The sequence below is a fragment of the Chlamydotis macqueenii genome, chromosome 11 (genome assembly GCF_036417535.1).
Source record: "Chlamydotis macqueenii isolate bChlMac1 chromosome 11, bChlMac1.mat, whole genome shotgun sequence".
NCBI classification, from domain to species: Eukaryota; Metazoa; Chordata; class Aves; order Otidiformes; family Otididae; genus Chlamydotis; species Chlamydotis macqueenii.
The window spans coordinates 15,021,711-15,082,658 of record NC_141566.1 but is presented as its reverse complement, the minus strand read 5'-3'; the positions used below and the strand labels follow the sequence as shown (position 1 = coordinate 15,082,658).

Below are 60,948 nucleotides of genomic sequence, written 5' to 3'. Positions count from 1 at the left end.
TTGGTTTTTAATTGAAATTACACTCATTTACATTTCTTCAGCTGCAATAGTTACAGAAATTCTCTCTGTAGGGAAATTAATCACAACAGCTACTGCAGATTAAGCTCTCCTATAATTAAATATTTTGAAATAGTTCCTGTGTAGATATTTTGTCCCATAGTAAAAAGGAACATAATTCTGGAAGAATCATTTCAGTCAATTTCTGACCAAGCTGATCAGTGGTATTTTTCCCTGCTGTGCTGATAAGTTATTATTTTTCTGTTCATTGTCCTAACACAGCTTAACATCTAAGCTGTTGCCCCTAACAGAATTTTAGCTCTAACAATCTTCCTTTCTTCTTAACGCTGTTATATTGCTTCATCTGTTACTTTTTTCTCACCTACCTGCTTTCTGACCTGAACAAGTAATATACGTGTGAGACACCAGCCGTGCTCCTTTAGGCACTGAAGGAGGTCAGCTTTGGCACCGATTAGCCAGCTGAATTTGGGGCACACTTGATACCTTAGTCAGAAATTATCTACTTAAAATCTGGATCAACAGCTAAACCCTTCAAACATCCCTCTGCTTCTGTGGCTCCCTGTCTTGGTCTGGTCTTGTAATACAGCTGCTCTGATGACTTTCCCACTTGATTTAAAAGGCTTCAAGCCAGAGCAAAAATGGTCACTGCTAAATCACTGTAAAAACTGATTAATCCATCCCAGGAGTTGGGAAGTATTATCCCTATCACACAGAAAAGGGTCTGCCACCACAGCTAAGAGACTTGCTTGGCACCACAAGATGCAATTTTCAGTACAACAGTGAGAATTCAGAAGTGTTTAGCTCTTAGCCAGCCACAGAGCTAAACTGTCCCTTTCACAAAGATGAAATCCCCTGTTTACATAAAGAATTTGTGTACAGCTGACCTCCAATATGAAAGGTAAGAAATTGTGCTAAGTAATCACTTCTCCTTCACAGCTCCAGTAATTATACGGCAGAGCAAGAATACAGAGAGTTATATTCAAGATGGCAAAAGCTGAGCAAATTCAAGTCCTTTGATATTGTGTGCTATATCAGGGCTAAATATTCTCACCCGTCAGCAGTTAGCTGCTCTTAAGCCAGGCACTAGAAAAGGCCAGGCTGCTTCTGCCAGTGTGTCACACAGCCCCTCTGAAAAAAAAAAAAAAAAATAAAGCAAACCAGTATTTTCCAGGATATTGCTCAGCAGCACCTTTTTTTTTTTTTTTTTGCTATTTTGTAACTACACTACAAACTTCCACTAAATTTAACTCACCCCTTAAAGATTACTGCCTCTTCCACTTGCTCCATCCCCCTTCTGCAGTCACTCCACTAAAGCAAGAGTTTGGGAGTCTGATCCAAAGCTTGCCTCTCCACTGCCTTTCAGGAGCCTGGGTTTGCAGATTGCAGGACAACAACAGAAGCAGAGGTGCAAATCCCATGTTACCGTGGGCCATTAGACTTTGTTCAAGTCTCCCATGGAGATGTGCACCTGAATTTCTTTTCACAGACTTCAGCAAATTCAAGAATTCCATTCCAGGTACAATATAAGGAACAGATCACAGATACCTGCCCTGACTGTGGCACGTTTTCTGCTGATTTATTGACTGTGTGTAATATTACACTGTATCTGTCATATTTAACCACAAAAAGAGAAAGCTGTATGCTCAGGAAAATAATTCAAGGCAACTCTGAGATTTTCATCTGTCTTGCATGCACTTCAGAAAAAGAGGCCTATTAGCAGAGATTGTCTCCCCCTCTCCCCAACACGAGTTAACCCTTTGCTGTGCATGGTACAGAATTCCTTTCCTCTTTCTGCAAGTTTTTTTTTATTTGAGCACAGCTAACACTGCCCACAGTCCAAAGGTGAAAGCCAGATCACCACAGTCTGCACAACAGCAGACACTGTTTAATTTCCATTTTGCTTTAAAGGCCAATGGAAAGGGGATAAGGAAGTGATTGGTTGCCTAAGATGGTGGACCGTTTTGCAATAATGGTAGATAAGCAAAATTCTGACAAAATGTCTCTGAGGAGACATAAAATTAATCCACAAAGCAGCACTTTGAACAGCGAACCAAGCTGGAACAAATTTCCAGACAGACAAGGCTTTCTATATGAGAGTTAGTTTCAAAGTCCAAGAGTCTCTCCAAAGAAGAAACACCATTCAGAATAAAAGTTTGAAAAACATTCTGGCTGCTGAAAAAGAAACTGAAACCCTCTCAGCAAATCTAGCTCACTGGAGAAGTGAACTACTCTAAACATGAAGATGAGAAAAAGAAATTAAAATTGTGCATATACCTGTGCATGTGCAGGGAGAAACGAAACTGAAAGTGTGCGCTTTGGTTTAGTGCATCTATGTGATCAAACGGCAAATAACAGCAATTAATGGGGTGGGTCCTGTATAGGTGTATGTCTCACCAAGTTCTCCCCATGTAAAGATTGATCATCTCTCTCTTATAAATGCTGAGAGACAGCAGAGCTTGTTCTGGGGAGGGGAGTAGAAAGGAGTGGGAGCGGGATTTCTGGCTGAGACAGGAGATGCACGCGCCAGGCAGTCACAGCCGCGGGAAGCCAGGGCCCGTGGGCCGGGGATGCTCCGACCTGTAGGTGCGTTTGAACTGACAGCCAGCCAAGAACTGCGTGAAATTCCCTGTTACTTCCTTTTACTGGTCTTATGCTAAGTGTTGCTAAGCTGTACCTGGGAATCGGGCCAAATCAGCTTGGGATCTTTGGATGAAAGGCTTTATTAAAAAAAAAAAAAATCCAGAGTATTACCCATGTGGAAAGCAACAATATGAATTAAATTAATGTGCAAAGTAGCAAGATTTGGATTTTATTACATTCTACAAGGTAAAATATAAAGACAGACTAAAAAAAAAATTGCCTCTTCTGAGGAAAACTACATCCTTCTGCCTGAGTTTCTGTGAGGAAGAGTCATAAACACAGTGTATTGCTACCAGAACTGACATCTGAAAACATGCATTTTTAAATAGACTGGAGCCAACAAGGACTGGTTAGGAAAGTAATTTTCCTAGGCTAGGGGACACAGATTTGTGCCACTGAGTGAGAAGTTAACATTGCCTCATCTATCACCTATGAGCACTTTTTTTCTGGCAAAGAATACTTGTGTAGGCTGGGGACCTGCTCTGAACTGACAGGATTCATCATAAAGCAAAAGCCACACTTGGCTGTTTCATTTCTAGCCACAGTTATGACTTTTTTACTATATACGTGGCTTGCCTGCAACAGAAATTCTGCCTTACAGAGTTCAAAGTATCTCCCACGGTGAAAGTTTATCTAACCTTACCATGCACTCCACATCCTGCTTGTGCCTGATCCAAAGCGGACAAGACCCGCTGCAAGTCTCAGGGAGCCTCAGCCCTCTGATTTCAGCTCTGCAAGTCATTTTTCAGCCCTCAGTATTGTGTCACTCCACTGGAAACACCCACTGCCCCCCCGCTGGCATGGCACTTCATGGTGGTTTGTTTGGTTTTTTTTAAAAAAAAAAAAAAAAAACAAAACAAAAAAACCCCCACCAAACTCAAAAATAGTTAGGGACAGTCTCAAAAAATATCAAGGGACACCACTCCATGGGACATTAACTCTGTGCTGAGAGCACCTAAAATCAAGCTGCTGGTCCCAAAAGGGAAATCTGATGTATTAATTAGGGATAAATATTAACATTTAAGACATCACCTTAACAGATCATCACCTTACTGAAGCTGAACACTTTCATGGCATCAGTACCTTTATTTTATCATCATCATGCCAAAAAAAAACCAAACAACAAAACAAAACAAAAAAAAAAACACAACCCAAAGCTACTACAGAAAACACTGTCCAATAGAAGTGTTCCATTTTACTGTAAGCATTTTTCACAAAATATTCCCCCCCCCAAAGGAATCCAGTATTTTATCCTAATGAGTACTTGCCATTAAAGACAGTTACAGAAGTGGACAGAATTATCTACTTGGTGCACAAGCTTTGGTGCCACGGGAGCTCTCACTGCCTCTGCTACAGACCTTCACCAGCATCCTCCACAGGTACTCGGCCTTCCTACTTTGGTTTCCCCAGCTGCACGAGGGCTCATTTTGTTGATTTTTTTTTTTATTTTTTCAAAACCGCTCAAAACTGTGCCAAGCCCTCACTAAAGAGATGAGAGAAATCAACCCTGCCCCGTGGTTCTCGCAAGCTAATTTCAGACATGATCTAATGAGTGGGTGGCAACAAGACAGCAAGGCAGCAGAGAAAGGCCCAAGCAGCACTGTCGAAGCTAGGAGGAAACTCAGCAAAAAGCAAGCGCTCGGGAGAATAAAACAAAGATCCTTTCATTCTTCAGTAATTCCTTATTTTTTTTTTTTTTTTAAGATAAATAATGAGGAAGAGGAAGCAAAGACTCATCTCCTGAGGTATCTGGCAGGTGTTTGGAAGAAACAAGTTTCCAGGGAGAGCTTAGGCAGGGACACAACCTGATCTTGCGAGACCAGCTCTCTGTGTAGTGGCATGAAGAAAGGAGATGGCAGGAGCTGACAGCGCAGTGCAGCAGCGTTGCCAGCAACACAGACCAGATGGGAAACTCCACGAACTGAGACACAGCAGCAAGCAAGACATAGATGTGCAGTCTTGAAGAGTCAGGTCAAATACGACGAGGTAGGAAAAAAGGGCAGAAGGCAGAAGAGCCGTGCAGCTTTGCCAGACTGAAAGGGAAGCAAGGTGTTCCTCACAGATGCTTGTGCCTGCATCTGAAGACATTTGCCTCTCTCAGATGGGGTATTTATGCCAGATAGCACATTTTTATGTTAAATTTTTATGATCCTATCTCTTTTACTCCTCTGTCTCTTAAGATTTACACAATAGAAGATACTGTGCTTATTCTGGACTAAATAGAAAAAAAAATACTGTGCTCTCTCTGGAGTTGCTGTCTTTGTTCCTGTTTAGTGCTGCTGACCTTGCTCAGCACAGACTGAATTACTGAACTTCCTGATCTCTCACGTCCCAATTTTGTCACTTCCTTGCACTCACTCAGTTTTTGTGTATTGAGTTTGAAAGTTTGTTGGCAACCAAGGAGAACTTCAAATCCAGGCACTTCTCCTGTTTATTTGCTACGTGCTCTTACCTAGTTTTGGATATGAATACAAGCTCTAACTGGAGAAGGTTACAAAATCAAAGTTTTCACATCCTTTCACAAGCTTTTGGCAATTTCTTAGAGCTGACAGCTAATTATTTTGGCACAAAGAGGCACCAAAGAATCTTTTAACTATGGCATTCCTGTATAAGGTTTCCTTGACACTTTTGTCTGAGAGGTAAAAGAAGGAGAAGAGTAATAAAAAGCCCACATTTATCTTTTTTTGAGACACAGAACAGCTTCACTGCAAGAAGAAATTAAATAGGCAAGAGCTCTTTAGGTTGGGGGGTGAGGAGAGATGACTGCAGAGGGAAATTACAGCAGCCTATAAAATGGCAAATGGAGAAGGTAAATACAGAATAATTGTTCACTTTCTCTTACAGTACAAAAGCTAAGGGGGCATCCAACAAAGTCATTAAGCGGTAGGTTTAAAACAAACACACCCAAAAGGAAGTACTCTTTCATACCCTCCATAATTGCATTGTGGCAGTTGGTGCCTCAGGAGGTTGTGGAGCCTGAAAATGGATTTTAAAAGGCATTAAACAAATTCATGGGGGACAGCGTGATCAACAGCAAATAAACACAGTAGCTTAGGTGAAACTTTTGGGTTTTCAAACCCTTACCCCAGCTGATTTTCCAAAGCTGGGAGGAGACATCAAGTCAGGATGATTTGCTATGCGGCCTTTTAGAATCATAAAATAGTAGAATGGTTAGGGTTGGAAGGGACCTTTAAAGGTCATCTAGTCCAACCCCCCTGCAAGAAGCAGGGACATCCCTGACTAGATCAGGTTGCTCAGAGCCTCATCCAGCCTGGCCTTGAACATTTCCAGGAACGGGGCATCCACCACCTCTCTGGGCAACCTGTGCCAGTGTTCTACAACTCGCATTGGATATTAGGAAAAAAAATTTTTACAATCTAAATCTACCTCCCTCCATTTTAAAACCATTACCCCTCATCCTATCACAACAGGCCCTACTGAACAGCCTATCCCCATCTTTTTTGTAGGCCCCCTTGAGGGACTGGAAGACCGCTATAAGGTCTCCCCAGAGCCTCCTCTTCTCCAGGCTGAACAGCCCCAACTCTCTCAGCCTGTCCTCATAAGAGAGGTGCTCCAGCCCTTTTATCATCTTCGTGGCCTCCTCTGGACCCTCTCCAGCTGCTCCATGTCCTTCCTATGTTGGGGGCTCCAGAACTGGACACAGTACTGCAGGTGGGGTCTCACCAGGGCAGAGTAGAGGGGGAGAATCACCTCCCTTGACCTGCTGGCCACGCTTCTCTTGATGCAGCCCAGGATGCGGTTGGCCTTCTGGGCCTTCACTGCTAAGCATCTGCTGCTGGCTGTTGCTGGAAACAGGGTGGCAGTTCCTGTTGTTCAGCGTTGAGCTGAGACCAAGCGTTGCACATCAGTAACAAGCAGTGAATGGTTCTCTGCGTTCTCCTGTTTGGCTCTTCTCCATCTTCCAGCAGGCTTCCTCCCAGGGCAGGAGATGCTTCTGACAGAGTTTCACAATCCAACCCTCCCCACCATTTCCCTAAGCAACCACACTTAGTTGTGCTGGGAGAGAATATTGCACTAGGTCTTTCTAGTGAAGTGCAAATCTCAGGTTAAAAAAACCCGAAAATTTTAATCCTATGTTTTGGTATTTTATTGTAGCCCCTGTATCTCATATTCAAAGGGTAGAAAATGCAGCTGTCCTCCATTCTTGGTCAAAAAGCTCCCCAGTCTTCAATAATAATTTGGTACTATCTACAAAAAAAAAAAAAGACAAGGCAAGCAAACAACTGCTCTCCTTAGCCAAGTGAAAGTAACAATTTACCTCAGACAGCAAGGAAAAACAAACAAACAAAAGGAAAAACCAGAAACTCCACCCTGAAGTCACTCAGTTTCATTTTTAAAAATAGTAACTCCAATAAAAGATTTTATAAGCAACCAACATTTACAAAAGACAAGAATTTCCAATTATGACTATGCCCAGCCTTTTTTAAAAACACGCTATAATAATGCCAATTCTTTTCCAAACAATTTCAGAACAGAGTCAGAAACATTTTGAAACTTCAGTTATTCCTTATTCAGCTAAACCCATTGTGTTTGCAAGGAAAATATAACTGAACTGGGAGTTTATGCCAGCTATTTCCCATGTCACAACATGCTCATTCATCACCCCAACACTTCTCCAGCCTTGCACAACACATACTCTACAGCATCCCCGAGCCAAGGATGGGCAGCTTGTCCTTCCCCCTGCAGCATCCTCCCCTCTCCTGCTACCCCCTTCCATCTCCCAGTTCCTCCCAACACACACACCTCCTGCTCCCTCATTTTCTCATCCAGCAGCAATGCAGAAAAGAGAGGAGAAAGCAGCAGAGAAGAGAGGAGGGAAAAGGACATGGTGGGTGATCCGTGCTGGGCACAGACTCACAGACTTTTCATACACACAAGAAGGGAAACAGGACTGAAAATTCAAGGGGGAAGACATGAAAGCCTAGTGACGGTCCAGCACACTGGAAATCTGCGATGAGCCACTGATGACTCAAGGTTTCCATAGCACTTGTATCCCCAGCTTTGGAGCACACTAAACAAAAAATATAAGGCAAGCAGTACCTTGCAGCGGTACCCCACGCCGAGGCAAGGGGGTCCTAAGTTGTGCAGCACCCCTGCTAACATGGTTCTCCTGGGAAGTCACTGATACTGGACTGTGCCCTTTGAGGGTCAGTATCTCAGTGCCAATTCTCTGGAGTTTCCTACTGAGAACTCACAGACACTTCACCCCTCTCCAGGTGCTCAGCTCTCCTCAGTGCTCACACACGTTAAGGAACACAGACAGGGGAGAAACAAAAACCACAGGAGAATGGATGTATGAAAGCAAAACAGGGGAAAAACACTTTGAAAAGTAGTCTTGAAAAAAAAAGTGTAGATCAGAAGAAAAACAAGCACAGAGAAGCATAGTTCTAGCAAGGTTCCTGTTGTTCTTTAGGAAGAGCCACAATTACACAAAATGCATAAATGAATAAACTGAAACCATAAATTACCCTTTGATACGCATAACAGGAGCTTACCTGAATCGCATCACAGGCAACCACAGTCACCTGGAAAAACTAAAATTACCATAAAAATAGAAGTTAACTTTTTTGATTTAGAAATGAGTACCAAAGAGATTCTTTGGCCATCAGACTACTTAAAAAAATATTTATAACAGTACATTAAATCTCAGTGCATCAAAGCACAACACTTCAGAACAGTGACAACAAAGGAAAAATTAGCCTCAGCCCTCCAAAGAGAATTTCAGTGAAACATAGACATTTCAGTTAATGGGCTTTGACTGTGGGTATTTTAGCCCCAGGCAGTTCAGCCTGGTGCAATGTGAGCTTAATTCTCAGATGTATCAATCACTTGAAACTCCAGATGAACTCAGGGAGATCAGCAGCTGATGCTCGTCAGGCTCAGGCCCAGCTGTCCTGCAATGGTTAATCGAACAGAAGCATTAAAAAAAAAAAAAAAGGGAATCCACCAAGGTTTTGACAACCAGGGATTTATCTGTAATAAAACTAAGAGAGCAGCAGGACCCTAGATCCAAGGATACTGCCTGCATCTCCGGCACAGCAATAAACAGAAAACAGAAAGACTATTGCTCTGATAGTGATACCCACCACAAAGCATTTTCCGAACGTGGCACGAGCTGCAAGGAGCAGTGCTGCCCATGAAGAAGGGCAGTCCCTGGGCCTGGACAGAGAGCAGGACAGCACCTGTAGCTATGTGGGTTGGGGCTGCCAGGGAATGCAGCTCCAGCCAGGGCATTCCTTGCTAATTAAATAGAGTCCCCAGGCTGCCAGCCAATTACCCCTGAACCCTCCCATGGCCATGTTTGCAAACCTCTGCTCAAATAAGGGATATGTAGAGAGCTTAGAAGGTAAGTAAATTCAAATTTATAGCCTTGCTGCATACCAGATACAACCATAGTATTTTTCTTACTTGTTTACTATTAAAAAAAAAAAGGCAGCAAAGGATATTTGTTATGCAGCTGGACTCTTACTTCCCATCTTGTGCAGCTGCAGTTCACCTACACAGACCTGGAAAGCTGTCCTGTGGACCCTTTGCCTTTGGGCTCCAGGACCGGCACATCTGGCTACTGGGAGCTGGTGATGTGGCAAGCAGGGAGGGCCATAAAATAAGGTAGGGCAGTGCTGTAGAAACACCACAGAAAACTGCTGTACTTGCCGCAAGTATAGCGTGGAAACTCTTGCAGGCAGTGCAATGCTTTGCTGAAGTACAAAATGTGAATCTTATCTTTTTCAAAGCTTCTCTTGACAAACTACACAGAGCTGCCCATGTGCAAGCATTATACTCAGCTGCTCCTTCTCCCAGTCGATAGGCAAAAGGCAAAAGAGCACTATCTAATTTCATAGACCAGGTCTACGCTACGCCTTCTGTCTCAAAATGGAGCTTTTCCCTAACACCATTAAAATAAAACAAGCCCATCTAAGAAATTGAACTCTACAGACAACAGACTTCAGGGGTTTGCTAACTGTTCTTTCCTATTGAGATTTATTTTCTCCTCATAGCCTAATCATTAGTTTTACAGAGGTACAGAACATACACATAATTCAGCAAGGCAGCTGGCAGTGGCCACATCCTGCCTTCTGCCAAAATCCACTTACGAGGATTTATACAAGCTTGGTAAAAATTCTCACTTTGTGATTGCTGTCCAACCAAGAAAGCAGCCGGGAATGATTCTGTCACAACCAGGTTTTCCCACACATCCTGATTTCATCTTAATTTTTATTCATAGGAACATGCAAATTTCCTGTGACATGGGCTGGGAATTGCTTCTGTTGCATTTCCAAAAGACATCGGAGGATTTCAGCATCAGTCACTGTGTCATAAAACAAATTTTAACAGACAATAGTAGAAAAAAATCCAGAACTGAGAATGAGCACGACAAACATATAGAGAAACTCAGTCCTCCCTCTGAAAACACTTTTGTTTATTGCTGCCAAGGTCAATGAAACTAGAAGCAAACCGCATTAGCAAACCTCACAGATTCACAAATGCCAATACTCTGCACTGCTAGTTCTGAAAATATTCAAAGAACGGTTAAAATGAGAAGTAGGCAGGCCTCAAATACAGCAGCTGACTGAAAACTCAGTGGGCTTGAGCGGCATCGAGACCAACCTGCTGCTTCTCCAACAGCTTCCCTTTCCTTTTGAATCCCAGGAGGGAGGGACAAACATGTCTATTTTCAGATAAACTTGTAAAGAAAGTATGAATTTCTGGCCTCAAAGTCTAGGGACTATTTGCTACTCCCTTGAGGGGACCAGAATTTTATCCAGTGGCTTAAGCCATCCCAGATGTCCACCCCAAAAGAAGTCCAACATCTGTCCTGGGTTTCTCAGGGCCCAGTTAAATCCAAGTATCACCATACTGGAAGAAGCTCTCTGGAAGAGCCCTGATCTGGTTTAGGATCAGAACAAAGTGAAACCTTCCTGCCCAACCATAGTCACGGGCACATTGTGCAGCTCTAATAATAATTAAACTATTGCTTTGTATGAAAGTCAAGGCTTTTGTACTCAGCAAAAAAAAAAAATAGAGAGGAGCATGAACAACCAGCAAGACTGAGAAACAGTGACACTTCCTGTTACTTCCATACTTGCCAATGTTTTGGTTTAGTGACAAATATTAATCCCAGCTGTTAATATTCATATAAACTAACTCACATCCAACATGCCTCATATGGTATAAGCAGTTTATTTTCATTCACTGAAGGAGAAGGAGTCAAAGGCACTTTTGTCAATGCAAATCACCACGACTGCTCTGTGCCTCCTTTTCTTCACCAACAGGCATAATTTTGACTACTGGTTACAAGTTCGATTTAAAAAAAAAAAAAATTTACACCTTCTGCCTTTTTCATTTACATTAGGCAACATTTGTAGTCTGGTCTTAAATGACATACACAGGGCAATGCAGGGAATATAAGGCAGAAATGAGAGCAAACCCTCTATTTCCCTACAGTCAGTAGTTGTAACCACTCTTTGGTGCTGCCTGCTTACTGAAATGGTACAGTACGAATGCGTGCAGCTCCAGTTTTCAGATTATATGATCCCAGCCCTCGTTTGTTGTTGTTCATTCATCCTTTTTATGCAACTGTTGCCTTAGCTGTGAAAACCATAAAGGTCAGCTTGACACTAAACTGTATCATTGGGAAGAGTTATCAAAATGGTGGACAAAGCATAAAAGGTTGTCACCCTTTTTCTTGATTTTTGGGAGATGGTATGTTGGTAACATTATTCTAAACCAACTGCTCCAGTGAACTGCACTCAAAATACTTCCACAATGGAATTTACTGGCTAAGATTGTGTGTGCAACAGGGGAAAGCTGTAAATAAACGGCACAGTCTTGCTAATGACTGTACATAGGACAGCAGTAAGGTCAGATAGCAGTGCTGTTGTTTTCCACAAATTCAGTGGAACCGATTTTTATCTCACATTGCTGTAATTTCAGTGGTATTACTTTATTGACTTTTATCCTACTATAATCCAAACCATCCCAATTGTACACAGTTTCTCCTAATCAAAAATCTCTTGTGAGTGTAAGACAACTCTGGTGAATTTATCAGTACTACTACAAAAAGTAAGAAGAAACTAAAAATAAGAATACATTGGGTATAATATCTATAGTTGTCTATGTAAGTGTCTATAAGTGTTGTCTATACCAAACTGTGCTGTTACCGTTGTATTGGGGAAAGGTGCAACCCAAAGGCTGCAACAGGCCAGAAGTTTTACGAGGATCTATGCTTCACTTATCCTGGAAACACCTTTCCCATCAAAAGGCCACTTTTACTGTAATCAAACGCTTCAAGCAATCAATAATTTTGTCAAAATTTCATTCTAGGGGAAAAGCAAAAATTCTGAGAGCATCTGCTGTCTTGTTTCAATATTTTCCCTTCAAGATGATTTTACTGTGACACGTAGCACAGTGCCTATAAATACAATGTATACCATACTGTAGTGCAATCGATTCTAAATTACACAGACATTTCAATCTATCCATCTTGCCTTTATTTTCTGAAGACTGCAATTTTACCCCAAATAACAAACTAAACTTCATGAAACCAATGAAAGAGATCTCTCCTCCAGGGGTCATAATGGAATTTCCTGGGTTTTTCCATTTTTCCTTGGAGTGAGGTGGATGCAGTCCTGCAAGGAGAACGTGGCAGAAAAACTGCTTTTGGGGCTCACTCTCCACAAAGAGGTTTGCAGCTCAGACTAGAGCTCGCGTCACCTCGCTTTCCCCATGCTCGCTCCTGAGCTGGCACGCTGGCTTCTGGCTGGGCTGCACTCACCGGGCAGAGCTGAGGAGGAGGTGAAAAGCAGCATGTGGAAATGCAGTGGGAAGCCAAAGTGGGCCATGCTGACTGCAGTGGGAGAGCTTGCAACGGCCCCAGCGTTGTGACGGCGCAGCAGGAGTTCCCACAGCAACCCACCATGCCCCAGCTCTTCTGCACAGGCAGCGCTGAGCTGGAAGCCTTGCTCTGGGCACATCAGAAAATTTTGAAAGAAAGGTTACAGAATTCAAACAGACAGAGACTGTGCTGCAACAAGGTTGTAGCTAGGTGTAATTTAACCAGCCTCTGCCTCCTCCCAAAAAAACCACCACCACTGAGCTGAGCCATCCCTTCTGTTGCACTCAGACTGCGTAGGTCCGCGATTAAACCCCAGGTTACACAGCAACTCTCCTGCCTCTCCCACCAGACAGATGGGAGCTTTGTGGCTATCCCTGTCCCCACTGATGTTTTCATGAGTTTCAAAAGGGAGGTTATATCTGAGTAAGAGTTGGTCGTCACACCAAAAAGAGGGAAATTAATTTAAAATAAATTGCGTTATGTTTGCATTTCAGAATAAATGTAAATTTGCACCAGAACAACAAGCCATGTGAAATGAGATTTACAAATGTGTTGTACAAGCTTGCAGATGAGGCAGTCACAGATGATTGATACAATGACTGATACTATAATTTAGCTTTTAATTTTTTTTTTAGCTTAAATGAGCACTCCATTCTGTACCCTTTAATCACAAAGTGGCGTTTAATCTCACAAGTAGTCAGCTGTAGTTCAATAAAAGAAAGACTACCCAACAGGAATAGGCAAAGTAGGCTGAAGCCTCCAAAAAAACCTAGATCAAAAAAAATTATTTGAAAAAATGAAATATTAATATGGACAAGGCTTCCAACTAAATGTGTCCTTTGGTATTTGCTCAAGTGAATGTTATACCTCTAGTGGCAGTAGAAGTGAATTACTTAGCATAATGACTATGGAAAATTCAGACTACAGTTAAGTAGTTTCTACATCTTGGATATAGATACCTACATACGAAAATGCACATCATTTCTGAACAATGAAATCTTAAATCCCCATGTCAGTAATTCACCCTGCTCAGAGCCTGAAAGTTGAGTAGGAGACATGAGCAGGCCTTTCCAAGTTAAATACTGTAATTTGTCAAATAAAATGACAGCACGCAGGCTCACACCCAGTATTTCGATGCACCCACGGCTTCTGCTGAAGTTACCAGAAATGTCCTCTCAAAAGAAAGCTTGTTATAAAAATGCTAATGTACAACTCGCCCCTCCAGGCAGACGGGAAGGCAAGCTGCACGCGCCAGCTGCGCAAGGAGACACGCTGCTCTGGAGAGGGAGGCAAACGGCGAAACTGGTTTAGGCTGCGACAGTACTGGCAGTCTGTCTGTGGACACACATCTCCCAAATCCAGCTGTGTTGACAGCAGAGTCCTCCCCCAGCCTGCCCAGAGGCTGGTGAGCATTGCCCTGCAATGGGTTACCACCCCTCTGATCTGGATATACTTGTTTGAACACTCCCTAACCTATTTCAGTGAAATATCAGCTGGGCCAGCAAACTCTTATTACTTAAAATGTTAGGCCATGGTTGCACAGACCTTCTTTCTTCCCTGCAAAGCAAGTTCCAGCTATTGCTACTCCTCTGATCTTTGGCTATGCTTTGGCTCTGCATCTCCCACCCCACTGGTCCGTGCGTTAGTTTGTATATTTTTATAAACGAAAGTTGTTGGTTTTTTTTTTAGTTAGATTCCCCCCACACCCCTGATTCACTTAACTAAATTGTACGATCTGTGCCAACAGAACAGAGGAGATGGCATGGGGTTGGGAAAAAATGGACAGGAGGTCCCTACATCAAATTTGTCTTCAGGATAAACGTCTTCAAGAAACCATGGTCTGATACTCCCTGATCTCCCTCTAAATTTGTCTTCTGGAAAACGACATGAATCCAGTTATTTTACAATCATCTCAACAATAATCTCAATCTCTTGTTAGTGTCACTCTCTCCAGATCCACCAAATTCAGTAGGATCTAAACAATCAAAGTTTTTTCTGGTCTGGGCCTTCTGTAAGCAATTCAGGATGTGGCTGTTGCTGAGTTGTCCCCTCCCACACATATTCTGATAAAAATGCCCAAGGCAGGTTGCTTCTAATGCCTTGAGTTGAAGGGGTCACCATAAAACCAGATGGAGAAATAAACTCTCCACTGTGTGTGCAGATCCAGTACAGGCAGGATCTGTGCTGATGGTGTCCTCTTCAAGTCAGTGCGCGTAGATTTTCTGCACTGTAAACTTCTCAATCATCAGTGGCGGCAAAGCCCAAATCCAGAAGCTTTTAAAATACTCGGGTCAGAGATCAACTCCAGCCTGTTCACCTCCCAGATCTCTTCTTCTGCAGTGTGCTTGCAGCATACCAAAGGCTGCACGCACTAAGCATGAGACCATCTGCTTAGCAGCAACAACAGTTTCTTGTTCTCGACTTCTAGCCTTTTTAAAATCCTTTGTCTTTGTCCTGCTGACCATAATAAGGAACGAGTTCAGCAGGAAGGGCGAAAGGTTTCCAGAGTAATTCCCAGCAGAACTCCATGAGAGAGCCTGGAGCACGCCTTGGCACCATGCTCAAGAAACAGAGCGTGCAATGTGGAGAGCCCTTCAGAGAGGGGCCAGGATCAGAAAGAGAAGGCCAAATGGTGCTTGTGGTCAGCTTTTAAAGACAAATCTAAATATCAGGGTAGGCATTTGCTAACACGATAGCAAAGGTGCCAGCGAGGCCGCCCTGCCTCCCCTCCGTACAGCTGCACAAAGACTTAATAAGTTGCACACATAGAACGCTTGAGCAGCGGAGGTGCAAAATGGATTGTATTAAGTGAAGCTTTTAATAAGATTTTGATAACAATGATTTTTATGTTAATCTCTAAAGAGTTTGCTTTTGTAACATTTAACTGATAAGCATATAATCTAGTTTTAATTTAATCTCTGCAGGTGTTTCCCAATGGTAAATGTTAAAATTTTATTGCTTCCTTAGGCACTAATAATAGGGGAAATGTCTGTAAGCCTCCCACCATCCATTTGTATGCAGATAGCATCATGTTTTATAATAGCTGTAAATCTGACAGGATAGCCTCTTACTTTTGAGATGACGTTATAAATACGTGTCAACACTGAAATAAACATCTTTGGAAGGAAAATGAAATAGAGATGTTACAGAGGTCTAATGAAACAACCATAACTGCTTATTTATAAGAGATGTATGCGCACATCCTTGAAAGAAGCAGAGCCCATGCTGGGTGTGCAGCTTTCCAATGAGCAGGACAATGGAGATTCTCAGCAGGATCCTACAGACAACGCAGAAATAGATCCTACACTTCATAAAGATGATGACTGTCTATAAAATTCTAAATGCTTGCTCTCTCTGAGGTTTCTAAATGATTATAAATACCATAGTGTCTAAGACTTAATTATGGCTTCTTTCATACAGCTTCATCGAGCAAAGCATATGTCAGGAGCTCCCAGAAGATACCAAGTGCAAGGAAGGGAACACCGATACCTGTCTGAAGTGTAATGCAAGCACACATTGGGCAAAAGTCCCTCAGTACAAGCCCTAAGAGGGACTCAAATGATCACTTAGATCTTCCCTGGACTTATTCTCAAGAACAAGCACGCATGAAACCTGCCCTTGTTTAGTATTTTAGACAGCTACGCTTTAGGCTATATTTTCCCCAAATCTGTTCTGCAGGAAATACAGTGCTCTGGCATGCTGTGCTCACCATGTCCACAGGCACATCTCAGGGACACATCAGCATGGGCAGAGAGCTGAGCAAAGGACTTTGAAGGTGGAACTGGCTTGCCTCCAGCCAGCGTGGGGCACAGGCAGTGAGAGCTTCGAGCTGTCTTTACTCTCCTGTACAGGCATGCCCTGAAAGGGATTACACTTTAACAGAGGTCCAGATATTTCCTCAACGGTGCTTAGATATGTGGCTCCCAAGGTCCACATTATTAGTCATAAAAACAAACAGTCTAACCTCCGACACAAAAAAATACACACTAGTACATTTAAGTCCCTAGTGACAAGGAATGGGAATACAGCATGCTGCCACTGGGGGGTGGAAATTTGAAAAGCTGCCACATAAGCAAGCAAAAAAAAAAAAAAAACCAACAACTTTTACTGGTGAATTAAAGTTACAAGAACAGCTTGGACAGTTTAGGTTGAGCAATTCTTCTTCTGTGACAAGTCAGAACATGTATGCTGCTTTAAGGTGGTAGTTTGAATGCACTATTTTATTTCTTCTGATAGAACTTTAAAATGAAAAAAAAAATATTTTAAGACTTTTTTTATAAATTGGTATTAGTTGGAAAGAAAACTCAAATCATTTTCCACAGAAAGACAAGATAAAAACAACGCAACATGGGCGTGAATGGAAATGCAGATACGTCACTTCATTTCCTGAGTTACTTCAAAGTCAGAGGATCTGCCATGTTGTGCCATGGAGAAGGCAACTGCCAAGAAAAACAAAGTATCACATTTAAGAATATTCACTATTGAGAATTAAATGCATTAAGAGCTAGAGGTAAAACTCACATATATAAAATGTTTAGCTCTCTCCTGTCCACACACTAGTTCTTTTCCTATCAAGCTTTGTAAAAACACAATTTATTTCGTGTATCTGCTTCAGACTGAGGACTCGTTAAAGGAGGCCCCCTCATAAAGTGTGTGCAGCCAGCCCCTCCAGCTGCACCACCATCACCCATGTGCCAGTGTTACAGGCATAGTGGGCTGGCGGCGAACATAGAACCCAAGTGCCATGCCCTCTGTATCTAAATGCTACCCAATCTCCTTACCCTACGGCAGATAAACTGGAATTTTTGGCTAATCAGGTATGAAAATCACAGGAATTGGGAATAATGCTGTGTTTCTCACAACTTAAGAAAATCTTCTCCATGATAAACGAGTTGAGAATCTCCCATATAAAGTATTTAAACAGATGGATAATCACCACAGCAACCAAAACCACGACGGAGTCATTCAGGAGCATTCCATATCTGCAGACTCCACTCTCAGGTTTCGTGCTGCAAGGAGGCAATATTTTATGTAACAGAAGACCAGCCAATACTTTTAGGTAATTCACGGTAGGTAGAAAAATCAGAGGACCAAACATTAGCTACAGGAGCAGAATTTTTTTTTGCACCTCAGATCACACTTAAACTGACCTGATAAACTTGTCGCAGATTCTCTACTGCATCTTATGTCTTTGCATCCGTATTTCTGACTTCATCCAGATTTTTTCCTCTCATCTTTTCCCTGCTCTACCAGCATCATAACAAAGACTGCAACCTCAGTCTGCCTCTGATCCCCGAAGTAATTAATTATTTAGGCAAAATAAAGTAGCCTGAGAAGGAGAAAGCGAAAGAAACAACAACCTAATGATAACGGAGAGAACTTCCCACAGATCTGCAATAATTCTAGTTACTGTCGCACACGGCAGTAGTCTCCATCTCCCACATTCCAGATGAGCGGTCTACCCCCAGCACAGGGCATCTGGGCACGCTCATATACAACCTCTCAGTAATTTTTTCATCCATCTGAAGTACAGAGCCTTGCTGGCAAGGCAGTGAGAAGAGCAGTAGGGCTGTGCCAAGCCAGGCTTTGTGCATGCCTCAAACCAAAAAACTCTGCACCCGTGAGTTTATCAAGCAGCTCCGTAACATTTTTGCATATGCCAGTGCTGGTTAAATAGTGATGGCACGTACGTACCTTTAATAATGTCTGGGATGGGGCATAATCTCTCTCAAGGGCACATCATTGCACAACTGTCAGTGATGTGGCGTTTGTGCTCTCTGAAGCATCAAGCACTAGCAACAAGGACAGAAGAACTGACTCCTACTCGTAAGCACACAATAGTTTTCACATTGAATTGGAGTTAACACAGGGCTTTTAAAATAACAAAACAACCTAGAAGCAAGCTGCAGCGATAGAGGGCTGGAAGAGGAAGGAGACCAGCACAATTTCTGATTTTCAACTGGAGGACAGTGGATGCAAACATTATTAAGTGTGTGACAGAAAAAACAAAGTTGAATCTTGGCAAACTTACAAAGGGAAACCTAAAATCTGCTTTTAGAGATTCTGAACTTTCTTTGTAAATAAGCTGGATGAACTGGGAAATATCAACTTGGCTAATTAATGTGCTTCTAAGTCTAGCCATCTTCAATTATGTTTTTTCTAATTTGACCATTCTGTTTATCATTAATTTGAATATCTCTAAAGCATGTTTATGTCTGCTGCTTCTCCTGAGACATGTTTCCAAAATCAGAAACACCCTATATTTGATTAATATTCACTAAAAACGTAATAATTTTCTGAATGTATCCTGAAGGCTGAAGTCTGATAGTCTGTTTAAAAACAAGAATTCCAGTGTATTTTTAAACATAAATGTTAAACCCTATGAGCTGATTGACACTTGTCAAGAAACAAAAAAAAAAAATTTTATTGGTTTTCACTGCATACATTTTCAGAAATTCTGACAAGATTATGATTTCTATATATAATAACTGTAATATTATGTAATTTGTGGCTGTAAGACTGAAACTGTTACTGAACTGGCAACTATGAGACCTGCAGAAGGAAGTATTTGGAAAAAGATGAGTGCTAACACACGCATCTTGGCTAAGTTGCAAAATGGGAGGTTTTTTTAAAATGTCTTCCACGATTTTAAATAGACAAAATATGTTACTTCCTGTCCTGGATTGTTTCATGATGTTATTGTAAAATACTAATGGCTGTTGTGTTTATTTCACCAGAGAAGTGCATTCATTTCACTGATGGGTAAACTCTGGTAATGGCTAAAAGATTTTGCAATCCTGCAGACTGGACGGTTTAATATAAATCTTAATTATTCACCTGGCTTGCAACAAAAATATTTTGTTGCATTAATAATATTAAAGTTGGGAATGATCTTAGGTGGTGATTATGCTGCTGCATTTTTATTATACAGGGCTTAAAAGCCCAAGTCAGAAAAAAAAAAAAACCAAACAAAAAAGACAGTAGTGGACACTGCATAAAAGGAATTAAATAAAAACACATTAAGTAAATCAGAGGAATATAGAACAAAGGCAACAGCAAGAGGAACAGCTTATGGAGACAACACGCCCCATTTAAGCTGTGCTGCTGTATGATCAGACGGTTGTGAACGTACATTCCACTTGTTACCAGTTTTATTCTGCGTTCCGAGCAGGTGAGACACGCTGACCCTTCCCGTCGGAGCCTGTGTCGGTAACCGGCAAGACCGCTCCGAGCTGGAGCTCCAGAGCCCGAGAGTTCACCCGCTGAATCGGAGACCGCGTTTGGGAGCCCGCAGGCCAGGAAGCGCAGCAGCCCCAAGGTCAACGGCCATGAGCGCCGTGAGAGGGGGCAGGAGCCCTTTCGGAAAGGGGTCAGGTCTCAGAAACCATTAGATGAGATAAATTAGTCTTAAAAACAGCTTCCCGTAAGAGAGGAGACCCTGGCCGGTTGCAAAATGCCCCGCTCCCGCCACTGGGCCTCCCCTGGTTTTGCTGCCCGGGCACCGCGGGCCGGCTTGGGATACTCATGGCGCCGGCATTCCCCGGGAGGGCAGCCCGGCCCCAGGCGACCGGCTGGGGCAGGTCCACTACCACATCCCCACCGGGACCGGGAACCGACCGAAGCCAGGACAGCTTCACCCTCTTTTCCACCACCCCCGGCCCGGCCTAACATGGCGGCGGGCAGGGCGGGGCCTGCCGGGGGCGGGGCCCCATGACGCCCGGCCATGGCGGGCGGGGAGTGCGCCGCCATCCCGGCAGCCATAGCGACGACGCTACCTGCAGCGAGGGGAGCGGACGTGGGGCCGCGGACAAACGGGGGGCCGCGCGAGCCCGCACCCAGCGGCCCCGGAGGGGTGAGTTCGGGCGAATTCGGGACGGGGGGTGCTGCGCGACACCCCGGGACGGGGCGCGGGGGAGAACCGAGACAGCCCTCCCCCGTGGTTAACAGGCCTGACAGGCCGGGCCTCCCCTCCCCTCCGGCGGGGAGCGCGGCGCGTTCACCCGGCGCCGGGAGCGCTGGCGGGGCCCGGTGCCCGCGGCCTTTCCCCTCGGCAGGGCCGTCAGGAGGAGCGGGGCGGAGGCCGCGCCTGCCCGGCCTGGCCCCCTCCGGCGCGGGGGCTCCTGGGCGGGGAGCGGGGCGGCCGGGGCCGGGCTGTGCCGACCGGGGGCCGGCCGGCGGTGGGGCCGGGGCTCGCTGCGAGCTGTGGCGGGGGAAGCAGCGCGGGACGGTGGCGGTGCGGGGTGCGGGCAGGGCAGGGCAGGGCGCAGGCCGTGGGGAGCAGGCCGTTAGAGCGCCGGTGCCTCCGCCTTTATCTCTGCCGCTCCTTGTTGGAGAACAAAGAGGATCAGTTCAGCGCCTGCAGTTATTGCTGTTTCTCTGCCTTCGGTCGGTGCGCTCTGAGAGTCATCGGAACGCCTCTCCGCCCGTCGCTCTCTGAGGAAAGGCTGTTTTCCTCAGTTAATCTGTGGCATCTTGGCATTTGAGCTGAGCGTTTGAACCTGGTCTGAGGCGGGGGAAAAGGCCACGTAGCACTAATCGGCACGATATACGTTTAAAAACCAGCCAGTTTAGCGCATTAAACGCAACCTGAAAGCGAGAAAATAGAGACTAAAGCAGATGTGCCCTTGAAAGTCTTCCATAGGAGTCTTCTGAGCCTTGCAGTAGAATGGATCAGAAACAATGCACAGCTGTTACTTCCTTTTGCCCTGCTTTTGCATGTCTCTTAGTTGTATTTGAATAATTTGTTATTGCCTTTTCAGCATTTGAAAAAATAATGTGGTCCTAATGAATTTTCCTGTCAGTATCAGCGTGATTTATGCATGCTGTAATCATCCATGCTGATGGGTAATGCTCTGAGACGATTTCATTTTGCAGCATCCTGGAGACAGTTACTAATTACACTTCTCATCATCCTGTAAAGAGGTAAACAATAGCATGTCCCGGCCCAGGCTTTGCAAAGTGTCAGAGTAGTTCTGCCAGTTGAAATGTGACTGTCCGCCTACTGAAATACTTTGTGGAATATGTGCCTTCATAGATTAGCAAATTGAGGTGAGGTTAACCAACTTGCTCAAGGTCATGGAGCGTCAGTGACAGAGTTAGCAAAAATGGAATGCAGCCATCCTGGCTGCTGGGTCTGTGCTCTAATCATTGGATGGTTCTCCCAAATAATTGCAGGTAGTTTAAACATTGATTTACGTAAGTGCATGTTAAGGCCTTCAAAAACTTTTGGGGAAAATAAACGTTAATAGATCTGCTTCAGTCTGCTGTATTTACATGTAGCTTACAGTAATTGCACTGCTGGACATAGGAGGGAATTTTGAAGAAGACTTTGTGGCTTATTTTGTAAATATGTGCTCAAAAGACATCAGTTTTACTGAATATATAGTGTAGAAAGGCTTATTGTGTCATCAATTTAGAGGGTAGATAATGAGATACAACAAAAATAGATTACACTGTTATTAGGCAATTTTGAAAAGAAGAACGTGGAGACTATGACTGTAGAGAGGTTATCTTCTGAATAAAGTGTTTACCAGATGACTTTTGGTAGAGTTATTTGCGGTTTTTAGGAAAAAAACAACACCAACAAGTGCACTCAGAAGCCATAGTGATGAGGCTGTTGGACGTTAAAATGGGAACAAAAAACTTCCTCACTTGATTTATTTTTTCAGCAGATACTTGTTAAGTAAATACAAATCACAATTGGTGTTATTTCTGACCCTTGAGAGAAGTTATATTTCACTTCATGTTTTTCTCTGTCAAGTTAAATTTATGAAGAAAGAGATTTCAAAGGAAACGCTGGCAGATCTGTGCTATTGTGACACCAGCAGTATATATTTAGTAACTTCAGGGAGGGAAAGATCCTTATTGTCCTGAAAAAAAACCATCAGTGACAATTGTTTGTCTGGACTTCAAAGAGCACTGGAAAGCAAGTTGACATTGTTCAGGTGTTACATTTTGGCCTGTGTCCTGTAATGAGCATTTCATTTGACCGATTCCTGTGCCTGTGGGGAGTTTCGTTTCGTTGGTGGTAGAAGCCCATCCGCACAGCGTAGCTCACAGACTTGAGACCACAGCTCTTGGTTTTATATGGATTTTTTTTTTGGTACAGATTTTGTTTGTGCTTACCTTTATGTTCTGCAAGTAATCATGGTGACTATTGACTACAGAATTTAGTGATCATGGTGAGAATCTGCAGTGCTGCAGCGCACAGTGCAGAAGTCAAGTTTCTTTTAAATGAAGTGGCGGGGGTGCCGAAGGCAGCCAGCTGCGCAGCTGTGCTCTGAACATTTACAGGAGTGCTGCTTCAGGGTTCATCTGTGCAGAGAAGTTCTGATGATACAGACTTCCTCTGTAAAAGTCTTTGCAGTTTCTTGTTGATGAGTGCTGTTATGAAAGGTATGCTGTTATTAGTACAAAAGCATCAAATCTCCCCAGCGTACGTATAGTTTATAACCTGATCTTTCAAAAAAGTGCTTTTACTGATGTCACTTGGTGAGATATCCCAGCAAGGTGACGTCTAAGCCAGAATGATTGTCTCAAAAAGGATGGTGGTTGCTTGGTTAGAAAGGCAGAAATTATGTCCCTGCTCCTTGCAGGGGGGTTGGACTAGATGACCTTTGAAGTCCCTTCCAACCCTAACCATTCTATGATTCTGTATCCCGAATGACACCGCTGTGACAGCAAACGTGTCTACTATAGGCCTGGGTTTACCAGATTTGCTTTTGCCAGTTTGAGCCATAACTTCTTATCCAGCCAAGTTAAATAAGAAAAGGAAGCAATAATGGGGTATACTTTTTTAAGATTTGTGGTTTTCCGCCTGCACGTTGTGGAATCCTGGGAGGTTTGTGCACTGTGTTTTCAATGGGATGCGTAAGAAAAACAACCCTGTTAATAAGCTTAGTGATCCATACCTCCACTGATGTTGTGATTTGTAGGTTTTTTGGTCACCTAAACACTTGCTGCTGGCTGAGCTGAAGCTGAGTTGTGATATCACTACAGGCATTGGAATGAAACCTGTGCAGTGTTTAAATGAAAACTAAACATCAAAATAATACTAATTATTATAAAAACTCTTGAAAAAATTTTAACTATAGTCACTTAAAAATATCTAGCAGTAGTTTGCTATTGGTTGTACAGTAGTTTAAAACATTTATTAGGAAAAAGCCCCTTTTATTAATTTCAAAGATTGCCTATATTTGTTACACATAATGTATGCAGTATGGATGTATACGAGAACCAAAGATTCTCATGTATGCTTTACTGCATTGAGCTAACTTTAGTAATTAAAAAAAAAAAAAAAAACAAATTAAAAATAAAATTCTTAATCTTTTGCCTATGAGAAATTTCAAAAGAAGGTATTTTGTATTCCTGTGAGATGGTAGTTTTTCCACAGTAGCTCTTCCTATAGTCTTAATATATTTAAATGGAACAATGAATCTCACTTCGCAATAATACATGAAGTTGTTCAAGAAATAATGCTTGCACTTGCTGCTCAAAGTGATTCCAGAGTTTGTTAATTCTTCTGAAACAAAAGGGACTCACCAAAATTCTAAGAGGCACTTAGAAACCAAATTGCTACTTACAGAGCTATTTCTTTTTCTAGACTCTTCTTAATAAGGTAGCAGAACATTAACTTGGAACACTATCATTGGGGATTTGTTTTCAGAATATTATTAGTAGCATTTCAGTGAAGTGGAAACAAACCTGTGCTCTGAAAAGAAACTGGATCTTGGGGAAAGTCATTCCAGTAGGAGCCGTGAATTTAAATTCTAAAGGGACTATTTGCTATTTTAATAAATAAATAAATTAAAAAACTTAGTTTGTGAATAAGAATCAGAACCTGTAAATCTGAACGTAGGACAGATACACTGTAGTAAACACCTAACCTTGTGTCATGTTTCAAGTATGAAGCATGTATCTGGTGGTTGGAAATGTGAACAGCATGAAGTTTAGAATGCAAAAATAAGCATTTGGTTTTGGTTGTCTAGGGCTGTTCACTGCTAGAAAGTTTCTTAAGGTGCAACCAAATCCATTTATTAGACTGGAGAACAGCTGGAATGGACATTATTTTATAAAGCTTCATTGGAACTGGAAGTTGCACCTAATGAATCAGTAGGAACTTTATGTTCTTTTAATATTTTCTACTATAGAATAAAGTTAAACCTCAAGGACACCGTCAGTTTCATAATTAACCTATAGGAGCTGCAGTAAAATATGATGTTCTTGTGGGAAAAATATATGTAGCTGTTTCACTTGGTTCTGTCTGTAGTGTGTAAACTCAGTGGTATGTGTGCTGAGGAGTCTGGCCTTAATTTTATTCTAGGAGTTACGTTTGAGATTGTTGTTTGATCGGGTCATGGGTTCTGGTTTTAGTTCTGGAATGTCACTCAAAATAAATGAAAACTGTGCGGGTAGCAGAGGGAGAATTACTATGGTTATACTTTGGTTAGAGGCAGTGGTGTTAGAAAACCTTTTAAATCTTTTTTTAATCAAATAGTAAATCCCAAATCTGTTTGGTATTATTCATCTGAGTTACTTTTCAATTCGTTGCCTGTAACTACCACGCAATTGTAAAGAGAGTTTAGTTTAAACAAGGCATGAAGGTGTTCCCCATTCCTGTGTTCTGAATCTTTGGGATTTGACATACCTCAGTGCCTATGTGAGCAGATACCTAACTTGTTATACCTCATCCGGGAAGGTTACACTGCAGAGACATTCCTACCTAAACAGTGACTACTGCTGCCTTACGTCTTTGTGTTTCCTCGTTTGTGCTCTGTTTTAACCTCACGTGTAAGTGTCCTGAGGCAAGGATGGGATATCTTTTTGTTGTTTGGTTCGTGTTGCAGAGACCCAGCATAAGCAACCCTACTCATGGACCCCAAAATGCTGTCATGTACACTGAAGAAGTGCTTATCCTTTTATTTTATAGCAGTTTGTTACATAGATAGAAACCTGATGCAAATATTTTTTTTCTATTTCCGTATTTTTGAAGGAACTTAAGTAAAGGTAGATTCATACGAAGCATCGAGTTCTATATTTTTACACCTTTGTTGACTGACTCAGTTTAGTATAGACTTATGGAAATAATCTTCTTGCCTTTTCTCTTTTTTTTTCCCGTTTTCCTTTAGAATTGCCAAAATGCTTTGGAATTCTTAAACGATTCAAAAACTGAAGTCTCTGAGGATACAAAATCATAAGAACACAAGAAGCAGCAAGGAGGATTCAGTGCCAATGCAGCAACAAAAAAGACAGCCAGAGTTAGTGGAAGGAAATCTTCCTGTTTTTGTTTTTCCTACAGAACTTATATTTTATGCAGATGACCAGTCAACACACAAGCAGGTGTTGACTCTATATAACCCCTATGAGTTTGCCTTAAAATTCAAAGGTGGGTTTCTTAGGTTAAGTTCTATTTAAGGGTTAGTTGGTGATCTTGAACAGTCCAATTCTAATTCATGTTACAAATCATATCTGTGACAAAACCAAACTTTGTCTTTACTTGTATCTGTTGATGAAGTTGGTGAGGTGTTAATTCATGATTTGTTACCACTACTGTCCTTTTCCTTGCAGTTCTTTGTACAACTCCAAACAAATATGCGGTGGTCGATGCTACTGGTGCAGTTAAGCCTCAGTGCTGTGTTGATATGTAAGTAAACATTCGTGTTTTGTTCCCTGCCCCCCCCCCAATGTACAACACTTGATTACCTTAATTCCTTTCATTATTTAAGATGTAGTAAATGGCAACATGCATTGTATAAACTAATTTGGATAAAGATATAATATTTTCCTAATCTTTTATATTCTTGTAGCCATCTGGTCTTTGCTATTCTTTTACTCCAGGGCAGAGATATTACAATATTTCCTTCTTTGATTTTGTCTTTGGGCATAAATAAAATGCTAGTAAAGCATTCTGTAGCGTAGTTTGTAAACCAGCAGTGAGAGTAATATGAGCCTCCTCTGAGTACTTTTTGTTAGAAATAACAAGAAAAGCAAAACCTCCAGAGTTGGGATTTCTTTGTGAGAAATATTTGTTTGCAGATTGGCAAAATGAAAATGTATGCAGTTCTACTGAGCATGCTTTTCCTTGGCCATGTTTAGTAAAGGTACTTCTGCCTACCTTTCGCCCTGACCACCTCTCATTCTCGGATCTCTCTGTCTCCTATTCACTTGTTTCTCCTGTCAGGTCCGAATGTGCTACCAGAAAAGAAGGCGGCGGGTTAAGTGACCACAAAAACATATGGGGTCTGTAGGCAGCTATAACTTGAAGTAGAGTAGGTATTTAAGCTAAAATAGCCCATTTTTTTTCATCTTCTGTTTGCCACCTTATTTCTGTGCTGATGTACAAATACAGCTAAAGAAAGTGTCAAGTACCTAAAAGCAGACTGAGCTTTCTGACTAGAAATTTGCAAACTGTGAAACACCTTCTGGAAGCTGTCTAACAAATGGCAATATACAAAAAAGCCCTGCTATTGAATGGTCTTTTGTCAGATAAATAATACTGTGCTTGGGGAATGGCTCTTTCCTGTAGACTGTATTCCTTAGGTGTAATTTGGAAAATTCCAAGGACTCACCAAATAGAAAGGAAGTTTAAAACATGAAACTAAAATTTTCAGTGGGCTGGGACAGCAATCCTAAAAATGGGAAAAAAAAAAATAGGTCAGAATATACCAGTGTATCAGTGAGCTAATCCAGTCTTTAGCAGACATTTACACAAGCTTGATTACATTTGGTTCATCTTAAACAAATGTCTGTTATTAAATAAAGGAAAATAAGACATATGCATGTTTCCAAGGGATTTTTTTTGTGTAGCAAAACCCCCTTCCCATTCCAATGGTTGCTGTCTAAGGGCAGTGTTTACTGCCAGGATCTGAGCAGTACTATGCAAGTATGGCCATTTGCCAGATAAACAGATATTCTACAGAGCTTCCAATTATGCAATGGTCTCTAAAAAGAAACAGGAGAATGTATCTGTTTATAAGGGTCTGCAGAAAACATCTCTTTGCTTGGCAGCAGATGCATGTTCTCATAGCACAGTGTTACGTAAAGATTCTGTTTAGCTTGGTAGTTAGTACCCTGGTACTAAGAGTAAAAACAAAATTTTTAAAGGAGGTGTTAAAGGAAGAAACAAGAGTTGAATCTGCTGTTCTGATACATTGAGAGTTATATGAATTATGCTTCCCCCCCCCCCGAGTCCTTTTGTTTTAGTGAAGGCAGTTGCCCAGCCAACACTCCGCTTGTTCAAAGCCTGTCATAAGCATGCTCTTTTGCCTCCAAAGTGATGTAAAACTACGTACATTCTTGCAGCCTTCTAGCTTGGGGGTAGTCCATCCAAACCAGACACCAGTTACAAGCTCTGGCTATGTGTTAATGATTGTAGATATCTTGATGTGATATAGTTCCTTTAAATGAAGACTGAAACACAAAAATCTGTTTCTTGCAGCGTTTTAGTGTATATATTATCACAAAGATTGGTTTCTTGAAGCAATTTTAAGACTACTGTCCTGTGTTACTAAGGGTAGAATAATTTTTTTTTCCCCTCAGGAGATGGCAGCCTTCTCAAAGCCAAATCACTTATGTAGGTATTTTTTCAGACTAGCTATTGTTATCTTAGAGATTTAGCATAGCCTTTCACAAAAAGAAGTTTTCCACTTTAGAAAAATAATTAAAATCCATGTTAACCCTAAGAGCTGATATGACTTCAAAACCTAACTCTCTAGCGATAACTCGGAGAGTATGTCTACACTGCAGTCTGAGTTGTGATTGCAGCTTGTGTACCTACACCCGGTGTACCTCCTGGTAGCTAGTGAAGTGTCTGCAGCATCGTGCATTTCTGTGCAGGCTACGAAATGTGCTCAGGGTAGCTAGGTTGATGAGCAAAGCTCATCAGCATGGAGCAGCATGGAGCTCTACTATTGGTAGCCAAATTTACTCACTGAAAGATAGGCGAGAAATGTTTATGTAGATACGTAGCTGTCAGTTTTGCTGTAGGGTTACATGCTCTGAAGGGTGAGCTTCTGATTTTGAAAATCCCTTTACAGCAAGCTGATTCTTGTCCATAGAGGGAATGAGTCTTGCTTCTGAGAAAGTATAATTGTGAAGCTTTGAGCCTGGTTTCCTCAAAAAGCTAGACTTTTGCCATCACCTGTCCAAACATTTGGCAGTCCTGCTTTTCTTATTTCCTTCCCTGATGACTTCAGTCCCCCCAATACCTTTTAAAATCATAGGCTAGTATCAAAAAACTCTGATAAAGGAGGAGGCATCTTTCAGATAATCGATGTTTCATGAAAACTGTCAGTGAAGTCTCAGACTGAGGCAAAGGTGTGGTTGAGATAAAGAATTAACTGTTCTTTTTGGCCAGCCAGTTGGATATATTTGGGAACCAGAGCAAACGTGAGGGGAGGGAGAAGGCGAGATGAGATCTTCAAGAACATTGATTGACGGGGAGGGAATGGGAATCTGGACTACCGGGACGTATCTGGGCGGGAGAGGGAGAGAGGGGAAACATTGGGACGTAGGGCGTAATTCCACAGGAGACATGCTTTTCATTAGTTCCTCTGTTTGAAAATGTTGTTTTCCTCTGCAGTGTGATTCGTCACAGAGATGTTCGGGCTGCTTATTATGGTGTGATAGATAAATTCCGTCTACAAGTGTCTGAGCAGAGCCAGAGGAAAGCATTAGGGAAAAAGGAGATTATTGCTACTCTACTTCCATCTGCAAAGGAACAACAACAACAAAAGGAAGAGGAGGAGAAACGAATAAAAGAACACCTGGCAGAAAGTGTCTTTTTTGAGCAGACTTTGTGTCAACCAGGTAGTTGAAATCTTTTACCCTTTGTATCTTCTGAATCGGTTACAAACAGCTCAAGTGACTAGAAAGCCTAGACTAAAATAAATTTTAAAATATTTTTTTTTTAACTTACCTATAAGAATTCTGTTTTTATCACTGGGGAATGGCAGTGCCCAAGAACCCTAACTACTTATTCTGCTTATGCTGTCTTGATTAATCAAGATCCTTTGCTGCCCCAGGTTTGCATGTCGTACCTTGGAGAGTACATCCTGTATTCCTCTGGTGCAGAAGTTCTGTTACAGCCAATGGAAATTTATCTGCAAAAGGATGGTAGTTATTTTTTCCCTTGGGCTCTTTCAGAACATATGCCCCTTCTGAGTTTGTTCCAAACGCTTAATCCTCCATTTCCTGATGAGCAGGAAATATTGCCAAAACATCTTCTGAAGTGCTCCTTGTTCTGCGCCATCTCCTTTGTCTGTCTTGCAAGTACAGAAAAGCACAGTTGCTGGCTGGAAACTCTTTGCACGTTTCATACGTGAGGAAGTGAAGCAAGAGTCTTGGGTAAAACCTGGATCAAACAGTTAAATTGAAGTGGTAGGGGGAGATATAAAAAGTATCGAGTTTTACTGAAACTAAATATAAACTGATTCTTGACTTAAAAGTAACAAGAAAGTAGACTGTCACTGATTTATACTGTAACAGCCTTGTCAGTGTTTTATTTTTCGTGACAAGAACAAAAATCAATTCCAGAAAATAGATTGACCTGCTTGAGAGTGTTCCTCCTGTTAAAACCAGACTGTTTCACTATTTATAAGTAGTTTGTTGGCTGGTGAAACACCTTTTGCTAAAAAAAAACAACCCCTCAAGATAAGTAGTAGTAGGATATATGGCTAAAGTAAACTTACAAGGTCTCTGGGCTGACTGAACAAAATGTTACTGTGATAGTTGTTCTGGTACAGAGGGTTTGAACCATCCCGAACGATCTGATATTAGTCTCATCCAGGCGCTATTTCTCTGCTTTAAAACCTTGTTGACTACATCATATAGCTTGCTGACAGAAAAATAATAAATGGAGCAACTACAGTCTTTACTTATAACCTGCAGCCTGGAAAGAACAGATTCATGGAATTAAAATAGAATGCATATTGCTAATCACTGAGGATAGAAAAAAATTGATAAAACAATTAGGAATTTGGTTAGAGATATTCAACTAACACGTTAACAGCCCCTTTCAAAGGTTATGCAGTGTGCCTTTGAGCAGGTTCCAGCTGTTAAACTGCAGCACAATAAAGAGTGTGAAGGACAGTGCATCTATAGATTGCATTTCCTTATTCTGGTGATACTGGACTGTCAGGGAGGTACAGTCTCACAGTTTTTAAAGTAGGATTCAAATATTACTAATTTGTGGGACATAAACTGGTTCTGGCAGGTGCAGCCCTGGAATCCTCTAAAGAAAGAAGGGGAACTCATCTGGCCCAAGAACCTATGCTCTTGTTGTAGCCAAGTTTTGATCTGGCGGAGTAAGCAGAGTTATCTGCCTGTGCAGCTCCTTTAGGTGCTCTTTCCTAGTTGATTTCTAATCACTGAAGGACCATCTCAAGGAATGGAGTCAGGATGCATGGTGAAACCTCAAGCGTTGCTGAAACATCCAGCTGTCATGAGTGTGTGTATCTATAGCTACTGGGCCTGGCAGGCTCTGTTCCTCCAGAAGGGAGGGGTTTGGGAAGTCATGAGAAAACAAGTTCCAGCATCAGAACAGGGAGCAGCCTTCTCCACTGCAAAATGCAGAAGGTTTAGGAGGGTGGGTTTAAGAGTTGTTTTCCACTCCCTCCAAACTCCAAAGGGAAAAGAAAACGTCAGGATATTGCAGCTCCAATGTACTGCAAACATTTTTGCAGAATATTTAACACTGTTATGGGGTAGATATTCCTTACAACTGGTATCACCTTGTTTTTCAGAAAACAGAACTGCCTCGTCGGGACCTAGTTTACTAACAGTCTTCCTAGGAATAGTGTGTATTGCAGCACTAATGCTACCTACATTGGGGGAAATGGAATCCCTGGTGCCTCTCTACCTCCACTTAAGTGTGAATCAGAAGTTAGTAGCTGCTTATGTTTTAGGTAAGTATTTTCAATTTTGTAAATGTTTTCTCTCAACTTCTCTGATTTGGGGAACTTCTCTGTTTGCCAGTGGCTTCAGGAAGTTTGATGGAGACAAAGGACTGCATTGCATTTTGTTTTGCATCTCCACCAGATTTTAGTTGATATTTATTGTATATAGGTCCCTACATGTTGGTTTCACCTTCACGTGATGACTGGCCAACTGCCGTCATTGCTGACAAAGCTGAATAGAATGTGCTGTTTCTTCTGTTGAAATACAGTTATTTCATTGCAGAACCTAGATCTCTTCTGTTATTTTCATTTCTCTGTCTGACGCAGATGAGCTGGTCTGAAAGGCTCCATTCACTACGTTGTTGATAAGCAGTTGAAATGTGTAGAAATAAAGTTGTTGTAAACCCTTCCTGACAGACCACTACCACCCACAATTCTTCCTGACTTGTAACTTACTCCTAAATTAGCAAGCAGAGATAAGTTGCATGTTTCACTTGGTATGACTTTTTCTATAACTGTTTCAGATTTGAAGAACGGTCACTCTAAACTCAGTTCTACTGTCCCCCTACCTGTCAGAAATGAGGATTTAAAGGAAACTAGGCAGCTTCAAACTGATAGCTAGAGGTGAAGTAGTGATGGGAAAAGATGCAAGTTCTTGATGGTTAATGTGCACTCAGCTGAGTGACTGACTCATGCAAGTCAGTGTGCTGCAATGGTTTCAAAACTCCCTTGTTGCTAACCAGCAGCCTACATCTTTGCCTGGTGATGCATTTTCAGATCAGGACCTTGCAGTAATCCTTGCTTTATTTTATCTGTAGTCTTGAGAATTACTCCAGTGTCTACTGGTGCCAGCTATAGTATTAAACCATTTGACTTCATACATTTGCAACAACTTCCCTGTTTCTAGATTCTCGATGAAGTTCTTACAGGCGTTGATTCCTTTGGTAGCAGTGTTTTTGGTGTTCACAAAAAGATTCTTCTTCTGTATGCACATCTTGTTTGTCTAGAGAGCTGATTGGCCTTGAGAAGATGAAACTGCTTTCTTCCACAACGAAGTGCAACTGGAATGTGTAGCATTTAATTGAAAAGGGAGGTTAATACCACATCAACTGGACGGTACAACATTTGAGAAGTATTTGCTTTACAGGAATGAGTTAAATTCTTTATTGCCTGGAACTCCCTGTACAAGTAGTATAGGCTGTCCTGGAGAACCTTCCAGAGGCTTCTGTTACTACTCTGCGATGGTTTAGATAATCCAAGCTAAGGCCTACAGCAGTCCCAGTAGTACTGATTGTTTAAGCTAATGCAGACCTTAAGAAATAGCTGAACTATAATTCCTCTTTAATGGATAAATTGCTTATCTAATGGAAGGCAGCATGACAACTCTGTTCTGTCGTGCTTCTGTCCTCAAAATCTTTTAATAAATAAGTTAAATCAGTACGTAGTGGCAGGATAGTAAAATAGTCTGAGAGATTTATCAGTGGTGAGATCTGTAGGCTCTCTGCAGTGAAAGGCTGTTATATTAACATCATCTGAGCCTACAAGAAAGTAAGAGTGCCTAAGAACTGATAAATCACTATTTTGATGTTACATAAGGTTGGAATTCAAGGAGCCCTGTTTTTCCATATACCTCTTTGCCTTGTGCAATATAACTCATAGCTAAGGACTCGCAGATTTTTACTTTTTCCAGTATCTGCACATAATTAAGGTGAACTTTTCAGTGTGCCAGGAGTAGATTTATTAGCCCCACATTTCCTATTTTAATCTGTTTTTAATTGTTTTTAACCTCTATCAGAGCAAATTTTTTTTTTTTAACAGAATAGTAGAATGGTTAGGGTTGGAAGGCACCTTCAAAGGTCTTCTAGTCCAACCCCCCTTCACGGAGCAGGGACATCCCTGACTAGATCAGGTTGCTCAGAGCCTCATCTAAACTGGCCTTGAATGTTTCCAGGGAAGGGTCACAACAAAGAGTCTGTAGAAAGCTCCCTGCAGACTGACAGGGAAGCTTAACATCTTTGTCTAAAACCAGTCTTTGATCAGTTATTCTGCACAGGGCAGAAACAAAAATGTCTGGGGGCCTTCAGCGAATCTGCCTTACTGAGGATTCAGCACTTACATTACACTGCCCATAACTGGCCCCCGTGAAACCTCGTGGTGTGCGTGCTGGTGTTACACTTGCCCAAGTCAAAATCTCAGTGTTCAAATTTTCCAGTAACTAGATCAATAGTTGTTTGGAGTATTTACAGCTTCTTCGGCAATTATTTACTAGATGTACTGCACTTCACTGTCTTTTTTTTTTTTTTTTTTTTTAACACAGATATTGACTACATCAACATTTTGAGCAGTAGTTCTAATATTTAAGTGAAGTGTATATATAAATGCATTCTGCGTGTCCTTACACACTTGTACCTTATTTTCTGGCCTGTGACAGGGTAAACTGTCTCTTCTTTATTTAAAATGTTTCATTGAGTGTAATTAAAGCACTTAATTTCTTAATTCTTGTCTTTCAGGTCTCATCACCATGGTTATTTTGAGAACATGAGCAATGAGTGAATAGGATGTCAAACACCTTACTGTATATTCACATCATGAATGTGGACTGCCTTTTACTCCCATTTGGCTCATTAAGATGCTAGCAAAACTGTTCAGTGATTTAAGATACCTTCAGAAGTGTAATATATTTTAACTATGTATAATAAATGAAAGACTCAAAGCACTTTTCGGTGCTTCTGTAACAGACAGCTATGAAATGTTCGGTGATACCTGTGAAAATAATTTGAAAAACTTTTATATCTATGCCTACTGTAAAAAATCCTTATTAAAGCAACATTTGTTATTTTTAGTCTATGTTCACATCAGTGCGTGATCACTCTAAAAGCAAACTGTCTTATGTAAAACGTTCATTTGGTTTGTGGTTGTACGTGCTGAGGCTGGTGCATAACACTTCTGTATACATACCAGAAGGATGAGAATCATGACTAATCATTGAAGAAAATGAAAAATTCCATCACTGAAACTATGAAATAAACCATGAATTTTAGGTGAAGATTAATTCTCAAATTCCTTACTTCATCATTACCAGTATATCGTTGAGTGCTCATTTTCTTACATGGGGAAATAATTCCTGCTACAGCCATTTTGTATCACAATTGTAGACAATAAAAACAAGTTCTGTAATCAGATCCTTTCGTTTCTTAGGGATGCATGCAATAGGTGAACCAAGTGGCATTAACAGAAATTGAACTCACACTGCACACATAAAATTCTGCATTTTTTTCTATTTTAGAGACCAAACTAAGTATAGCAAAGGCATTCCTTTACACCGTCCCTTCCCCCCACAGCTAAGATAGGGGAGTTGTTTTGTATCTGAAACTCCTGCTCAAATTCCAGTTTTATATTCTAGGTGAATATTTATCTTGTTTCATACAACAAGCATTTACCTTCATTTTACATTTCGTTGTTGAAATGTTAAGTTTAAAACTATTTATACTGAAGGGCAGCTATCATTGCATTTGATTGTAAGAAGTCTATATACTATGCTCTGATCTCTATGAAAAAAAAGTTTGGAAATTAAACCTTCTTTCCCCCTGCATATTATGGGTCAATTTTCTGTGCATGGAAGTACAAAGAAACCATGCTGATAACAGTATTGCATTAAAAAAAAAAAGTGAAAGATTGAAAATATGTTGCTGATCACCGTACATTTTTTCTTACATATAAGTAAGTCAGTCTTTAAAAGGGCAATAAAATGTTACTTTATTTTGATTCTCAGAAGAACTGAGATTGTGTCATCTGTCAGTGTCAGATGATAAAGAAAAGTCAAACATTAACATTCATTTAAAAAGAAAAAAACAAAAAAAAAAAAAAACCAAAAAAAAACCAAAAAAACCCCAAACCAACAAACCACATCATTAACTAGTTAGAGAATCCTGTGCCGCAGACACCGTGCTTGCCTCCAAACACCAAGATTGTGTTTGGGTCACGGTGTATTCCTGCCACTGTAGAGCTCCACTCTTGCAGCTTCACCATTTTTCCAAAGAATCTACACTGTTAATTCTGATTTTCATGAGGTGGTTTAACCTTCCTCTTCTTGAGGAAGGGCAAGGGAATTGAACAGAAGTTAGGGAGCTAAAACTGCAATGCAGTGTTTTAGCCTGGCTGTTACCTAGTTCAATACCTACATTTTGTGGGGGCAAGAGTAAATTTAACGTCTTAAAGGCCCAAGCTGATTAAAACAAAAAAAAACAAAAAAACCACACCACCACCCACCACCAACTAACTTTTTTTTCCCCCGTATCCTGGAGTTCCAGTCACAGGCCAGGATCGTGTTTTGCCAGGCACATCCAGGAAGGCAGAGTCTCTATAACTAGGTCTTGGCACCTGCAGGACACTGCGGCCATGAGATTAAAGGACAACAGAGACCCAGATTGCCAGCGTTCATTTTCAAGGAATTTAAAGACGAGCAAATGGTTTAGATTAGATAAACACCTTGACCAAAGAAGTCAGTAATAAAAAGTTATCAGCAACTAAAGAGACTAAAACATTGGCCCATTTCTTTTTCAAGGGCAAGTGAGGAACAATACACAGATAAAAAAAAGAGATTAAATGCACAGCATAACTCAGCAGATACAGATAAATCTGGTGCCTGGGCAAAATAAGCATGACAAACATGAAGTTTGACTTCTTTCTACTTCAGGCTGATCACAGCACACTATAAAAATCACAGATTTATTCCAGTGTTGGGCAAACAAACCTGAGGACGGTTCCAGTTCAGCACTGTGAGGGGGAATATATCCACTGTTACAGTATGGTCACAGGGAGACACTAAGATTTCACCAGATGTATATGCAAGACTTATCAGGTATTTTCTGATGCGTGTATATATATATATATATATACACACACACATATATGTGCGTGCACACATCTCCAGTACTTAATAGGGTTACTTCCAGAGGCATTCAGCTATAATACCTGAGACAGTGAATATGCCTCTTCCTAAAAACACCAGGAAAAACAGTTAAAGTGTCCACGTCATTTCCCATTCCTGACTCTTAACACAAACACAAACAGTCATTTCCTTGAAATGGAAAAGTATTTTGAGCAGACAGTTAGGAGGGCTTTAACATCATCCAGCAGAAACAATCATCTTGTTTACCCAGCACTTGCTATGGCACCAATATCTCAAACAAGCAATGCTGGCGGGCGGGACATGGGAGTGCCACCGAGGTCATTGTCATGAGGGTCACTTCTTGTAGCTGTAGGCCTGGTACAAGATCTCTAGCTGTTTGCACTGGTCTGGATCAGAGAATGCTTAGACATCCCTGTTTTCTCTAAAGGAGGGAATCACAGAATGCTCAAAGCTACAACAGGCCCAAGATAACCATTTTGGAGCTCCAGGAACAGTCGGGGCTTTCAGATCATCAGTTCATTTCACCAGGGATCGCAGCTGATGGAGCCCAGAGACTGGAGAGTGGGGAGAGCAGCCTCCCAGGGGAGATCACCTGGAAACAGATCCAGTGCCTGCAAAGGGAAATGCTGAGCTGCTGCTGCTTCTCAAAACACATCCCAGGAAGATAACCAAGCGTTCTGTCCAATGGTAACAGTCACTGCTTATGTAAACAGCTTAACAGTGGCATCTGCAGCAGCTCCAGGAGAAGCCCATGCACAGAACTGTACCTTCAACAGCAAAGCAGACAAGTCCTTCCTGGAATCAACGAGCTAAGAATTGTCAAAGCCAATTGTATGTTATTTCATTTTATGTTCAGACGCCGGACATATCTGATAACAAGCCTAAACTGGAAAGAGGCTGCCAAATAGGTTTGGCAATAAATCACCATGTTTCAGTCCTCATTTGTCAATGTACATTTAAGATACCTTGCTCTCCTTGTAACAGCTTTCCTTATGAATCTTAAGTTCCCTCAGCTCTTTCCTTTGTCGGGAATATGAACCTTGCACTTCAGACTGACGAGCACTGGCAATCCATCCCACTGGTTGGGCAAGACTACAGAAGGGAACTTGCTGAAGCCCATAAACCAGATCCAAGAACACTCTGTTTACAGGAAAGAAAGTTCTCAGGTGCTGAGTGATACATGCTTCATGGGGCCTGTGGTGATCCAGGGCAAGCTCAAAATTCAGGGACGAAGCTGCACAGGAGGTCTTAAAAAAGCCCAAACCTTAAATCATCTCTGCCAGGAGGGAGTTTTGAGTTCTTGGGCCAGAGCAGCTCAGGTACTTTGCCCTCTGACCTTGTATGAGGCCATCCTGGCTGAAAAAAGTAGCAAGGGAACAGTCTGCAATGCAAAACATGCAGGGCTGTCTGATCCTGGTATTTGATCCTCCCGTCTAGCTGCATGCGGAGATAGGGGCTGCAGGAAAAAAAAATTCCTTCCTATGTCCCTGTGAAACTTGCCTCCTCACAGCAGTGCCAAAGAAGGCACCACCTCTCATTAAAACTGGAGGAGAAACATCTGAAGTTAATGGTGCTGGCGACAGAGTCCATCTTCCTTGTAGGGGATGGCTTGCTGCCTGAGGAAATGAATTAAAACTGAAACAGCTGGAGGAGAATGAAGCACGCTGTTGCCAGCAGCGTATCTCTTGGTTAGAGCTGCTCCACAGAAGCTAGTGAAGAACAGGAAACCGTTGCTACAGAGTCTAGCAAGAGTCATTTAAAGATAACAAACGTGTCAATGAAAGGAGTCTAGAGAACCTGCATAGCCTCAAAAGATGAGTACTGGCGGTATGAACACAGGCAGGCAACACGCACAGCGTAACAACTGAAGCCAAGTAAGGGGACAGACTCACTTTTTAGTCTATTTTTGCCTTCTATAGAACATAACCTTGAAGAAGCTCCTATGCTAACTAACTGTTTACTTAATCAACTGTAGCTAACGCCTATCAGCTCCTGAAAATTTGCGAAGCTCTATAACGATGCTGACAATGTAACGTGGAATTACATGCAGGCAAAGTAACACACGCTGATCTTTGAAACAGCAGAGACTCTGCAAAGGAATAATTTAAGCAAGAGCACAACCATGATTACAGCAGCACAACCAAAGCGACGGATGGTCTCACTATGAGGAAAAAGGCTCAGAAAGCCCACCTGAGCCTGTCACACCTCTGCTGTGGAGCATCAAGCAGAGACACTTCACTGCAGTCATCCTGATCCTAGCACAAGAGGTACCAAGAAGGAACAAAGATTACTTTTAAGATGCAGATCAAAAAGACATGGAATAAAAGAACCAAGAGCCTGTAACAGAACTTAAATCCATGTTTACAGTTAAAAAAAAAAAAAAAAGAAAAGAAAAGAAAAAAAGAAAAAAGGGGCATTAACACCACAACTTACAGTAACACAGTGAGAGCATTCTTCTCTAAGAAACTGCAGGCACTCTAGGTGGCTTGAGGTACGAACACCAAGGCATGAGACAGGCATATGCTTTGATAAACAAGAAACCACCATCAGGAGACAAACAAAACTCTGCAGTGAGGCCCTGGAATCCCATGTTCCATCAGCATCACCAAACTCATGAGCGCCTTTCCCTCAGGAATCTGCCAGGAATCTCCAAAAATCAAAACCTACTGCTGAGTGAATGCATTTAAAATGAAAAGATCTTGATTTATTTTTAGCAGGAAGTTTCTCGCAGCGATTTCAGTGCCACGCAGCCTCATTTAAGCAGGCTTGAAAGACAACACAGTACACTGTTCATGTGCCACAAAAACCAATGCATGATACACACATCATGGTTTTGATTCTTCTCCATACAAGGGTGAAAAGTAATCATGAGAACCAAAGATTAGTATCTCTGGCAAAAACTGCTCCCACTTGAGCAGCTCTTCCTGCCTAAGGTGACACCCAGCAAAATCTAAATATTTACATGCCATTATTAATCGTAGAAGGAAGTCTTAAATAATCAGCATTTTACAAGGCTCTTATGAAACAAGACGAAAATAAACAATTAGAATAATTTTAAATTTGATAAATGCCAGATTTGTCTGTGGAATCTTCATGGGAACGGAGAAGTCTCACCAGTTCCTTGCGAGACACAGGGGAACCAGCTGTAAGCATGAAGAGGCCATGTTTGGTTCTGGTTTCAACGCACTCAACTCCTCCCTCTGCAATTTCTGTTCCCAAGCCAGCTACTGAAAGTCAAACAAGGTTATTCTCCTTCAGTTGTTTATTTTTTTTCCCCTCCTCTCTCATGCTTCTACCACAAAACCCCAACAGAGGAAGCAATCTCTCCCTTCCAGCATGTATGTGGGGTCTGGGTCTTCTAGATGTATGGCAGCTATCTGCTTGGAGCCCACTGCAACAGAGGAACGGCATCTCCTCACCAATGCCTAGGCTGGCTCTTAAGTGCTCTCAAGTTTATCAAACAAGGATGCTTGTATCAAATTTACAGAAATTGGAAGAATCTACTGTTAGAGGTAAAACAAAAAGCAATCATCCAAGACATATCCTTAGGAAACAGACATAAAATAGAAAAAGTGAGGTGACAATTTTTGCATCCAGTTACCGAAATGGACTCCTGCAAGCCAAGCGCTCCTCTTTGGATTGGTACGGTTTTAATTGTTGCACTGTAACTATTAACATTCAATTACATTTACAAATATATTAACTTGGTGCTTCCAGAAGAGGGATCAGCTTAAACTCCATCTGCCAGTTGGTGATGGGAAAGTTTGCTTAAAACAGGATATGAAGAGCTCACACGTTTTAATTGTGACTCCTGAAGCTCTCTATTTTAAGTAAATGAGTTATGACTCCAACATATGCAAGAACACAACAGCATAAAGTGAACATTTCTGAAGTGACTACTGCGAAGATTTGCACAAGCTGTTCTCAAGGTGGGAGCTAGCTGATGGAGCACCGAGGTCACCCTGCTTTTAATCACTTCACTAGCAAATAATCTCACAGTAGCAGGGCTGGAGTCACAAATACAGCACTAGTGTTAGAATCACAATAAACATTTATAAATGGAATTCTCTTAGTCTCACCAATACAAGACTCTGGAGATCTGTTTTGTTCGTACAGGTTGGTGATTATTTATACTCAAGTTTTCTGAAAAAAGACGAAAAGAACGAAGTCAGGATTAAGCTCTCGCGCTAATCTCGGGAGGACCATAGGCAGCCACTGAGTTGAGTATTCAGATCAGTTGGCGTGCTGACACCACAGAGAAGACCCTAGCAAGTTAATCTGGCTGATGCACAGGCTCATTTTTCCTGGCAGTCGTACTGCTCTTCTAGGGTGAAGTATCTATTTGTCTGCTAAATGCAGTAACCACCAAAGCACTCATTCCAAAAATACAGTCCCCCTGAGCACTGGCACGGTTATCAGTGTTCCCTCAGCAGCTATGTCATTCTGGAGAAGGTGGAAGGAAGAAAAACACCTATCAGCTGTCAAGAAAGACACGCTGGCCGAGGACTCAATTTAACTGCCAACAAATCCTACAGGATAGTTTTCAACCAGACCAACCAAGAGCCGATCGCCAGTATGACTTTGGAAGGATGCCACTCAAGACGAAACAGCTGTATGTCCTGAAAGACCTGCAGAATTAAAAAAGTTTATATATATATACACACACTTATATATTATACTTTTATCTATAGATACACACACACTTTTAAATATACTTACATATGATCGTAACACTTCCAATATAGCCTGAGACAAGAAAGCTGCCCATTTCTTCTCAGAGGAAGACAAAGACATAGACATTTGTAATATAAACTCAGATGAGTTTATGCAAAAGTCCTGTAACCACGACACTTAATCAAGCAAACCTTCAATATCCACTGTTCATGAGTAAATGGGGAGCTAGTACAACAGAGGTAATACTAACAGCATGCGTGTTACTATGTGAGTACAGGGTCAATTATGCACATCGTATAGCACCCTAATTCCCTGAATCCAGATATGTATCTTGCAAGATAATTTGGTTCCAAAATTTAATCTTCGATTTCAGTGGGGAAAAAGAAAAAAAAAAAACAAAAAAAAAAAACAAAAAAAACCCCAACTATCAATGTCTCCTGACTCCAGGGCACAAAACCGCAGCTTCTTGATGACACGAGCTGACAAGAAACTGAGATGCCCTTTGCCACAAGTTCAAAGTAATTTCTGTTTCACAAAAGCAGGTGAAGGAACAACTGCAGATCTGTAACTATTCCTCTCCCCTCCAACAGCATTAATTGCCCTATTAAGGCAAACCACAAAGACTGCCCACTTCTTCCCCAAGAGGTAAGAGCCTCAGTACCACCCACCAGCCAGCTGTAGCTTCTACCTTCCAAACTATTTCACCATGACTTCCTCTAGGTATAAGCTAGGGACATGTTTAGCTACTGAAGTATTTTGAAAATGTTTATTCTTCGGTTTTCCTAGAGAGAACACAGAACTTAAAGATAGCATTGTCACAGAACTTCAAGATAGCATTGCATTGCACTAGGAAAACAGAAAAGTCTGCTGCAGATTTTAAGGCCAACTTAAATGTAAACTAGATTGCGTTGAAGTGTGTTACAACAGATATTCTGGATTTAAAAAGAAAAGCATTTAATCACAGATGAAAACAAGAATATAGCTCTCTCTCTAACAAAGTGCAGAAACAGCAAAACACATTTATTTTTCCATTTATTGGCACTTATTTGAAAAATAGCATAAATATTCAACAGAAGAGAGACAAGTTGATCCACACGCAACTATCAAGCCCCTCTAGTGATGCATCTTTAAAAAAGACTGGAAGCGACACCAAAAGGTTCAGTCTTAAGAAATAAGATTTAACAAAAAAAAAAAAAAAAAAAAAAAGTCTTGCCCTCACCACAAAAAGAGTGAACGCACAGCAACTCTTTGGCACATACCTGAAATTGCGAAACGAAACTATGCCATATCAGACAGAGAGCAGACATTAAACACAAGCTTGTCCATCCGTCACAGGGACGAAGGGCAGGCTGAGTTCAAAAAGGAATTGCAATCAGGAAGTTGACTGTTACAATAACTTAAAGAGGAATGAGATCAGAAGTAACCATGTCATATCTTACTTCGACAGAGTAAAACTACAAAATACATTCTATTTTCTTTCTACAGTACGGACATACGGAAACGAGTTGTTGTTCCTTAGGTCACCAGGTCTTTGCACTCCAAGTTGTCCATTTCTAATTTTGATGGCTGCTGTCAATCAAAGCTTCATCCATGTGAATCTTTCACAGCAGTGTTCACAGTGGGCTCTTCTCCTACTTGAGGAAGTTTCCATACTCTTGTCACTTTATTACACATTACAAAGATTTAGTGTTCAAAAATAGAACATTTTGCTTCATTATTAACCTCTCTGGAGACAAGGCTTGAAACCACATTGTACAGACACATACACATGTACAAATGGAGACGCAGCTGGGGAAGTTCAACTGCATAACAGAAGTCAACAACCAAAATGAGGTTGCCACTGGAAAAATCTGAAAGAGCTGTCTATGGTTGGGTTTGCAGATTTTTGTCCTGTTTGGGGAATTTCAGGGTTGAGATCAGGATGCCTCAACTCACTGACTTTCAGAAGACAGTACAAGAATCCTGAAGCAACTCAGATTACCAGATTCTAGGCTTCCAATCAGCATCTGAAGTTTTCAACAGCAGAATTAACTTGATGCCATTATTTGAGGAAGTGACAGCAGCAGATTAAACACAGATTAAATGTTTGTTTGCCCCAGCCTGCAAAAAGACATTCAAGATTCCTCGCTTTATTTGTTCAGCGAAAGTAGTATGGGAGGACAAATATTGTCTGTTAAAATAATGCACTTCTGAAGTACTAAGTGCTAGAACCTCAGGATTTAATGTTTTATTCCAAACATTACTACTATTTCTCCCTATTAAAAGATCTTTAACAGAGCTTCTGCCACTAATACATAATTTCAATAATTTCATAATTTTCAAATACAAAAACCCAGAATAATGTTCCACACTTAATTTGGATTTAGTCACAACAGCAGTCATGATCATGAATAAAATCCAATGTAGAAATTTAAGTTGACAATTCACCAACTTGTTCTTTTGACATCTATTACAACACAGAACTGATTAACAGCCAATCATAACAGAACACAAGAATAGAGTACCCCCTCCAATACTCCCCCTTTCACATGAAGAATAAAAAATATAAATACCTAACACTCGGGGAATAAAAACAACTTCATAAGCTGCTTCATTGGTTTCAGACTGAGGACCAATGTGGAAGTTACCGGTTCCTACGTAAGCACCACTATTAGTGAGGACACTGCCTGCCGGCTGATAGAAAGCCAAGTCTCCCACAAGCAGAACATACACACGGTATTTGTAACTTGTGCCAATAAGATGATATCCATTGTAAATCATCAGCTTGCTTACTGATGTTAGCATCAAATACGTTTGCAATTCAAATGCTTACCGTATTTTAGTAAATGTCATACAAATCACTAGAAAGATGAATTCCTCCTCAAGGAACTATTGTGGAAGTTTTCTAGAAATCATGACATTTCTGGAAGTTCCTATGAGGAACAGAATCAGTTACACACAACAGAAAGTCTTACTGATATCCAGCCTTGGTGTCCATTAGCAGACTTCTGCTTTTCAGTTAATAGGCAACTTAGCCGTAAGATCTACCGGTAGAAAAGGAGACCTGGAGTCAGAAAGCGAGACTGGAGAGTCCGTGTTAGTGCCGACTTCAGCTGGTGAGTCACAGGAAGAGCCTGCACTGCTTCTGTTGTCATCAAGAGCGTGTGAGGACAGACTGAAAACAGAGTAATATCAAGACATGAGAAGTGAGGTACTCTTTTTGCTAAGTTTCAAACGCTACTGTCCATTCATTATAAAGCCATTTTAAAAACAAATGCACATCTTTGAAGGAACAGTAAGCCCTACAATTTGAAATAAATCTGCAACTATACACCTCGCAGTCACTTCCAAAGAGAGAACATTCTGCCAGTTTCCTCCTTCAGCGCACCCAGAAAGGGCACACAGATGAGAAACATCAGGCTGAGCAATTCATTGCACGCTTTACTCCATCTCCTACAAGGTCCTGGGCCAGCACATATGCAGAGGCCTCTTTTGCCAGGAGAGCCAACAACAAAGTGTACATACTTCAGTTGCACCATTCACGATGTATTTCACAGGACACAAAATTATAACTATAGGTGATCTATCACTAGTGATAGCACCAAAGTGTTTTTAAAAATTACCATCTCCTAAACCAAGATGCAGCAACTGCTATGCCTACTATGAAAAGGCTGTGCAAAAAAAAAAAAAAAAAAAGGTACATTTTCAAAGTACCTTTAAAACATCTATTTTATTATTGCCACTGCAACGAGCTTGAAGCTTGTGCACAGCTATGTACATTAGCTGAGAGGCAAAAAGGACAAATGTACTGTGAACAACCCTGTCTTGATAGCTGTGCAGGCACACCCAATGTATTATTACCCTCTTGACTAAAATACTAAATCAAAATCCCTTGCTATTTCAAGTTGTTATGATTTTTATGCAGTACTTTTTAATCTCCTCCCAGCAGGGAGGGTCAGACTAATTTTCCTATGTGACTAAGAGCAAGGGAAAAAAAAGAAGGAAAAAACCCTAATCCGCCCACTAGCATTAGCATTCACATTTGATTGCAACTTGAAACTAGACTCCAAAAATTGCTAGCCATGAGGTATCTTTTCCTAAATATGCTCAGCTCCCATATATGTGAAACACGTTAATAGTCAGTTCCAGAAATTGTAAAATTGTAGTGAGTATTACTGCCTCTTTACCGCGATAATTTCAGTGCTAAAAACTATGAGACATCTGTATTAGGAAAAAGAAACAACCAAACACAAACAACCTTTAAGCATAATCATTGCTGGGTGAAAAAAGACTTGTAATGCTTCTGACGAACTCAACACAATAAATAGCACAGCACTTACCATCCCCCGAGGTCCGCCTGATGCAAAATTTCAGTGGTAAGCATGCTGGTGGATCCTTGGAACAATCTTTTTGGATGATCTTCTATCTCTGTCACACCTTTGGTAAGAGATAAGGAGTGATTAAAAGAATTACTACTCATTTAAACTAAAATCTACTTTCAATGGACTTCTACAGAGCAAAGAGCATAGAGGTTCAAACTTGTTACGATAGATTGAGGGTTATTTTATATGTAAGACACAGAAGTTTGATGCTGAAATTTTAAAGACTGGGTATTTATTGGAAACATTTTAGTCCAAGCTTCAGTGAAGTTTAGTGAGTAACAAACCGAGGTTTAGATATCAGATATTTATTCTTCAGTAGGGAAAAGTAATCTTTTTGTTTGTTTATTCAGCTATCAGTTCACTGACTAGTCCCACCAAAGCAGAGAAGCTGAGAATAAGGAAAGCTTGTTTTCCTCTTGCAATCTATAAAACCAAGGTCCAGCATTATCACTAAACTTATATATTGACTTTGATTTCCAAATAGTCTAGAAGAAGGGAGGATAGATATATTCTTAAATAGGCTATGACAGAACTCAGAGAATAGTATTTTAAAAGTTGTCTCAGAGCCAAAGTGTTCTGTTACAAAGGTGAAGCATGAAGATATAAAAGCAGATGCAATAAAATAACCAGAAGTTATGCTTGAAGAAGAATGTAGGAAGACAGAGAAACATTTCTCAATAAAGCCGTAAGGTGTCTACCAGGTCTCTGCATCAGTTTTTGGTTTTGAAGGGCAATTTTAAAGCCTACAGTACCTGTGTGCCTAAGTTAGCCAGGCCTTTCAACATTTTCTATTTGTGAAATATATAGTTGTATTTCTTTTTTTGCTAAGCCGGTTACGTTAGTTTCTTATCAGATCTATAGGACTACAGCAATGGAGAGGCATTAGAACAGAACCACCATTAGTTTTACAGAATAGTAAAAACTATTTGATCCATTTGCCTGTTTTATCCCTACAAACGGTTCAATTTATTTTGTCATCTGTAATACCCTCTATTTTGAGTCACTCTTCCAAGTATGAGCCAATTGAACAAAATTATGAAGAAAGCTATTTTAATTATTATAAAATTAGCAAGCTGGCATATTAGCCAAAACCAAATACTGTACCTTTTCGTTTTATTGACCCAAGAACACTTGGTCGAATGCAGTTAATTGGACTCTGGCTTCGCCTGCTAAAAGAAGACATATGTTATACTGATATCACCATTCATAAAGGAAGCCTGAAAACATGTAAAAAAAAAAAAAATCAAAAGATAGTCATATAACAAACTACTAAGTGGAAAACACTAAGAAAATAGGCATTAAAACAGGTTATCAAAACAGCTTATCTAAAAATAAGTTGTGTGGGTTTTTTGTTGGTTTTGGTTTGTTTTTTTGTCTGTTTGGGTTTTTTTTGTTTTTCTTTTTCCTCCTGAAGACAGACAAGGAAGCACAGACCTTAACAGAAGAAGTTTAATCGCATTACTTCATAGCTGGGACAGTCTAAAAGCTTGCATCTAGGTACTGACTAGATCTCAGCTGACAGGCAGTACTTTTCTGAACCGTTAGGGCCTAATAAAATGTAACTGTATGCTCACATCACTCAAAACAAGATCCAATGCAACTAAAACCAGAATCAGTAACAAACCCAAAATCTGCTTGTTTTTTTCCATCCTTTCAATTCAATTCAATTACTTAAGATCTGATTAAGAGCAATATAGATACTACAACACTAAGATGACAGATGCCACAATGCAGCCTGTCTTCCTGATGTTATGACACAAGGGTTTTAATAAGTATTTCAGAGCATTGTAAAATCCAAAGTTTACGTGAATAAAGTTATATTTGTGATGAAAAATCAATTATATATATAACAAATTCTGGTATTTCAAAAGCCCACTGTGAACAAGCGATAACATTTTTTTATTATTGATATGATCTGGTACTTACCTTGAAAATCGCCTTGTTGGGCTTGGGCTAGGACTTGGAGGTAATCCACTGCTACTCACCAAACTTTGCAAAGATGGTGAGAAACATTGCTGAGAGCAAAACAGTTTGTGTTATTCACGTATAAACACTGTATCACACCCATACAGTAACAACAGATCTTTATTGCAGGTAAATAAGCAACCCACTATCAACTTAAGCAACCAGTCAGCATGGCCGGGTATACCGAGATGCTATTTTTTGTCACCGAGAAAAAAAAATTAAAACATTGAACAGATTGCATTTTCATGCAGAATCCATGCAAGTTGACACAGATTTATTTCACCATAGTCTTAGGTTAAACAGACTATGGTTCATAAAATAAGAATGCATGCCCCTTCCTCTTATTCCAAAACAAAGGCAAATAAAGAGTAAGGTTTATTAACCACAGATTAACAGTTGCATGCTCCACAAGAAATGCACATCCACAGATGTGCAACTGCTAGCTGGTATTTTCTGGTTTGGGGTTTTAGGGTGCTTTTTTTTGTTTACTCTCTAGTTTCTTGATTGCAGCTGAGGTAGAAAGGAGCAGGTGGCTTAACCTTTTGCTGCTAATTCAGTTGAATTTATTTAGTGCTACTCAAGAGAAAACAGTTATTACCATATTTTGCTCACCTTCCCTATTCCTCTGGTAGGTGAAGGAGCTGGAGAAACTGGGACAAAGTCTACTTGCTTTGGTGATGATGATTTTTCAAAATCATTGTCACTCTGTAAATAGTACATATAATTAATCTTATGAACAAGGACCTTAACATGAAAAGGACTGACTGGTGTGGCACTGAGTAAGAGTCCAAGAGCTATCCTCCATCATACTCATAATTTTTAGGTAGCCATTTCTGAGTTTATGCTTAACAACAACAACAACAAAAAAAAGCCTTAAACATTGATGAGTATCAGAACACGGGAAAAAAAAATTGAATGGGTAGATATCCATGCAATTTTCTTTGACATACCAGCCCAAGGAACCACATGTATCCCCAAACAACTGATAATTCTATGCCTTGTTAGCACAAAAAATTGCTGATGAAAAGCAGTGACACTAACACCTTAATTGTAGGTCAAACTATAAAAGAAAATGTTGACATGAGAGAGTCTCTAGTGTCCTGATACTGATAATAGAAACACAAATTAAAGCATGAATGCATTACCAGGCTCAAGCTCTCCTCCCACGAGTGGCTCATCTGCATTGCTACTTGCACTTCTCTATAAAGAAGAAAAGAAAGGTATTGTCCTGGGCCCATAGAAGATTGCATTAAGAATTCCAGTTTGCTTTAATGCTTACCTTTCATGTACTGTTTCTCTGTTCATCAAATTCATTCCTTCTTCCTAAAAGATTAGCAGATGAAAAATTAAGACGACAAAAAAAAAAAAAAAGCTTTGCTACAGCAAATCAGAAAAGTTCTAGTTTCATTTCACTTCAGTATGCAGAAAATTTAATTCAACTCAGTTATGCAACAATAACCTTAAGCTCTCACTACATTAAAAGGCATGAGGGAGAGAGGATGGGAAAGAGATGCAACAAGACACACTCTGACAGAAGAAGTGCTTATGGGAGCTCTTTGTTTCTCAAGCAGCTTTTTTTTTTTCATTACTATCGAAGATGCAGTTACAAAATTGAACAACGATACTATGAACCAAAAATGTTTTACATGTTAGGGTACCTTTACGCAGTCTAGTACAGACACTAGAAAATACAAATACTGGAAACTAGTACAGATAATCCTCAAAGGCATGACTGGATCCTTACCTTATTCTATGTATTAGTAACTAACTAGACTCCGTCAGCATCTCCTTTGCAATGTAGTAGGTTTTTTTCTAAAACATCCATAAAATACTAGAAAAATGGATCAAAGATGTAAAATTACCCTAAACGTTCACACCAAAATTTAAAGTACAAACTTGACCTGATCCCCTCTTAGGTACGCACCTTTCATTCAAACTAACTTTATACTGTCCAGTCTGTTGAGTGAATTACTAGATTCCCTAATTCAGTCCAGTTCAAGAGTAAAAGTTCAACTAAACATTTTCATAGCCTTCATCATATGCAGGATGAGTCTTACTAACATAGTCCAAATGTGTGATGATTTGCTAAGATTTGAAAGAGATCACAAGTAAATCACACAGATTCCCATCTGTGCCAGTAAGCAGACAAGACATGGAATTTCAACTTGTGAATTTAATGATCAAACACAAATTAGGAAATGTCATTGTTTGCTTTAATAAATGTACGGAACAAGTATGAATACAGAAGTATTTTCCCAAAAATTGAATTACCAAATTTTACTGCGTGTAATACAGCAGAGTCATAGTAGTTCATTCCCTGGCTCTGATCACTTTTACATATTAAGTCTAAGCTTTTTTTATGTTAATAACAACTCTACAATTAACCTAAGTGCTTCAGAGTATCTCTGAGCCATTAAATTATTTATTTAATGAAAGCAAGCAGTTATTTTCTTCAGGATTATTACATATGCACCTTAAATATCTGAGGTGGGAAGCAGAAGTGCCTTCCATCACTTCAGACATCACACCCTGAAAATGCTGTCCAAAGTATTAAATTGTTTTCTTAACTTTTCACTCCATAAAAATCAAGCCTATCCATTGAAAACTAGCAAGCTAAAAAAAATTTAAAAAATAAAAAAATGAAGCATCTTCAAGCGATTTTGTAAACATTCTATGGTCAAAAATTCGACACACAATTGGAGAAGCCACAAGCGTTAGAGCTTGTTGATTTTAAATCTTGAGTCTTTAGACTGCAGTCTGTTGTCTGGTAGCAATGCTATTTAAGCATACTCAGATATTTGCCACACACCCTCCTCCCTTCCTAAGTGTTTGCTCTTCTGCCCTTCCCCCTCCGCTCATGCTGTGACAGCACAAGTACAGTGGTCTGGATAAGAAAATTATACAGATGAAAAACAGCCCAGCCAGAAGAGTCCAAACTATTTTTTAGCCAGAGTGCTTCCTTATCCAGTTCATTTCTGGCTGCACAGAACTCTTGTGCCAACACAAGCTAAGGAACACTTTGTTATTGACCCTGAATATTTATGCTGGCACCACTGACAAAAACTTGGTGAAACTTTACCCTAAGGGTTTACATTAAAGGTTTCCTTTCTAAAATGTCAATTTTAAGATTTCTCTTTCCACTCATATCTTCCTCTGAGTATAAGATACTTTCTACTTTATGAAATTTAGAACTCTGCAAACAAGATAGAACCTTTACTTTTGAAAACACCTTGAAGTGATCGACAGCAGCAGACTCAGTACTACAGTTTCAAAGTAAAATCTACACCCATAAGGACATTACAGATCAACTGCAAAAAAAAAAAAACCAAGAACAACCACCTATAAACATTTTAAAATTAAAAAAAAAAATTAGAATCTGTGTTTACCTGTTTGATTTGATGAAGACGGCTGCTAGGAATACGGATAGGAGATGATGGCGCAAACTGCAAAACAAAGCCACACGCAACTGAGAAACACTTAGGAACTACAGAAGGGAAAACTGCAGGGATGTTAGCAACCACTCTGTAGTGCTACCCTAAACAAAAAACAAACATACAAACAAAAAACAAACATACAAACAAAAACTAGTAATTTAAAACCACTCAAACCATTTATAAAATTCTTAGTATCTATAAACTACATTAATTACTTGTAAGAACATGATGATACATATTTCCATATTGCTAATTAGTATCAGCCTGGCTTTCACTTAATTTCCAGGCAACTAGAAGTCACAGCCTTCTCTACAGAACGAAGCTGTTTTTAACCAGCACAATGCCACCCTTAACATATACGGTTGCATAAATATTTTCAATTAAGTGATCCAGAAGGCTCTGTAATAAATCCTTTAAAAACACAAAGCCAAAACAACACATCATGCAAAAAGGTTTCTGGATTGTTGTCTGCCTATGAGTACTTTGACAGGTGGAAAAAGTCAGCTATTAGAAAGCTAACAAAGAGTTAAATACCTTCCTTATGGTTTCTCAAGAGCTTCACCAATCCAGGTGAAATCAGAGAGGATGTCACTAAAAATGGTCTTCTGTTAATTTTGTCATTTTTTGCATCAAGATCTCACTGGAATACAACTGTATACTCAAAACCAAGTAATCAATTATGATTATCTTACAAAAATACCATTTCCTTTCATGTTATTTCCCATGCCTCAAATGTTTGACCCTTCGTTGACTTTTGACATAAAACCCTTTCAGGGATCAAAAATTCAAAGCTAAAGCATTGAACAGAGGTTTAACTTCTTCTCTGTCTGCTGACAACCCCTCCAAAAAAAAAAAAAACCAAAAAAAACCAAACAAACAAAAAAAAAACCAAAAAAAACCAAAGGTGTGTTTTAAAAATGTATGTGTGTTCAGCCAGTAGTTTGTATTATTACTAAGTGCTTATATACTTTATACAGTATGAGGCTTCATCTGCTCCACAAAACATTACTAGACCTCTTCATTATGCTGAAGTTGGGAGAAATAACAAATGTTCAGTTAACCACCTACTGCACCACCTCTAATCAGTGCCATGGAGAATACAAAGACTTTGCTGTCTTACACAAAAGGTTATGGTAAGTTATTACAGACTATTAATGCTTCATATATCCAGAATCCTCCCTCTAGAAAAACAAACATCAAGATATCACGCCCTTCTTCTCACAAAAGATACTAGCCTATCAGACTCACACAGAAGATGTCTCATGTTTGTGCCGGAATTTAGTCATCATAATATATACTACTGAAGTTTAATAGCTATAATGATTTGATTTGCTCAATTTCTCAAGTCCAGTTTAGGTCAGCTATACCCTTATACTGGGCTCCCAAAAATCCTGTGCACCTAAAAAAAATTCCTCCAAGTTGTACCAGCCAACGCGGACCTTGAGTTAACCTTGATTCTCACACAGAGCAAAGGATCTGGACAATAGTACATTCCTTACTATTCACTCTGCGAAATAAAAATTATAAAAAGACAGTTAAGCATTCCTCCATAGGATCTCATGCACTAACTCTAGGATCCTACATCTCATCTCTAACAAGTCATGCTTCTTGCTTTGTCAATGCTTAAAACTCACTTTTTCCCTGTTTGTAGTCCCTTGATTTAATTCTTGTGAAAAGAAGCCTCAGCCACTTTTAAAGAACACTTGCTAAAGCAAGTATCACATGTGTTAAAATCGTGCTACTCAAATCCCCAATGTTTTAAGAAAGCACAACGCCTAATACCAAAAAAAAAGACATCCTTAGAAACTATTACACTATCACATGGAAAAGAAACACCTTCCCCTTCCTCCCTTCTCCAGCGTGTTAGATAAGCTTTTCCACTGAAGGTAAAGGTTCAGAAGTGCCAGCCCAGCAGGCAGCACAGCCAAAGTAAGCAGTCACCTGCCCCGGCGCCTCTGCCCTTCCATTGCTGTCCCTGCAGTGCCCCCTGCCAACACAAGCATTTATGGGGCCACAGACTGAACAGCAATAGCGAACTTAACTAGCTTCAAAACGAAAAATTAAAAAATTAAGAATCAACTTTTGCTGAAATAGTACCAAAACATCTAACCACAGACTAAAATGCTTTGCTTAAACAACAAAACCAAAACCCCAACCGCACAAACAAAACAAAAAGCACCAAAACATTTACTCACTAGATGCCCAGATATCCTCTGGAAGGAAACAAACAGCAGATACTGAGCCTAGTTGACCCTTCCTTGGCAATTACACGCAGAGTCAGAAAACTGCAGATTAAGCCCCAGCCAAAATGGCATAGCTGTCCCAGTAGTCATCGTTACAAAAGAGTTGGAGTCTGAGACTTGGAGAAGAAAAGATTTTAGAATCCAGCTGGGCAACTGGGACAACCACAAACAGCCCTGAAGACAGAGCTAGACAGAGTAGGACCTTCAGCTACTGGAGCATTTTAGCAACTCCCATTGTTCTCATGCCAGTGAACACAACACAGATTAGAAAAATACTGATCAGTTTTCTTCCACAAAGTTTAACGAAATGTAAAATTTTAGCTGTACTTACAATACTAAATTAACAAAGTTTCAGTCACTTACAGAATCTTTTCACCCTCTTCATTAGAGCTTACACTGCAGTAAGGCTTGGATTAGCTTTCCTAAATACAAAAAAAGTGGTTTTGAAGTACACTTAGAATCACAGAAGAATCATAGAATGGTTTGGGTTGGAAGGGACCTTTAAAGGCCATCCGGTCCAACCTCCCTGCAGGGAGCAGGGACATCTCCAACCAGATCAGATTGCTCAGAGCCCCGTCCAACCTGGCCTTGAACGTTTCCAGGGATGGGGCATCCACCACCTCTCTGGGCAACCTGGGCCAGTGTTCCACCATCCTCAGTGTAAGATTCTTTTTTTCCTGATGCCTAGTCTGAATCTCCTTCCTTCTATTTTAAAACCATTACCCCTTGTCCTTTCACAACAGGCCCAACTTTATCACCTCTTACTGTCAAATTTAATTTACCAAAGTAGATGTCTTCTAGCTCCTTAGACTATCTCTAACTTCATAAAACTACACTTACTACTTCGCTATAGCAAGAATATCAGGTAAGATTGCTTAGGGTCCTTAATGCTGAAAGTTTAATTATTTTCACAAAATTATTTATCTATGGATGATCTTGGTTTAAGATCACAGAAGGATGTGATAATCTCTAAGTTCCTTTCCAATTCCATCCTCCCTGCCACCCTCAACAGAACTAAAAACCAGACCATAATTCCAAAAAATATTTCAAAGTGGACAAGGCACTGATCTAGTAGTCAATGGAACACTTGATTTTTAGCATAAGTAAAATTTCCACTGTATTTTGTCAGCATCTGGTCTGCCAGGGCTGAAGAAGAAAGTTAACTTTCAGGATGCTTTTTAATAACCTTCAAGTGAGGTGAAGGGCTAAGAACATCATCCCATGAAGATCGTAACACTGATTCAGCCCAGAAGACTGCAACACCCATTGGGGCAGTCAGAAGAACTAGCCCATCAGCGAACTAGCTCCTGCTTCCCAGCAAGTTCCAGGCGACATGCCCTAAACAAGGATCTTTTTTTGCCCAATAATTGAGGATCTTCAAGAAGTAAATACAATAAACTTAATTTTTGCCTCTGTTTGTTTCTCCTTTTGTCTGACTGCAAGCATAAACAAATTTACCCTAAGCCATCACCCTAAAAATACACACGAAGAAATAAACTCTTATTTAAAGAAATTTTTATCATAATACCATGAAGCTTTACATCCTAGCAGGAGAAAGGCTTTTCCACCAGTCTTTCCAGACTTTTACATAAGTATCCCAGTTCTGTTACAGATGCAAACCTTTGCTGAAGTCGTTGTCTGTCCTGATTTTAAAACAAAGTTTTAGCTAAGGGGCATCAGTCAACAAAATTGGAGAGCAGTATTCTTAAACCATTAACACGGAGCTAACAAATTATTTCTAAAGCATCTTCAAAAGGTAACTAAGAAAAACAGAATAATTGGTGATAGTATGACAAGGACTTTGTTGCCCATACTTAAAATAAAATTGATACTATTCCTCTCCCATCCCAACATAGCTTCATTTTCCCACAACATTAATAATCAACTGAATACAACTGGGTGTTATCCTGTGTCTACCTGTTTCTTTAGGCTTTCTTAGGGGAAAAGTTAAATTTCTGGTTATACATGAAAGTCACGCAAAAAAAATTCCTTTTGGTTAGAGGAAATAACTACCCCATATACCCCAACACTTTAAGGGTCAGCAAATCATGCTGTCTATGTGATCCTGTGCAGATGTCCTAAATCAGTCAAAATCAGACTCTTCTACCACAATTTGTATGATACTAAAACACAAAATATGCAATATTTTCTCTGGCTTTATATTAATATTTTAAAAATTCAGATTTGAGCAGTTGCAATAACAGAAGCCTGACGAAGGTTGAAATCACAAATGAACGTCTCTAAGAGATTCATCCTGGAAGTCTCAAGATTCATGTTCTATCAGCCAGTTATATCTTGCTATCATCAGTTGTTGATTGCAACAGTTTATTCTGTCATTACTATATAACAGACAATTTAAGATCAGAACATCACAGAAATGACTAGCACACTGGTTACTGAACAATGCACCTATGTAATTAGTTTTCCTTGTGAACCACCTATCTTACTTGATCTTAGAACATCTGCTTGCATTTTGTAAACAAAATTATGATCACAATGAAATTTAAGTACTCTCCAAGGCCAAACGGTCTATAAATAACATTTCACTGTAGCCTTGTTTCTGAAAACATGTGGTATTAGTTGCACAGACTACAATCTAATTTTCTTCTTTAATCCTGTCTGCACACTTCTGCTTTGAACCTAATGCAGTTGGTCCAATAGTTTTCTTACCAGACTATGACGATTCATAACTGTGGTACTGTTCCTGCGGGTTCGCAAAACGTTAGCCTGGAACACCTGTGAATTATCACTGTGAAAAGAAACACTTGTCAAATGCAAAAGCCATTTCCTTCCTATCAAAAAGTACCACTTAATATAAGCTCAGTTTCACATGCTATGACAGCCATCGTTTCAAGGCAAAGCACTCAAAAGACAGGTATGCAAGAACTCTTTTAGCCTGTTGGCAGAGAGAGGAAGCTAAATTGCTCTTTCCCAAGTTCCAGGTACTACAATTAATGACTTTAATTAATCATATTGAATCTTCAAAATAACTGAAAAAAATGTTAAGATCGATAATTTCTGTGAGAATTTATTACATCTGGAATGGCTGCAGCTTGCACATTGCTTTGAATGTCATTCAACAGAACAAATTTATAAATGGCAAACAACCGGTAACTGAAACCAGCTTCAATGTCACAGATAAAACAGTGTATTTTTTTAAATTCTATCTTGATAAATCTTATCACTATGAACATTTAATAAGTTCTGAGCTTTTTTTCCAGGAGAGGTTAAATTAAACATACAGTAAAACCAGTTTTTAAAGCCCTAAGACTTTTGACCACAGCCATGTTTGTAACCAGGAAACGTAAGATCGTAATTAGATCCAAATTACCAGAATTCACTGGGTTGTATCCTTCTGTTTCACCTGCTAACCTGGGATGAATAAAAGCACTACTCAAGCACAATTTCTTAAAACTAATCTGGCCAATAGTCCGACCTTGTTCTAAAGGCTGATAATCATAACGCACACTAAAGATACGTCACAAACAGAATCCTCCAGTTTAAAATGCACTAGTTAGACACAAAAGTTTTAAGTATCTTTTACCTAGCTGTAAATTAAAAATAAACAAAGCTTATACTGTGAAATAAAAGCCAATAGTAATTGACACAAGCAGCATGCTTTCCGCCAAGAAGAATGCGTCGACTCTTTCTCTAAAACGTCATATACAAATGACGAGACACCATTTATAATTTTCAAAGAAGTTTCACTCAGTTTGCACCCCAAGAGATCAAACAGTTACCATTTGATAGGAGGTGGAACAGGTGAAATTTAAGGGATCCATGTAAGGTGGAACAGGAGAAATTTAAGGAGTTCATGATGTGCTTGTAGCCAACAGCTACAATCCCTTTTTAGTTTAAGTGTACTGGTTGGTATGCAAACACAACAAAAACAGTACATCCTGAAATCCAGGGTCTGAATCAAGAAAACAGGCTGGAATGATTTTGTAACACATTACCACAAGCTGAGTCCAATATTCAGTGCTAACTAGAAGAGAAGAGGGACAGAAAAAAAACCAAACCTACAATATCCTTACCTTTAATCTCCCTTGCAAAAACATCAGGGCTGGTCAGATCTCAGACTTACCTTTCACAGAAAATTCTTACAGTTCTCATTAAAAATCAATTTTCTTTGACATGAAAACAAGAGTCAAAAGTTCTGTGAAAGGTAACTTCTATGATCTAAAATATTCCACTTAAAAACGTTCTCTGTTCTCCAGGCTCCTTACTAATTCTGTTAATGAAGAAGTCAAAACAGGAGGCAGAGTAGAAAAAGCAAGCTGTTCAAAAGCAAGAGCTTTTGTTTCAGTTTACCCAACAAAGCCATTCTGGGAAACCTGAAGTTTCTTGCCAAGAGCTGCAATCTTGCAAAAACAGTTTTCTGCTGGAAAATTCCTAACTAACAGGCAAACCACTGCAACCACCTCAAATTAGTTCAGTGGCATTTCAGTTTAATTTGTATAAACACCTAATGTATAGCATATACATAGTTTCAAGGCAAGAGCTCAGGCTTACCCTTCTACGTGCCCAGGCTCTGAAGTAAATAATTTATTTACAGTGTGGTTACGGGATGCTTTTTTTTTTTTTTAATAAGAGTCAAGGGTCTCACAGTTTGTAAGAAACAACTTACAAAAGGCCGAGATTATAAAAACACCTCATCCCAGTTACATAATTAGTTTACCTGCTCAGAAATCCCCCTTAGGAACAACTGCCATTCACAATAATTCTACACAGCATGGAAATGTAAACTGATAGTTGTTTCATTACAGTTATGTAAAAGAATCACAATTATGTTTACTTAACATTAAACCATGACTGAATAGGCAAAAATTAGTATTTCCTCTGAACTGTAATGCACTGCTCACCATTTTGATAAAAAAGATTTAGGACATCTGTTCCATCACTTGGTAACTAGTTCCTTACAGAAACATGAAATTTAAGGGAAAAAAAAATAGAAAGTACTTATAATGTATTATATTATTTTTTATAAAGTTTATTATCTATATGCTCTCCCAAACTGCAGGCATACTAGTAGTAGCAGCACATGGGCCACCCCTGAAGTTAGATGGCAGTCACACCACGTGACAGATGCGGGCATCTCCCAACTTCATGACAGCCCAGAGGAGGCAAGAAATTGTGCTCTGAGTTATAAGACTACTCAAACACAAAACCATACAAGAGACCATGCACGTCTGACAGCTTTCCCCCTGGCCTTTCCCTGAGACTGCCACAGTCTCTGTCCTGTCAGCTGAAGAGAGCTAGACCTGGAACATGCAAACATCCAATACCCGCTGCAAATACCACCTGCCCCAGGGTGATGGCAACATCCAAGCAAAACGGTCAGCACAACTCCTTGTGTTTCTCCCAGTACTACACAGTAACAAAATTAGTATCACTCAGGAAAACTCCAGGACAACTGACACATTCTTTTACACTAAAAGTAAAACTTATGTATCTTCTAAGATCCCGTGAAATGATCTTCTTCACCGACTTTGCTTGATTGCTCTGAGAGCATTTACTGCTGTAACCATACGTAGCGCAGTGTTTTTTTTTTTTTTTTGTCAAACCTGAACCATTACTGAAATCCCAGAGATCGCTGCTTTATCTACAGTAACAGCCACAACCTTGACCCTGCGTATTCTAAGTTTCTCAGCTACACAACACACAGCAGATCCAGATGAAAGCAAACAAAGCGCTTTAATAGAGCCCCAGCACGTCTGTCTGGGCTTTCTTGCACCCCTCCACACTTAGAGGTGTATCCTAGAGGCATAAACACGGAGAAACCCCCGGGATACAACCACGGCGGCCACCGACCCTGCACCCGACAGTGGCTGCCGAACCGCCCCGTCTCGGCAACCCGTCCCGGGACGGGCCCAGCCGCCGGCGGGGCTGCGGGGCCGGGGCCGCGCTCACCTGAGCCCGTGGATGAGGGGGGCGCTGTTCGATCTCCTCAGGCCGCCCCCGTCGCTCGGGGCCGCGGCGCTCCCCGCCGGCAGCTCCAGGTCCAGCTCCATTTTCTCCTGAGCCATCGCGGCGGCGGCTCCGGCTCCTCCTGCTCCGCCGCGACGCCCATTCACTGCCGGCGGCCGCAGCGGCTCCTCATGCCGCCGCTCCCCCCGGCCTGGCGCGGCGCCGCAGGCAGAGGCCGGGGGCGCGCCGGGCCCGGCGAGGGGGGCGGCCCCAGCAGCGCCCCATGCCGGGGGCAGACCGTTCCCCCAGCCGCTGACAGACCCACTCCCCGGTACCGGTACCACCAACGCCTCTCCAGCACCTCGGGCCGGACAACCCCCCCCCCCGTCCCCGCCGCTACCTCACAGCGCGCATGCGCCACCGGGAGCCCCCGCACAGCGGGCCCTAGCCGGTGGCCCCGCGGCGGTAAAGCGCATGCGCAAAGCGTTCCTACGGCCGCCAGCGGGGTTGCGAGGGCTCCCGGCCAGCCCGGTGTGCGGAGGGGTGTGGCCTCAGTGCTGCTGTTCGCGCCCACCCTCTTAGGCGAGGGCAACCAAAAATCGCTGTGAGACTTGAGGCGGGACGGAAAAGCACGGCCTGCCCCGCTGAGGTCTGCCAGCGAGACTGCCCGCCGGGGCGGGGTGCCCTCGGGGCCGGGGCTCCCTTGTGCCCGGAGATGTACAGCTCCAACGTACAGCCGTGAGAAGGCTCAAAAACGCACCTGCCCTCTCCCCGGGGGTGCCTGGCACAGCTGCTGCCCGTGGGGGAGCCCAGGCCCGGACCCCCCCCCGCCGAGGTCACAGGCGACGAGCTCGGCTCTGAGGCACAGGTCCTCAGTGCCACCGAACGCATCTGCGCCCTTATTTCTCTATGCCGCAGCAGTTTCTGTCAAGCCCAGTCTAAACATTTGTGTAGAGAGCAATTCTGCCCTGGTGCACTGTGTCAATGTCAATACTTGCCTGCCACCGTGTACCCATCCATCTAGCTATAGTTAAACCATTTCATCTAACTGCAGCTAGATATTTACAACTCAGATGTAAATATTTTAGATGTGTAAAGTATGGTCATTAGCATTTTTTTTTGCCAAGTGCTACGAGGCTGACCTTTAAATACAGAGAACTGAGCATCAGAGTCAATACCCAACTATTGTCACTTCTCAGAAATACAGCTTATGGTTCCTTGCAGGCCCGGACATCTTTCATCAGCTTACGTTCCAGGTGAGATTTTTAGGCAGCCCTTAAGAATAAAAATAAACAGAGAAGAAAGGTAGATAATAGATAGCTAAAACACTTTTTCACAGGTCACATGCTTACTAATTTATCTGATGGCATTTTGTAACTCTGAGTGGCTGTGCTTATTTGACCCACGGGTATATTTCCCTGTGCCATAGCACAACTCTCCCACAGCCACATCCCCTTTTCTCTGCCTCATTACCCTCTGTGGGTCTTTGAGGGTCACCTTGTCAGTCCCCACTTCCTCGTGCAAGCATAGTCCCATTAAGGTTCTCTTGGCTACAGTAAACCCTGGACAGGCAGTAAGCTGATGTGTGGGTTCCGGGCACTGAAAAATTTGAATACATAAAGCAGATGTTTTTGAGCTCTCAGTCACATTTTGGATATTGTTGACATTTTCCTTAACAGTATCCTGGTACACAGCATTTGAAGCTTTTTGCTGTCTGTAGTGGCAAGGACATAACAACTCCACAATAATAACAAACAGTAAAATCCACATAGTTGGGTGATGTAGTCAGATTTTGCAGGTGGCTTTTGTATTAGCAGAGCCAACGTAGGTGTGAGTAGATTTCTGTTCAGGGCTAGGAGTTTTGCTAGATACTGTCACTAGAGCTGCCTTTTGGGCATTCTCCAGCTGTTGTGCAAAATGCTTGCGCTGAAACACGAGACAAGTAGAACAGTACAGGTTCTGTATTAAAGCTCAAAAGTGTGGTGCTGCTGCTTTTAGTGAGTAGTGGCAGTGAGAGGTGATTTTCCTTTTGCAGCAGCAGGTCC

At 41.0% G+C, this 60,948-nt stretch overlaps 2 protein-coding genes and 1 long non-coding RNA gene across 8 annotated transcripts; 1 reads left to right on the top strand and 2 right to left on the bottom strand.

The window, feature by feature from the left end:
- Nucleotides 1-6,131: 6,131 nt before the first annotated feature.
- LOC147599405 (uncharacterized) lies at nucleotides 6,132-20,184 on the bottom strand. Of its 4 annotated transcripts, none has more exons than XR_015259684.1 (6): nucleotides 19,647-20,184; nucleotides 17,451-17,523; nucleotides 16,893-16,953; nucleotides 16,224-16,372; nucleotides 8,175-13,283; nucleotides 6,132-6,867 (listed from the first exon to the last, which is right to left on the bottom strand). It is a non-coding gene; the product is annotated as an uncharacterized LOC147599405 (long non-coding RNA). The 4 variants fall into 4 exon arrangements; XR_015259682.1 differs by lacking the exon at nucleotides 6,132-6,867 and having other exon boundaries at nucleotides 6,878-12,643; nucleotides 12,766-13,283; XR_015259681.1 differs by lacking the exon at nucleotides 6,132-6,867 and having other exon boundaries at nucleotides 6,878-13,283.
- A 55-nt stretch (nucleotides 20,185-20,239) lies between these two features.
- MOSPD1 (motile sperm domain containing 1) lies at nucleotides 20,240-34,584 on the top strand. 2 transcript variants are annotated; one of them, XM_086756424.1, is made up of 6 exons: nucleotides 20,240-20,366; nucleotides 25,642-25,898; nucleotides 26,081-26,156; nucleotides 29,094-29,323; nucleotides 31,255-31,416; nucleotides 33,918-34,584. In XM_086756424.1, the coding sequence occupies exons 2-6, from the start codon at nucleotides 25,745-25,747 to the stop codon at nucleotides 33,947-33,949; spliced, it is 654 nt and encodes a 217-aa protein (XP_086612550.1). In that variant the 5' UTR covers nucleotides 20,240-20,366; nucleotides 25,642-25,744; the 3' UTR covers nucleotides 33,950-34,584. The 2 variants fall into 2 exon arrangements, with proteins under 2 accessions (XP_086612550.1, XP_086612552.1); XM_086756426.1 differs by having other exon boundaries at nucleotides 29,094-29,320; nucleotides 33,918-34,453.
- A 7,153-nt stretch (nucleotides 34,585-41,737) lies between these two features.
- LOC104474949 (P2R1A-PPP2R2A-interacting phosphatase regulator 1) lies at nucleotides 41,738-59,255 on the bottom strand. Of its 2 annotated transcripts, none has more exons than XM_086756558.1 (10): nucleotides 58,907-59,255; nucleotides 55,667-55,745; nucleotides 50,706-50,762; nucleotides 48,599-48,642; nucleotides 48,465-48,519; nucleotides 47,932-48,024; nucleotides 47,281-47,369; nucleotides 46,459-46,523; nucleotides 45,313-45,409; nucleotides 41,738-44,147 (listed from the first exon to the last, which is right to left on the bottom strand). In XM_086756558.1, the coding sequence occupies exons 1-10, from the start codon at nucleotides 59,020-59,022 to the stop codon at nucleotides 43,988-43,990; spliced, it is 855 nt and encodes a 284-aa protein (XP_086612684.1). In that variant the 5' UTR covers nucleotides 59,023-59,255; the 3' UTR covers nucleotides 41,738-43,987. The 2 variants fall into 2 exon arrangements, with proteins under 2 accessions (XP_086612684.1, XP_086612683.1); XM_086756557.1 differs by having other exon boundaries at nucleotides 46,459-46,520; nucleotides 58,907-59,161.
- Between the last annotated feature and the right edge of the window lie 1,693 nt (nucleotides 59,256-60,948).

Bases quoted from the DNA above. Each gene is read 5' to 3' on its own strand.
- MOSPD1 (XM_086756424.1), top strand. From the start codon at position 25,745: ATGCAGCAACAAAAAAGACAGCCAGAGTTAGTGGAAGGAAATCTTCCT. The intron at 25,899-26,080 runs GTGGGTTTCTTA...TTTTCCTTGCAG, and splicing joins GTTTGCCTTAAAATTCAAAG to TTCTTTGTACAACTCCAAAC. The intron at 29,324-31,254 runs GTTGAAATCTTT...CTTGTTTTTCAG, and splicing joins GACTTTGTGTCAACCAGGTA to AAAACAGAACTGCCTCGTCG.
- LOC104474949 (XM_086756558.1), bottom strand. From the start codon at position 59,022: ATGGCTCAGGAGAAAATGGAGCTGGACCTGGAGCTGCCGGCGGGGAGC. The intron at 48,025-48,464 runs GTAATGCATTCA...TACTATTTACAG, and splicing joins GGGAGGAGAGCTTGAGCCTG to AGTGACAATGATTTTGAAAA. The intron at 45,410-46,458 runs GTACAGTATTTG...CTCTTACCAAAG, and splicing joins TGGGTCAATAAAACGAAAAG to GTGTGACAGAGATAGAAGAT.